Here is a 72,089-nt window from a genome sequence, read left to right as displayed (position 1 = left end):
TGAATCCCCACCTCAACCAGTACTCCTTCTCATTGTACGTTTCTACAAACACTTCAGGAACCTGTGACCTTTGACCGCAATTCTCGTGAACCCTGAAAGTTTGATGAAAATCTAATGATGATCTGTTCTTAAAGGGAAGGTAAACCCAAAGAGCAATGTGGATTGAGTAAAACCAGCAACATAAGTAGAAAACATCAGTGAAAGTTTGAGAAAAATCGGACAATCGATGCAAAAGTTATGAATTTTTAAAGTTTTGGTGTTGGAACCGCTGGATGAGGAGACTACTAGAGGTTATGACGTATGAGAGGACAACAATACAAAGAGAATATAAAGGAAATTCAACAAAAATTCATTTTTCTAGCATTATGAAAGATCACTTGACTAACCGCTTTCAGGAAGCAGGGGGAATCATTGCTACCCTTAACATATGTCAGTATCAAGTTGACAGAATTTGTAATTTTCATGAAAAATGGATTGTTGTAGAATTTTCTTTATATTTCCTTTGTATTGTTGTCCACTCATACGTCATAACTACTCGTAGTCTCCTCTTCCAGCGGTTCCAACACCAAAACTTTAAAAATTCATAACTTCTGCATCAATTGTCTGATTTTCTTCAAACTTTCACTGATGTGTTCTACTAATGTAGCTGCTTTTACTCAATCCACATTGTTCTTAGGGTTTATCTTCCCTTTAAGTTATTACACTGAGAGATTTATCTTTCTTAACCCTATAAAGCCCCCCTACCAGATTTTCGTTTGCCACTCCTTCGCCCTTCATCCGATTTCAACCAAATTTGGTGACTTTTCCTAAAATCTTATTGCAAACATTTTGATATATAATTTAGCTATATTTGATGTTGCTGGTTGCTATGGCAACCATAAACTGACAACCATGTCAGTCAGATTTTACGTCTTTTTTCTGTTCCCATTTCATTTAACAGCAATACAGTGTATGAAATAGGTATTTCTAGGCTGAAATTTGCTGAAGGAGCAAAGTTCGAAGTAGTTATGATCCTGGAAAGTTTTTCTTATTATTTCCTTTGTTTTTATGTGACAAAGGCATAAAACAATAGATATAAGAGAAATAATTGAAAACAATGATATTTTCTAAAGATTGCCTTATATTTTGAGTTATTTTAATTCCTTCACCCAATGTATGCCTCTATTATCATTAGTTTATCATATTATCAATGTGCAATCTCAAAATTCCAGTATTATGCAAACCCATATGAAATGTCATAACTATACATGTACCCATCCCAAACATTTCATCTCAGGTCTCATAATGTATCACTATGTTGATATGAATAGCGCCCCCATATGGTGACCTTGAGAAATTTCAACCATAACAAATAATACAATTCCACTTGCTTATCATTTGTGGCAAATATGAAAATGATTGGTGTATAATATGACATATATAATGGGGATGAAGAAATTATACAGAAAAATCACGTTTTTAGCGTATTTCCTATGTATTTCTTTATATTTTGGTAAATAGCGCCCTCCATGGGTGACCTTGTGAAAATTCAAATGTACGGTCATGTAGAGTATGAGTTACTCTACCCACGTGCCAAATATGACGATGATACATCAAATAATAAAAAAGTTATATACTGGGGGGCACAATGTGCCCCCCCCCCCCCTTGGGCCTGCGAGGGGTCAAAATAGCTTGGGCTTAATAGGGTTAGGCCCTAATCATTTTAGGATCCCATCGACCTTTGTCCCCAAAGTGATATTTTTTCTTACTTCGTTGAGAACAAACCCTGGAAGTGTGGTGAAAATTCTTCACAATTACCATTACGATCGGCCATGATCAAAACAGCCGCCATTTTCCTGTGGTTCTTGGCCGCTTAAAGCCACCATACATAGGCGATGTCGGCGGATTGTGCGCTCACTTCAGTAGGGAGTGCAAGTACATTTTGTAAACTAGTACCAGGCAAATGCGTGCGCGCGCCGATGATGCTCAGCGATCGACGAACGAGTCTCGGTACATCGCTATTTTCTAGTGCATCTGGCAATATTTGTGGTTGTAAATTCAATTTTGAACGCTGCATTCGATCTGTAATAATGGCACTCAGAAGCTGAAACATGTAAGAATACCGTTAAACAATTTATATGATCAAATGATGTCGTTATAGGGTCACAATTGTCTTGTGCCCCTAAACTCAGGAGTACCCTTTGCTCTGCTGCAGCTGAGAGCAGGATTATCGTGCTATACATTATTACATATTGCATCGCAGAAAATTGCCATGATCGTGGCGCAAAGTGTGAGAAAGTTGGCAGTAGTCTGTGATATAATAGATTCCATTTTTGAACATCCTAGCTCCCGCCAGCTCACCACAACAGTTACGTGAATATTTTCATGCCTCTTCATCCATCCCGATCCCTCGCATCCCGATCCGACCCTATCACAAATCGCACAAACCAACCACACGGGCGAGGCTTGTGTGTGCCCGTAAATCGGTTGCTATACACACTTAGCACAGCGTCTGGTCAGGCTCGTTAAACGGTAACTGTATAGACGAAATTAACACTAACAGACTGACGAATCGGGGTTAGATTTTGATTTTTTTATTATCATTTCGCAGAATAATTTCACCAAGGCCACGAGTGGACATATGCTCTCTGCAACAGGTTAATTAGCGATTTCCTGCTTAAGATATAACACAAAATTCATTCATTTAAAATCATGATTGAAGCACGGAAGTTTACCACTCGTTGTGTTCCGTTGTGTGCCAGTGCACAGTACCCTGATTGTCTAGGGTCTGCTCGCACTCGATCACGCCGCGCCGCACGGGGAAGGGCGTAAGAGCAACAATGTGGCGTACCGTAAGAGCTTTTATCACGCACACGCACGTTGACACATTCACACACACTGCATGCATCCCAACGCGAAATCTCACACGCATGAACACAGTACAGTGCCGGAAGACCCGCTGTCGACCCGCGGTGCCTGATGGGTACTCGAATTGGCCCGCACTGCTCGATTAGGGTAAAATCTCGCACCGATAATATAGGGCCGTAAAGTGCACAATTGCCGAAAGCTGTACATGTACGTAGAAGACGACAAGCTTTACGTAACACACGAAACGCACGGGCGTACGTAAAATGCTACCACCACGGTACCTCGGGTTGAGCGTTGGTGGTAGTTCGTTGATTTTGTGAATCATCGCACAATCTACTCCGAAAAATTTAACAATAAGGTTTGGATACCAACAAAACACCAAATTCAACTCAGCCATCAGCAAAATACGATATAGGTGGGTGGTAAAAATTATCTTACTGTTAAAATCAAACAAAATAAAAGACATTTTTTGTGGTCTTGCCGTCAAAAGCGACGGTCGTTTACAACGTTTAAACACTAGTACATGTCAGACTGCTGTGCTTCGCACAACGGTCTGGTCAGGCTACGGGAAGTGTTGATATTGACGTCGACTTTCAGTGAGTGTCAAGTGTTGTCGAAAACGACTCGCTCTTCTGCTTTGCACGATATCACGCCGTCGGCTGGCTGTAGCTGCGACATCCGTGCGAAGAGCGAGTTCTGTCGAAGTGAGTGACAACATGAAAGTTGATGACGATATATAAGTGCTTCTAATTCGTGCTTCAAATTTACGGGAGTGATTTGAAATCAACTATTTAAGTATTTCCTGTGATTATTTTGGCTTGGTGGAGTTTGGGTTTGCAGAATTTGAGATTTGACATTATGGATACAACTTACAAAACTACTCTCACTGTGATTTGCTGGAAACATCACCAGTGGCATGTTTTCCTAGAATGATTTGTAGACACTCTTAGTCTTAACCTATAGACCCTATACTTTTTCTTCAAATGAAAGTTGAGGCACGTGGTTGGCATTTCAATTCAAATAGGCCATAGGCAGAGCAGAAGGCTTTGCTTCGTATGGTACAAATGAGTAGAGTAGATCCCTGCCGCATGACTGATTTAAAATGACCTATTAAATTATGACTTGATGAGGACTTGGAAATTGCCTTTTTGCTCTGCAGCGGTGTTTTAAATGTTATGAGGATGGTAACTACATAGTCCTAATTACACTATTGGAAGGTTCCCTAATGCACATGAGTTTTTATGTGTAGTGGTAAGACATCAGTGATCTAGTATTTTAGTAATACAGTTGAACCTCTCTTATCCGGCCTCCCTTTATCCGAATCTCTCTATTGTACGGACGCAATCTCGCCGTGATTTTTAAAAAAAATAATTACGGGAGGAAAGGGGGATTCCCAACTGCTTGACAACTCCTACCCAAACACACATGAATTACATGTTATTACTTCCAACATGATTAACATACATTACATCAAATTTCCTTCCAAATTGCTTACCTCCAGACATTTCAACATCCCCAAACATCCCCAAATGTAACAATGAAAAGGTTGCAGTATACACATTACTACATGTGGTACTACAATGGGCTACATCAGTACATGTGTATGTATATATACATGTATAAAGCATTGAGTCTCCCGTATCCGGCCAAATCCCTTATCCGGATGAGCCCCGGTCCCGACTTGTCCGGATACGAGAGGTTCAACTGTATAGAGTTTTTTTTACTACACATGGATGTACACTAGGTACAATGTTGTTTGTTTGTTTGTTTGTTCATTTCCATCTGAGAGATGGCTGGATGGCCCATAATCAGCTACGTTAAGCTGGTCTTCCATAGGGTCCAGTTGGATGTGAGGTGGGGCCACTTCACCGGGTTAAACACCCTGCTCTTTGCGATGAATGAATTAAGTGGGATCTTTTACGTGCATGAGTTGTTACTCTCTCATACACGGGACCTCCATTTTATGTCCTATCCGAGGGACTTGAGGTCAGTCTTTTTCATTTATATGTCATGCCTATTAAGTCTTACACTGCCTTTTTTATCATATTGTAGCTGTGAAAGAGCTTGAATGCCTGTAACATATCACCCCTGCCCAGCAGCAACCTAAAGTTGGGAGTCCAGTGTGGATCAGCCTCTGTTCATTAGACAAAGCTCTTATCTCAGATACCAGTTTTGTGGTTCTTTTACTCCAAAGCCACAATTTCTTTTTCTCTCTTTTTTTAAAATCTTCACTGTCATTCATGATGTTGATTTGCTTTGTTCTTTTCTGTCATTTCAAACTGAATGAAGGATTCCAATCAGCTGTTCCAACTTGATGAGGATGACATCTTCAACAGTGATGTAAGTCTTTACTCTGAACTCTAGAGCATGCAAATAATCTTGTATCAACTAGTACATTGCTTCCATAGATGGTCTAGATAACTCTAGAACTTGTCTATTACTGCTTACAGTATGATGCTTTATTGATTGTAGGTCTCTATGCATGTTGTATCAAGTTTAAATGAATGTGTATACCGATATTTTCTGTTGTTAATTTCACCATTTGTCCACCAAACCATCAGCAGATTTTCCCAGTTACTGCCGTTAGTAGCTATCTAGTATGTGTATGAATAAGCCCCCTCCCCCCCAAAAAAAGGAAAAAAAAGAAAAAAAAAAAGAAATCACAGACACATGCTGTATAGACTTGCTTTAATCAAAATGATACCAACAGGCTAAAGTGTAGAGTCTACACTAACGTTACTTTAAAATTAGTAAATTAGTAGTACATACGTGACTAAAGAGTTTCCTTTTCTGTTGCTAACTTGGCCCAGACACATGTTGTAAAGTGTACTGTATGTCACATTCCATTCTCACACTCCAACTCTATGTCTAATCTTTTCTCTCTAGCTATGTATGTAAATGTACATTTGTCCTTGTTCTAGTGTATTACAAGTACATTTGTGTTTAGGTGTCCTTGTATCATGAAGTGCATATTTCTATACTAACCTGTTGAAGACTAGTTGTGAGTGTACTTGGGCAGGTGTCTATGGGAAATGCGTATTATAGCAAAATCAGCCCATCCTCAGCTTAAAGAATGATAGAACAACTGCTCTCAATGGCTGCCTGTCTTCTGCATTTTTTTTTTTTACTTAAACTACATTTCAACTCTAAAAAAAAAATGAAGCACCTGGTATTCCACAAATAGCATGTAGTACAACTGTTGGATTATATTTTGCAGTGTCTTTCATACTCATGTATGGTTTTTTTATTTTTTTATTTATCAATGTATAAAAAAAAGACAATATGGTGTGAGACATCTGATTTTGACTTGGTTTAATTTTCTATAGCTCTGACACTCACACATACTGGTACATTGATAGATTTGCTAGAGAGAGGTTTTCAGATTGTCTGTCCCTCCATCATAAATGATTGTGTCATGTTTTCATACTGTAATCATACTAATTTTGAGGTGGTGAATGTAAAGCTGGGATCATGAGGTGACCTCTCAATGGCCAAACATTACATTTTCTGGACATTTAATGATCTATTCTTTCTTTTTTTCTGTTTCTGTATTCATTTCCCCTACTGCACAGAGCTTCCTTGAAGAGCTGGAGCATGCTGAGAAACAGAACCAAATCTCCACCACTTCAGAGGTGAATGATCAGCATTTACCACTCACTAAACCACATGATCTGGCATCAGATTACAAGGGGTATACCTTCAAGAGTAAGGTATCACCCATTATTCCTGCAACAACTTCCAAAAGTAATGATTCTCTAGCCAACAATGCTGCTGGACTAATAAAGCCTACATGGGACAAGTCAACTGGTAAATATCAAACTAAATATGGTGCTGGTTCGGGTGTTCCATCAACAAAGGCTATTGCTCCACAAGTAAATGCCACAAGGATTCCATCACCTCTGTGTCGTCTCAGGCAGGGAAATAATTCACAATTCAGTCAAACACAACATACTCGGCAAGAACTTTCCAACCAGAAGCATCTATTGAATAGTGAGTGTATGAAACCTTCCCTTGGAGATAGTTTTGGTAATCACCAAGGACAAACACAGAAGCAGCAGTCAAGAATTTCAGGCAGGCATGGACACCAAGCAGCAGGTGCACTCATTCCTGAAGGTGGATTGCATGTCAGTAACACAAAAGTTTGTATATCTTCTGGCAACAGCAGGCAACCTGAAGCAACTCATTACCACATGTCGGAGATCAAATCATCTGCTCAGGTCTCCAAAGGGGCGATGACTCCCACTTACAGAGATTGCAAGGGTCAGGACAGGAGACATGATGGAGGAACTCCAGTGCCATCAACTAACCTACACAGAGCTGCATGTGGGACAAAACTTACTCCAGGTTTACCAGGAAACCTGCAGACAGCAAGTGGTTGTGGCCAAAGAGGGAGCCCTCTGGCTAATGTTGGTGGCACACCCAGTAGCAGCAGGGTTGGACCTACAGGGCAATACATGACACCACGCAATCTTGGTCAACGCAGAGAACAAGTTCCAGGAACAGCACTGGGCACCAGACAGGTCCCTCCCATGCAGCAGAGGCAGGCCCCAACCCAAAATAGACATACACCAGGTCAGGGTAGAGCTGTTCTTACACCTCGTGTGGCCCAGCTCTGCCGAAGCTCAAACCAGGGAAAAGGAACAGGAACTGTTCATGGCGGCACAAGAAAGTTTCCAGGACCTGCAGGACTTCTTCCCAAACTGGTAATCATGCTGTTCTTCTTGTCTTTTAAATGTCACTCATATAGAAACATCTACAGGTATGCCATACAAAATAAATTGTAGCAGGCATAATTATGCTTGCATCAAGTATGGTGCAGCACATTTATGGAAATGTCATCTGACATAAAACATTCAAATGCATTTGACAACAACCAGAACACATGGCATTCATTGCCACAGAAAAGTATACCATCAGTGATGAAATAAAGGGCAATTGCAAAAGCTACTACAATTATACAAGAGATTTTGTAATCACAATCTATTTTCCAAAGTGAATAGTGTATTAATGAGTCAATTATAGGTGTTTATTGAGATTCCTAAAAGTTTTTTTTACCCCAAACTTCTCACATATTTGTTTGTTTGTTTGTTTTGTTACAGGATGATTGCAACATGTATTGGTTTAAACTTGAAATCACTGTATAACTTTTTGTTATATTGGCATATTTGCTCTCTTCTTGTTTTCCCAATTTTATGCTCTGAAATATGTTTCTAAACTATTTGTGCCTTTGGAACATTTAGAGGCAGTTGAGGCTATACTGAATATGAATACCATGCAGTGTAGTACACTTTTTTTTTTTCAATAACTCATGCATGTATTGTAGTCTCATCTGCTACTATCTTTCATTTTTACAACAGTTTAACATTCTTTAGATCCACTGATATGGTAGCAACTTCATTATGTCCATTTGCTCTGCACTCAATCCTAGTGTCCAGGCCAGAAAGTTAAGGAAGCTGTTGTCACCGTACCAGCAGAGACGGTAGAAAGCAATGCTAAAAAAGAGGTATGTATCAAAGCCAATCAGTTTTGCCAATTATCTGTGGTCCTAAAAGCAGGTATCCAAAGCAATGCCTCAAAACTTCTAACAATCATGATGAAAAGCATCTTCTAGAGAGAATGGGTAGAATTAGAAGAAGTCTGTAATGGTATGTATACCTACAGGTGTATGCTAAAGGGGTGGATCCCGGAATTCCGTGCTTTACAAAATTAAAGAGGGGTGCACACGCCCCCCCCCCCTATTTTCTTTTTATTTCTTTTGTTTTAACAAAAAATAGAGAGGGGGCGCGTCCCCGGTGCACCCCCTCCCCCTGGATCCGCCACTGTGCTGGGGATAGTGGAACAAGCAATGATGGCATTTGACCCTCAAAGTAAACACTGACCCTTCAACTTTTTCTTCTAAATGCATGCCTAGAGTATGCAGAAACCATCCTCATGTGTGATGAATGCAGGGGTTATTATTGAAAAGGTACATGTGATCTCAATAGGGCCTTGAGACTGGGCTTCTTAGGGTAAAAACACAACACATTTCAATCATGAATTTTTCTGTATTCAGTGATAAGGTATTGATGAGTGTCAAGCCCTCTGTTCCATCAAATGCCCTTTATACAAAATGTTTAAGCTGTTGGGGGGGGGGGGGGAGGGGAGACTAGTTTGTTTGTTTGTTAAATTTAGTTTTTTTTGGGGTTTTTTTTTAGCTCATAGGCAACGAGAGGAAAATGTTACCAGCATTTGCATTTTGGGGTTGTTCATTTGCTTTTTTGTTTGTAAGGGAGTTTGTGCTGCTTCATTTTTTCTAAATCTGCTGATTAACCCGTTGAGGACAGACTGATTTTGCTATAACACACATTTCCCATACACACCTGCCCGAGTATTCGTGGGATTTGTCCTCAACGGGTTACAAGATTTATGAGGAGTGCATGCATGGGAATCGTGCTATACAAAAGCAACATATTCATTTGGTATATTAAATCTAAAGTTTTATCTAGGAGAGAGTAAGGCTAACCTTCAAATATTGATTATTTCTTGTCTAGGATGCCTCGGAGGAGGAGGTAGCTGTTGGAGACTTTGAACATGGAGCGTGGTTTCGGATGAAAACTGAATTAGGAATCAGAGACAGTGATCCTAATTCCATCCTGCAGCAGAATAACATTGCCCTTGTCATCAGAAAGGTAGAGAGTGATCCGTGTTATTTTCTTTTAGGAGTGGGTGTGTTTGTGTGTGTGTGTTTGTTGGTTTGTTTGTTTGTGTGTTTGTTTGTTTGTTTGTGTGTGTGTGTGTGTGGAGTACAGTGCTCTAAATTCATTGTGGGATTGGACAAGGCTGTATCATACCTGCATGCACTGTGGCAGATTTGTGACACATACAGGGTGGTCCACGCGGGGTTTCAGCATGTCGCTGCAACATGCTCAAATTCTTGTGCAACATCCTCAAAAGCCAGCAACATGCTATGCAACATCCTCAAGAATTTGCAAGAAGCTCAAAATAAAATGTATTCAAACATGTGAAAAGCATATATGCAAAACATAAGAAACATCAAACTACCTGGTACTTTGATATTTGTGTGCAAAACATGAGAGAGAACATTAAATATAAGCATCACAAAGAGAGAAGCTGGGAAATATTGCGTACTACGTGCGCATCATGTGTGCCAACGCATACAATTTCTGCAATATTCTCAGATTCTGAGCTTGCAACATGCTCAAATTTCAAGTTGTGGACCACCCTGCACATGGTGTATGCAATGAGTTTGAAGAAAATATAAAATTATGAAGTCATATGCCAGACAGTATGAAAATGTAATAATTTGTTACCATGCAGGCAAGTCTGAAGCAGCTGACCAAGAACAAGGTCACTCACCTCTGTGTGATGCTGAAGACGATCTCCATCAACAGCAATGATGCCAGTGTAACTCTGTGCGACCCCAGTGGCCAGATGCAGGGTACCATCCATCGCAGGCTGGTGGAGGATCATCAGACAGAGCTTAAGCCAGGCTCCGTCCTGGTGCTACGTCAGGTCTCTCTTAAATTTCTGATTTAGCTTTGGGGGGGGGGGGGGGTTTCCAGCTAGACAGCATAATTATATTTAACTATATATGCAGTTATGCAGTTAAGATAACTATATTACTGTGTAATGTACTCAGAGCAAAGATGGCAGCCAAGTCATACAATGTGTGTTACCAATTAGTGTGAACCAATGTACAAAGCATTTCTCTTTTCTTTTGAAGTAGTGTATTTGATGTATTGGCATGTATTTAGATATTTCCTTATCCTGTTAAACCAAAATCAGGAAAATGCTGCACTCAGTAAGAACAGACCTACATGTGTATATGTGCAGGGGAAAAAAAAGAAAAGACGAGAGCTTCCTTTAAGTTTTACATCCTAATATTTGTGAACTTTTGGTGATGTATGGCATATTGATGAAGATGTGAAAAAAATCATGCCATTTGTTCTTAATTGTTGTACTATAAGTTTGGCAAATATGCAATAATTATCTCGAGTATCATGTCTTGAGCCTGTAAGTTATATACTTATCCCTGTACAGTATTGTTGCATTATGTGTGCATGTGTGATGTGCTCTTTCATGTCATCCTGAGAGATTGGTGAATCTTTTCCAAAATATGTCTTTTTTCAGGCATAACAAGTATATACCTAGGTTTCTTGAAAGCACCATCAAATGTTACAGTGACCTTTGAGAAAGCATTAAAGGACAAGTTCACCTTCATAGACATGTGGATTAGTGAATGCAGCAATATTAATAGAACACATCAGCAAGAGTTTGAGGAAAATCAGACAATTCGTTTAAAAGTTATGAATTTTTGAAGTTTCTGCTTAGTCACTGCTGGATGAGAAGACTACTACAGCTTGTGACGTCACATGAGTACAACAATATAAAGAAAATATAAGGACAATTCAAGATATTTTCAACTTTTCTCGCATAATAAAGAACACTTGACTTCCCTCTTTCAGAAGGCAAGGGGAATAATATTACCCTTAACATACGTCAATGACGTGTCAAGGAAATGTGCACTTTTTTCAAAAAGTAAAATTTTGTGAAATTCTCTTTATATTTGCCTTATATCGTTGTACGCATGTGACATCATACACTCTAGTAGTCTTCTCATTCAGCAGTGACTGTGCAAATACTTAAAATACATAACTTTTGAACGGATTGTCCAATTTTCCCCAAACTTTCACTGATGTGTTTCCAATAACATTGCTGCATTCACTCAATCCACATGTATATGAAGGTGGACCTGTCCTTTAATGAGCAAAGAAAAGATATTCTTCGTATTGCAGTCTCCTATGAATATGTTTTTTCAGACTTTTATTTGATTTTTTATTCTGACCCAGGTTGGGGTACTTAGTCCATCCCAGCGTAACCACTACCTCAACATCACACCGAGTAATCTGGTCCAAGTCTTTCCAATTGAGGGTTTATCAAAAACCAGGCGGCCAGAAAAACTCCAAAGAGATCAGTAGTGACTCCTGCTAGAAACACCACAATTAAACAAGCTGGCAATGGAGGATGGGGGATCCCCTTCAGCAACAAGAAGGGATAGGATTTCATCAGAGTCCAGGACCAAACAGCAACATCCACCTGATCCTGCCGCTGCTACCAAAGTCACAACAACTAATAATTTGATTGCACAAGATACAGGACAGGGTACAGCAATTGCTGGGAATGTGTCTTATGCTTCTGGGGACAAACGGAACACAAAGAGTGAAAGCATGGAGTGCATGTCCCTACCACTTGACAGTGCTTGTCTTAGAAAACTCAACAGAGCAAACAGAGCACTTACATAAACATAGAGTTCATGGTTTTGGAAATGACTGGCACCATGAGACCTTGCTCTTATCAAACACGAGTAACAGCACGGAGCAATCGACCTCAGCATCTTTGTCGAACATCATGTCAGACAGTAATCCATCATCTGCCAGTCACCAATTGACACAGTCAGAGCATGCTCCAAAGAGAAGAGCTGTGCCACCATCAGATCCTAGCTGTGTGGATGATAGGTTAAGACAGACATCTGTAGCCCATGAGGAGACTAAGAGACCTTGCTTGAGGGACATTTCCGGTCAGCACTCTAATGTAAGTGGAGATTCTTCACTGGGCCAGATGAAGACAATGTCAAGAGGCTGCAGTGAAGGTAAGCATAGGCATTGTTGTGATCAGCTGATACACTCAATCCTTTAATAACAGAGCTTGCTCAGATCAGTCAGATTACAGTCTGCAGATAACCATTTTCTTCTGTTTCATCATCTTCATAAGAATGGAATGAAATGAAAGTGTTATCAAAGTAACAGCATGACACATATACATTGATATTCTTATGGCCAGTGACACCATTCACTTTGGAGGAGATGATATCCTTCCAGGTGACACCCATGCAGCAGCTGCCTGAGTGTAGCAGTGCATATGAATAAAGTGAATACAACAAATCGGCTTATACGTGTTTGCACAAATCTTGATGTCCAACTTTGCTATCCCTGAGTCATACTTACCATTGCCTACACTACTCTGGCTTCTCTTATGAGTGCTTTCCATGATTTTTTCTCAGTTTATTGGTACCATCATGGTCAAACACAATTTTGCCTCATGTCTGTACACAAAGTCTGCATAGTGCATCAGCACTGAAAACAATCACTGAACTCAATGTGCTTTTTGTAGTGTCAAATCTTCATGAGGGACAGCCCCCAAGTGGGGGTTTAGGAATGGTAGTGGCAATGTCCGTAATGCTTACAATAAATGAGAATGGCAAGTAGTATACAACAGAGTTTGACTTGATTCTTCCCTCGTTCTACAGGCAAGTTTTTATCAATTGGTATCAAGCTCGGGTGTTATTTTTATATTTATATTTGTAGAGCGGCAAATCTCCTTGTTCAGATCTGCACTTCAAAAAAAGCCACATCAAAAAGTAATGTTTGGATCACCTCACTTTCCATCTTGAATTGAACCTCAGTAGGCATCTTTGATTCATGAGAAGCCCTGTCAATGAATCAGCACAAAGATCCCTAGGATTGGTTTGGAATAAGCTGCAAAAACAGGGACTTGTTCATGTCAGCACCTTCTTTCTTTCTTTTTTTCTTTTTGCCAAATCAAAATTACATTTTATACTTACATTAAGAAAAAAAATAATTAGATTTCTCTCATGTTATATTTTATGATTTTTCATGTAGCACTGATATACACATAATTATTCTTTTATAGTTTCTCCAGAAATCATTAGTGACCTGCTGGATGGACTTGAAGATGAATTGTTTGAAGATTTCTGAGGCCAGGCAGGCAGAAAGGCATTGGGAGGATGAGAAGTGGAGACTGATGGAAAAAACAGACACGTGTGGTAGGCCTGTAGTCTGTGAAGATAACTATGTGCATGGTGCTACTCTGTTTCTTGCAAACCTGTATATTCATCACATACGTTTTTAGATCAAGGGTCCCAAAGCATTGTCAAGTACTGTTGGCACACCAACAAGGCCCCTAGTGCCACAAGTGCATGTCAGGTTTATGAAATACCTACACAAAAAGCTCTTAATCCATATACACATTTCCAAGCAGATGAACATTACAGTGATTGATATATGACTATCATGATTATACAGGCAAACTGTATTATAACGAACATGAATGCAGGAAGATTTTTCTTATGGAATGGAGATATTTTTAATGCTCACTTTCGTGGCACAACTTGTAATTTCAAAAACATAATGAGTCAAAAATTGTTAGTAAAAGAAGATTTTGCCAGTAAAGTTGTCATCCCCCCCCCCCCCTTTACTTGCCTTGTCATCTCAGAGGTTTATGTTTTGGAAATGCTAGTGGTTTTTTTGTTTTATTTTGTATTTGTTTGTTTTTTTGCCAATGGAAATGCTCACTCTTGAAATTCTAATGTTTGGGTACACAACTCTCCCCACTCTGTGCCAACATATATTGTTTTACTTCCTGCATCTCTGTGGAAATAATGCACACCGTCACATAAAGGGAAGTGATGTACAATACAGCTGTATTAACGCCTCAGAGTTTTTGTGAGGGTGCTATGTCAATGTAAAGAGTTTATTGATTAGAAAACAAGATGTTGGCGTTTTCTACAGTGTGTACCAAAATAAAGTAGCTGTCACTGGAATTATGTCTCATGGCTGCATATGTGATTCATGTTTTGTACTTTCTTTTCTCAAGATACTAATTCATGTGACTTCAGTAGGAAGCCAAAGAATACAAAATTTGTTTTCCATTAAGAGAGACCATTTATGCAGTTAAGCAAGGTCTGGAAGCATTTGAGCTGAATTTACATGTACATGTATAGTTTGAAAATTTAGTGTGTCTTTCTCTGGACTGAGAGTGTAATGCATTAATTCTTATTAAAATATCAGTCAACATTGCTATGTAAATGTAAAGGCCGTGTCACGCCGTTCTGGGCAAGCTACGCGGGCTTGTGGCGAGGAGGTAGTTTCCAGCACGTAGAAGATTTTCAGCGGGCGAACAAGAATGTTTGCAATTTTCATTCATGCCTTGTCATACCGTAAGGGGGAAGTTTTGCGGCTTGACTTGCGGGGAAACAAATTTACTCCCCGGAGCTCTCCGCAGTTGGTCCGCACCTGACAGTATCTAGCGCGTAGTTGCCTGGAGGTGCTCAAGCAAGTCCGATTTAACCGCAGCCAAGTTTTTAGCATGACCAAAACTTTTTCCGGGTGAGTCGCGGGAATGCCCGTTGAGGTTCACGCAGAACGCCAGTAGGAGGCACTTAGCGGCAGCACTTCCCAGACAACTCTCACGCAGGTACTTCGCAGTCCCGTATGCAGCCAAGATAATGAAATTCTGTGGGATTTCAGCCATTCCATCAGAGGAATTCCTTCACTGAGTTGTCAGCCCCCACGCGACTGGTACAAAGGTCACACAGTATACTCGCAAGTATACTTTAAGTAGAACGCGTCTAGCAAGTAAGACACACGCGCTAACTCGCTCAAATCATCTACGGGGACCTCCGGGTAGTCAAAATTGTTCTTTGCAAGTCGCACGCAAGGCTTGCCCGGAAAGGTGTGACACGGCCTTAACTTTAGTTTTAGAGACAGATGTGTTCATCTGTACCTGCTTTATACAACTGTTATACACATGTAGTGCATATGTCTTGTACATTGTATATTGCAGTGTGAGGAAAACATTCCATACACCTAGGAAGTGTTTTGATAACAATATCTTGTATCCTTTTTTGTAGTGATGAAATAATTCAGCAAAGATGACTTGTATTTTATGTGGGTTTTTTTTTTGTTTGTTCATTATGTCATAATTAGGTTGTAGCTGCTAAATCATCCATCACAAAATAATTTCTCCAAAGTCTTTTATACAAAGCTGTGGCCAAGCTTTGAGTTAAAGGGATGGTATACTGTATAAGCTGTTATTTTCGCGAATCACAGTTGGATCGCGAATTTAACACGCGAAAATGTCTCAATGCGCTTTGTTAATAGAGCATAAACATAAGCATCGGCGTTGGTGCGCGAAAACAATATCTCGCGAAAATGTTTATGACCTCGTCATTCGCAAAAATAACAGCATATACATGTACAGTAGTTTTTGTCTCGCCCACCGGAGGTGAAGGCGAGACTAAGGGATCCAAATGGCGTCCGTCCGTCGTCCGTTGTCCGTCACAAATGTTAAAGTTTACCTGCAAGACTCTCTTATGATGCATAACTTGGCAACTGTTACAGCAATGGCAGCCACACTTGGGTGATAGAAGCACTAGGGGTATCTTCATATTATGGTGTTGTCAGAGGTCATGTGATGATGTCAAAGGTCATTTGAGGTCATATATTAAAGAGTATGTGCAAGACTCTTTTCTATGTTAAAGTTTACATGCAAGACTCTCTTTTGACAAATAACTTCACATAAGTTGCTTGGATTACAACCTAACTTGGGTCATAGATGCACTGGGGGTACCTTCATGTTATGGTGCCGTTGGAGGTCACAGGATAAGGTCAAAGGTCATTTGAGGTCATACGTTAAAGTTTACTTGCAAGTCTCTCTTATCACATGTAACTCGACACATGTTGCTACAATGGCAATCAAACTTGGGTGATGGATGCACTGGGGGTACCTTCATGTTATGGTGCCGTAAGAGGTCACATGATAAGGTCAAAGGTCATTTGAGGTCATACGTTAAAGTTTACTTGCAAGACTCTCTTATCACACATAACTCAGCACATGTTGCTACAATGGCAATCAAACTTGGGTGATGGTAGATGTCTCTTGGGAAGTTGAAGGTAACCACAAGGTCAAAGGTTACAGACAGGGGTCAACGAACTTTTATTGCCCAATGTTAAGTTTTTAGGGCGCATTTCGTTTATGGCTCATAACTTTTGAACCCTTTGTCCGTTTGTGACCAAACTTGGATGGAAGATGTCCCTTGGGGAGGTGAAGGTCGTCACAGGGTTAAAGGTCACAGACAGGGGTCAACAAACTTTTAGGGCCCAATGTTATGTTTTTAGGGCGCATTTTGATTGTGGCTCATAACTTTTGATCCCTATGTCCGTTTGTGACCAAACTTGGATGGTAAATGTCCATTAGGGTGTTGAAGGTCACCACAAGGTCAAAGGTCATAAGCAGGTCAATTAACTTCTGGGAGTTATAAAAAATATTAATTCCTTGTACGCGAATGGGCGAGACACAATTTGGCGATTGCCTTGTTGTTGAGATAGGGATTCAGGTTTTAACTTTTTGCAAGATTAGAAACCATGTTTTAGAAATATTAAAGAGCATTCAATCCTAAGAGGAATTCAAAGTTTATTTCATGAAAATCGGTTTTGAAATGGCTGAGATATCCAAAAACAAAGAGGATGGGACCTACCTTTTATTAGGACCTCTTTGTTTAATGCACTGTACTGGGAAGTCTAACAAGATCAAAGGTCAAGTGGTCAATGAACTTTATGTGATAAACATTGTACATGTAATCATATTATCATGGTGAACTCTCAATTTCCACTCTTTACTTTCCACAGCTTTGAGCTATGACCACCAAATTTTTTAAAAGATTTAAAAAGGCATCTGTCAATTCAAACATGGTTGGTAAAGTCTGACAAGGTCAAAGGTCATAAGGTCAATGAACTTTCCCTGACAAGCACTGTTCTTGCAACATCATGGTGTGCTTGCAACCACAACCTTGAGCTATGACCTCAAAACTCACACCATAGGTATTGTACATATAGGTCGTACATCACCTTAAGATGCCAGTCAAGTTTGAATGATATTAAATGGGTTAGTCAAATACCGGTTAGTGATTGGCTAAACACAGTCACATGATGGAGGCACATTGGTTATGTTCACCCATGGGCAGAACATTTTTGTAATGTTCTCCCATGGGAAAACATTTTCACGCAACAAATGACTAACGATACCGAACGATTGAACAATCATATTTTTCAGGCAATCGATAGTATAAATTTGCCTATTCCATACTATGTGAAAAAGCAGAATGACTGATTAGTGTAATGTGTACAAAAGTGTGATTTGAAGGACCCGTGCACAGTGAATTTGGCTCTGCGCGAGCGATCGAGTGCATTGTGCTGGTGATTTGACTAACCCATATAATATAACAGATGATGACATTTGTTGTCAGGAACATGTACCAAACGTTCCACCCTCAGGGTTTGAAATGCTATTTCGGGAGGCTATAAGTCCCTCAATAGCATTTCAAACCCTTCGGGTGGAACATTCGGTATGTTCCCTCCCCCGCCAGTCATCATCTATATGTTGGTAAAGTCTGACAAGGCTAAAGATCAAAGGTCAATGAACTTACATTGCAAAACACTTTACTCACATATTGCGATATGCAGGCCAGGCATTGCTTGGCATTTGCCTTGTGTCATCATCTGTTTTAATCTGCCAAAATGTAAATTTGAACATGGAGTTTGCATTGCACTTATAATTTACATCTGATTTCAAGACTGATAAGATAAATGACAGAACAAGACAGCTGTTATTGTGACTTATAGAACAAATGAATTTGATAAGATCTTAGATACAGCTGATATAACAAGGCAGTTTTTGTTTTTAAACAGGTAATCAGTAAGATAAGATGAGCTGGCTTGTGTTGATCTAACCATACTGGCTAGATTTTGCACACTATCCTTGTTATAATTGATTTTCTTAAGTAAAAGATTATAACATAAGATTACTGACTCATATTCTTGGATAGCTTGGTACAGAAAATTAGGGCAGTCAACCAGTTGACTTATAAATGCATTAAAATATTATGCATACCTATTTCACAAAGATTAATCCTGACAACAAGCTGGAAAACCAGCTTGCCCTGTGACTTGCCCTGACATAGCAACAATTAGTGCATGCAACCTAGAACATGCCTTGATGTGAATTTGTAATGGTGTATTGAGTAGTTTGCTAGTAACTCCTTCCTGGACGATATGCATGAATTTGATATACATTGTACTATGCACTCCTGTTCTAATGAACATGGTTATAACAAAATTCTGATTACAGCAAAGTAAAGATTCAGGTCCCCAAATTACCATCTATTATACTTACTTAAAGGGGCATAGTCCCGGTAGTGTAGAGGGCGCTGTTGATGATACTGCCGATCACCGTTAGCAGTGATGCGAAGATTACCGAAGTTCAGCTGTCATCAAGAGTAAAGTGCGTAGGTGTTGCTAAGTAATGTTGCCTTCGTTGTCTTCTTTGCGCATCGCGCAGTCTGTAGTAATGCCAGGGTCCGTGCATATGTGCTTGTTATTATGACATCACAAAAGAAGTTTGCTAAAGCTGTCATCCCCTCAGCCGAATCATGAGCTGAACTGTGATCGGACCACGGACTACAGTGAATCGGACTTCTTCGGACTCGGGGAAGTGGGCCAAAGCGTTAGCGCTAAAGAGGAGTCGATAGCGTAGGTCTCTATAGGAAACTTGCGCCGTGCGCCCGCGTACACATTTGACTAAAACACGGGGACCATGCACCTTTAAATTGTTTGGTTATAACAAAATTTCAGTACACTGTATAACAAAAGAAAACTATCAGTCCAAGGACTTCAGGAGTTGACTTTATTAGTGGGGGAAGTCAGTCTGATACCAGTGTCCATTCAACCTCAACAGAATCAATCTTGATATTTCAAACCTTGATTCCCTACAAGAGGTATGGCAAACCTAAACTTCCATTACTGATGATACACAAAATTGTCCATAGCGTCATTTCGAGGCAACACATTATGTTCTCAATTAAATGTTATCTAAACAACCCCTACAAACACGAGACTGTTTGCCTAGTTTGCCTAGTATGGTTGTAATACATGTAACTGTCACAAAAAATGCAGTGATCTTATTCAACATAGGTACAGTATAAGGCATATTGTTTCACACATGTCATAGTTTTTGTTTTTACCCTCCAGCCATGAGGTAAAGTCAGACACTACCGGTACTTGTGATGTAAAAGTGGTGTAATTCTGCCCCAAAATGCTGTGTAAAGTACATACATTCAAAATGCATATCATAGTGCCTAAGTACACCAAAATTATTAACTGTACTAGGTATTTAATATAATTCAACAGGCTCTATGAAGTTTTGTTCTTTCAGTAAAAGGCAGATATTACGCTATGGCAGATTTTACACTGACTTCCACACTTACAATGTGTGCACTCTATAAATGTATGCCAGTATTAATATGCTGGCAACCTACACTTCAGTATACATATGTATTATGACAAAGGTGATTAACTGATGATTTTAGGTACATGTATTCATTGTGCTTATCAGTCAATAGAATACTGTATTGTCTCATTTCTGTTATACACTGTATACATGTTGTATATACTGTATGTATGAAATATAGAATCATAGGAAATACAATGTAAGACAGATTCTGATGTGTCCTTTGTATGTCTATTTGACTTTGTGAGGCAGGTCATCTCTTTTACCTGAGGACATGACACTTGGTTTTGTGATCACAAATTTGTTGCCATATGTAAAAGCTGTATCAAATGCCTACAACTTGCTGACTGTGAACAATATTCATGAATATATGAACACGCATACAAGTATTGAACTCGTTTTTAGCAAAGACTTATACAGGTATCAAGAATTGAGGAGCCACACTGGCATCCTGAATGTGTCATATTGTATTAGAACAGTATACAATTTGATAAGGTTTATAGCAATGGTATTCAAAAATAAATAAAAGATAAGATTTTATTTCCACCTGCTTAGGACCTACTGGGGTAAAAAGCAAGCATGTTTAGAAAAAAATAATAAATCCAACACTGTCCTACATGTTGAGTGTGACAGGTAAAACAATGGTACATGTAGATGAATTCAAATACAGTACATGAACGCAATATACACTGCACACATAACATGGCATAATACCTGTAATTTTGACAAAGCTGACAGTCATGTCATACTCGAGCACCTTTCCATGCATTCAAAGTAGGCCTACAGTGTATCACATACATACATATTTGTATTTATATTTGACTGACTAGAATCATGTTAAATGAATCAAAAGAATGTAAACTGTAGTTGCATTATGCATGAAGAAACAGTATAATCACAGGAACAATGCAGAACTCTGCTTGTAACAGATAAAGGCATGAGCCAAGCCTCCAACAGTTTATTATAATCCATGTACATACACTTGGATTATTACACTAGGGCACAAACCCTTGCAGGCATCTTAATGTGCCACTGTTAATCTTAACTGTTAACTTGAACAACTATAATTGCTCATGGAAGGAGCAGAGCTCAAAAGCCTGAATGTCAACTGAGACCCAAAAAAAGAGCAAATATCCCAAAAATCATTTGGGGTAACAGGACACTGTTTACATAGTATCTTATCATCCCATGTTATATTGTATTATCATCTTTAGACACCACCTACACTTATATGATTTACGTACATGTAGTGATATACCTATTCATTAAAACCATGCACTATTACAGCAGCCCTGATTTTGCAAGTGGAATGAACGCCAACGAGTGGAGGATGACTGGTCTTGAATTCAAAGCGAACACCTCTGTCTACACCTGTATTTCCATCTGTTGCCAATGACTTCTTCGCTGTGAAAAAGTGACAAGAACCGTCCTCAAACTGGACCTGAATCGCCACCTCTGCGGTTCTCTTGTCCTCGGATCGAACTCGATTATCTAAAGTGAGCGTAATCGGCTTCTCTGCTCTTGCTTCTGTGTTGTTCATTGGATCTCGTGAAATCGTGATCCTCCACTTTGAGGATTCGTTGTACTGGTAGAAATGTGCGTCTTCTCGAGATTCTGTGAGGCATTTTGTTTCTGTGAGTTCATTGGTGATGTATTGCGGGGAATGATACGTGAGCGAGATGAAGCTGGTTTTGTCGGGCTTGCCCGTTACAGTAGAATTTCCACTGGGTATGCTACTAAGTTTGTCAAGATACAGGCGGGGTAGTGGGATGGTCCCCATTAGCTCACTGAAGAAGGCCTCGCTGTAAAGGGCGTGCTTCTTGAAGGCTTCCACCATGAAAGTAGGGTTGTCTTCCAGGACACGCTTCATGATGTCTGACCGTGAGATTTGTGTCAGCTGGATTGCTGACATGAAGGGAAATCGGATACAGGAGATGACTTTCATCAAAGCTTCTCGATCGGTGCAGTCTTTCAGCCATGGTTCCAGCTTGGTGAAGACGCTGAACTCGTCAGACACCACAACTTGCTCATCGGAGTTATCAAGCAGCTCGACCAGTGTCTTGTCGTCAAGATTCTGTAGATGGTTGCTGGTGACCACCTCAAAATTGGTCCGCATGATGCTGAGGCATGACTTTATGGTCTCTCGCATCCCAAATTTTGTTGCTTGTTGGAGGACAGTGACAGCAGAACATACATCCTTTTTCAGGTCTACTAGATATTTTTCGCAGAGCTGTACTATGTCATGGATATCATACTTGACACCAAGCTTCAGCAGCGGGAAGAAGTTCTCTTTCGATAAGGCCAACTTTTCGGTGTACATGAAAGATAAGAACTGATCGAACACATCACAGCAATCCTGGTCTTCCTCCTCTATTCTGAGAGATTCTGAAGACGTTTGAGACGAGCTATGGCCATTGCTAGGTAGATTATTGCCTGGAATAGTTGTCGGGATAAGTTTTGACTTGAAAATGTCACTCCACAAACAGAGGATAATTCGATGTGCATGGAAGGATCGTTCTCCAACTTGAAGTGTGATGTCGCTGAACTCTGCATTGTTGATGAGGCGATCAAAAGGGAGTGTTACCTTGTGTGTATGATAGTCTTTCATGTCTTTCGCTCGTCGGAACTCCTGTAGGGATACGTCAACAGGCAAAAACAGTGTTAGTTTTCTATTTTAAACAGCGTTCTCGATCTTGCAATATACAGTACAAAATATGAACGATATATGAGACGCCTGACAATACATTTAATGGTGTTTTTGTCTTTTCTATTACAATGTAATCTACAATTGTATTTCATTGTATCAGAACACAACGTTTGGGTTGTCACATATCTCATGACTTAGTTATACTGTAGTCCTGTGATTCGTCATGTAGCTGTACACTGTTTTTGTTGATATCACTCGAATTTGCTCGTGTACGTGTATCTATTTCCTCTTTCCTTGTTACAATCGTTCCTCATCATCTTTTCCTATTTTTATCTTCTGTTTCATGCTATATCTTCCAGGCACTTGATAAAGAATGTGTACACGCATACTCAAAATGTACAATGCATGTAGCATAGGAGGCATATTGTTTCCTACTGCGTATTCTAATTGGCACTAACTTTATTTCATCATGTCATTATGTGTTCGTGCGTTCACGTGATTTTGTTTTCAAGAATAATAAATTATGTCAGCAGGACAAAAGCTCGTATGCATATTCGCTACTTTGAGCGATGCTTACTACTTCGCAAAAATGAAAAGGATCAACCGTAAGGTTACACGCGCAGAGGACCGTTATGAAGAGAGTCGAAGTGTAATCCTCGACACCTGAGTTTCATTCATCAAGCTTTACCTCCAGTTGTCGCTTTGTGCAGTCTTCCTCCGGTACCACCGGATTCACATCCGTAGCAGTCGACCGCCGCCCATACAGAGAGCTCTGAAGACGCAATTCATGCTCAAGCTGACCAGGATAGCCGATGTCGATCTCGTCGTAATGTGAATCGTACCGCCACATGGTGTCAAAGGCCACGTTACTCGACTACAAAAGATTTACGTGTATACAGAGAGAAAATGTGAATAAGGCATTTAAATTGTTGTTTTATGACGTTCCGTATAGCTTACCATGCAAATCAAATTAATGTTATAATACACTACACAGGAATAGCTGACATTGCTTCATGTTTTACGTTAGATAATCAGTATCCTTCGAAGATTGTTTCTCGACAAAAATGGAAAATCCCACCATGGCAAATTTAATATACGCTTATGTAATGAGCTGGTACAATATTATGTAGTAACAATTTTCAGAAATATGCCTTGCACTCCACGCGTAAAAGTTGACCTCAATGAATATAGTGAAATAAACATGGTACAAGTAGAATGTTTCAGAAGAAGCACTATTATCACTCGGTAAAGAAAGTTTTACTAACGTTTCACACATTTTCAAAAGAAAGTGATATCGGTCGCAACCGCGTATTGAAATAAAGAGGCATTGGTATCATCGCCTCACAGCAGTGTCTTATTGGTTTATTTATAAGAAACACACACACACACACACACATACACACTCACAAACAAGTGTATATCTATACAATAAATTATAATTACATGTACTTTACATTTGATTCACAATTAAAGCTCAGAAATCTTCACAATTATGTAACACAGTGTATAAACACCCAAATTTCATGAAATCAGCGATAACATTTTTTATTGACAGTGGCTTAGGCGTATAGGCTTCCACATGAGGGGACATGATTGATTGATATAATCTATAGGCCTACATGCACAGCAAATAATAAAGACATACAAATACGTCACATTAATCAAGATAACGAGATTAAAACATAAAACAAGCGTATGGAGTGATCGAGCGTTGAAAGTTTTGCATTCTATACCATTTTACCGTTACTAGAGAGACCAAAACACATGTTATCTATATTTTCCCTTCGGCGAAATTATTACAGGAGGTGGGCCAAGAGAATATTTCCAGTTCCCCGCTCCCCCCCCCCCCCCCCCCCCCCCCCATCACATTTACATTTTGAGCGTAAAATTGTGTGGTATACATGTACTGTCTTGACGACAAACTGTGAATGTCAGTGAGCCGGCTCCGCCCGTACGTATAGGAAGCTCCGAGTGTTTAGATACTATGTGCATGGCTAAACAGAATATGCGCCTATTTTATTAGTATTTTGAACGAAGTCGGCGAAATGAAAAAGTATAAAAAAAACCCAAACAAGCAAAACATAAAAAACATAAAAAACAACAAAACAGAAGACATGATGACATCTCTATTATTCATTCTCACTGACACACACACACACCAAAAACCTCTCTCGCCTTGTATATCATATCGCTAGAAATGACTGTCCAATCATTATCACAAATATATTTCGTTTATTCTCTCTTCGTCCTCAACAAAGTAATTTGTTTCAGCCCTAAAAAAAGCGCTCATTATTTATTCCTATCTTAATCATATCTCAGCTCATTACCTACTTTGTTATGTACGTTCGTAGGCTCAAAAATATAATTTGTATAGGCAACATTATTGTGTTCATATGATTGTAATATGGCTGCAAACCCGTAAATAAATAGGGTGCCTATACCTTTTCCTCTTCTCTCTCTTTCAGGCATCCCCTAAAATCTGTCTTGTATCACGTCGTCTCGTTATGCGTCATGTCACATCCAAAGCGCAGGCATATACGTGTGAGAGAGAGAAGACTTGAGAGGATAGGGGTAAGATAAGGAAGATCTCAGAATATACCGATTTCATTTCAGTTTTAGAGATGAGAGTTTACAGGATATACCCATGCCTTATAGGCTTTTAAAAGGTTCTGTCAATATATGGACTGTGGGACTGATGAGCTGCTGGATTGGGAAGGGGGGATGCAGCCTTCCACACTTGTTGCTTAAGAACAAATAGAGAGTATCAAAAACAATTATAGCTGTTAAAACACAAAGATATTTACGCCTTCTCTGGAGACTCCTAGCTATACACAGCAGTCTGTTATAGGCGTACAATAATTTTCGTAGACCTTCCATACTGCTCTGGTTACAGATTTAGAATGTTTAAAACATGTGGTTACAGATTTAGAAATGTATAACACATAGTTCATCGAGTAGTAATTTCAGTGAATAAAATCAGTTTCGAGTCACATCACATACAAAAGGGAAGGTTCAGCAGCACGACAAATAGTAACACAGTGCTTCCGTCCAGCTCTATAGTCCAAATTAACGCGATCGCCGTAGATCGTCCTAAAATCCCGACGGGAGGGTTAGCGGCCCGATTGGTTTCGTGCACGCTCAGGCTAGTTTTGTGGTCAGCTTTTACGATACGATCCTTTCCATCAGGTTCATTTTGATCGTTCGTTTGTGAGAGCTCTTTTGTCCGTGGCGGATCCAGGCAGGGGCGCGCCCCTTTGAATTTTTGAAATGTATGTCTTATTTCTTCTTGTTTTCTTTTTCTTTTTCTTTTTTCTTTTCTCTCTTTTCTCTTCTTTTTCTCCTCAAATTGCCGGGTATATAGCCGGGTATATAGGCAGGGACGCAAGGGGCAGGCGCCCCTCTTTTTTTTTCATTATTTATGTATTTATGATTATTCTTTTTTAATTTTTAATTAATTTATATAATATATATATATCACTCATATTGGCCTATATTATGCATGTACTCGTCAAATCGCTCGTGATATAACGCCACTCTTCCCCAATCTGATATATCGGGATTGATAGGGGTCCAGATCGTGATAGTGGAACGGTGATTAAGTTCATCATTCAAAGTCAGTTTTTCTATCGTTACTAAAAGTTAAGAGGTAAAAATGTATTACATTTTCCTTTTTATGTATACTACAAACAAATCTTTTATTTATTAAATAACAATTTGTTTGAATTACTGCTTGTCCTCTAAAAGTGCTCTCAAATAATTAGTACAACGTTTGAACATGATTTTTTTTCAAAGTCCTGACCATGGGGACGCCCCCCCCCCCCCCCTCTCAGTTTTTCGCTCCTTCGTCGCTTGCACCCCTCCCCCGCCTTTTTCAAAATTCTGGATCCATCACTGATTGTGACGTCAAGAGATGCCCAGTTATTCCCCCCCCCTTCCCCCCCCCCCCCACACACACACCTATATACTGTATAACATTTAGTTGTCGTCATATGCCAAAGTGCTGAATTGGTGTCATTATTTCAATGCGCATAAAATCATAAAGATCGGTGCGCGGTGAAACTCATCACTCTTCTGGTTCCTCCCCCTGAAGGAACAGCTGACAATAATTAAATGCAAAACCAATTACCATTTTTTGAATCGAAATTTTGTGTAGAAATCAGAGGGTGCAAGAAAGCCATCCTAATCTAACCCATCAGCATACGTGCATCTAAAACCATAAGTGTGAAGTAGGCTGTCATGGAACGTTGAAAATTATTATGATCGATCGTGATGGATGGAAGGCTTAAGAACAGGTGCCTAGATTATGTAATAACTTGCATGGACAGCAGGTCTTTGTCATCCTGCACAAGAGCGTATATTGTGATATGATATACAATACAATATACATGTATAGACAAATTTTACATGCCTCTGTGTTCAACTATAGGCTGATTCCCTTTCCTGAAGTTTTTATGTCCATGCTACATCCAAATCAAACAGAAATCTCAAGCATGTCAAGTGCGACATTGTACTCACCTTCACCTTGTGGAGTGTATAGAAGTATCCAGAAGGGCCTGTTCCTATAACTGATCTTTAATGCAAAGTGCTAGCAGAAACTGTGGAAGTTTTCCTAATGTTCGATGTCACACCAAAGAATGATATGAGCAGTACAGAACTCGTGCAATATGGCCTACTGTTACAATCAAAGCTGGTATACCTTATTGGCTGGGATTTCCCGCATGGGTGAGAGTTCACTGTGTTTATATAACCTGGGAATCCCCACTTTGTGTTGTGACTTAACACTGGATAATCAACAGGTGACTCCAGCATCGGCTATCCGTATTTCCAAGGTATCATTGTTTGCTTTGTGTCAAGTAGACCAAAAAAATAAAACAAAACAAAACAAAACAAAAACAAACATTCTTGAAGTCTATTGTATCTGCTTTCTACTAGCAAACACCTACTTGACACACTAAAATATCTAGTAATGGACCAATCTGTCCACCCCTGCGTAAGGTGTGCTGTTTGACTGATATTTGGCTTGGGACTGGGAGAATAGCTATTGCGTCTCAGCATACGTCAAGCTGGAAATTACTAGTAATGATTGATTTAGAGAGCAAATCACCCCCCCCCCCCCAATCTTATTTCGGGTAATGTTTGTTATTGCGAAGATTTGGTTATCCGAAAAGGAAATATCTAGGGTTCGTTATCCCAAACCACACACAGTATACTTCGTATACCTACACGTTCCTTAATCCGAAAGCTTGTTAATTGATTGATTGATTACTTTATTGTCCACTCTGGAAATTCTTTATATAGCATTGGATATCGCAACAAAATAAACATTCAATACATCGCAGATACACTACAGACATATCACAGAATACAAATAAAACTCACTCTTGTTAACATACGGTATCATATGCACCATAATAATTATAATACATTACCCAACATTTACAACTATACAGAAACTATTGATATACAATTCACTGTATATCACTTTCATATAATTATTCCACTCATAAATTATCTTATCCTGTCATACATCGTTATACACCAAACAATATACCACCTATATTATCCTTATATATATTTTTATAATTCACTCCAAAATGTTCCCCCCGAAAAGAAAAGAAAAAAAAATATATATATACCATAACCGTAACAACGCCTTATCAAAATAACACAAAATGTGTCTTACATAAATACACCTGTAAATCATTACGTATTCCAAATTTAAAATAACATAACTCAAATTACCATAACAATACTTTCTCTATCAAACACACACTAAAAAAATATCCTGCAAATCTACACTGCAAAAAGTCCGGTGTCAAATAGTGAACACCGAGCTAGTGTTAATTTTTCGGTGCTCATTTATGGTGTTAAATTAACACCTCCGGGTGTCATTTCCAAATTTTAAACTGTTTTTTGAAGAGTTTCTTAGTAACTGCACTTCCTGTTGATTTTTGATTTAAACAAGACGATCAAGAATTTTACATTAAAATACTAGATTTTTGAAAAAATTTGAAAATAAATTTACACCAAAGTAACACCAGCTGGTGTGGTCTCTTATTGAAGCTGGACGGGTGTTAAACCATTGATATTAACACCAACAAATATCAAATCAACACCATGTGGTGTCATTTTTGAATTAACACCAGTACAGTGTCAAAATAACACCAGGTACAGTGTCAAATTAACACCACGAAGTGTCAGGTGAACACTTTTCCACACCATCACAGTGCATTTTTAACACCTGTGGGTGTGGTCCTTTATTGAAGTTTGATCGGTGCTAGATTTAACACCCGTGGTGTTAAATCTAACACCGATGTTTTTACAGTGTACACCTCACTTTCATTAAATACACCAAATTTAAATTCAATTACTTCAACTTATAGAAATAATCACTCAATATCACCACATACCCCAAATGTCATCAGAATCAATTGAGAGCTGTAGAAAAAGTTCGCGGCGCAAACTTTGCGACGAACCGCCCGACCACCCGACCAACCACACGCAATTCCTATATACCTTCTTATACTCTTTGGATATGCGGGAGAAAAAAAATACACACAAAAAAAAAAAGTACACCATGCGACAGAAACTAATCATAAAAACGTATCTAATTACTCTGGCATTATACGTGTGCATAATTATTGTGGCATCATTCCCAATCTTCGTTAATCCGAATATTTGTAATTCCGAAAATGAAAAAAGTTCGTTATTCCGCAGATTCGTTAATTCGAAAATGAAAAAAGAAAGTTTATCCCTGGCATGATGTTAATCCGAAAATCATTTAGGCTTACATCGTCTCTACAACATTTTAGAATGTAAAGACGGTGCAAGTGATACGAGCCTTCGGGATAACGAACATTTTGTTCATTTTCGGATTAACGAACTTTTAGGAAAACGAACCTTATTTTATTTGGAATTATGAACCTGCGGAATAACGAATCTGTAACCGTTCAAACTGCACTGATGGCTCAATGTTTAACCTGAGGAGACTGAAAGTTAAAAACAAAGTCAAGACAGACACCATTAACGAATTTTTCCCTTCTGATGAGTGCACTTGCACTGATGGCTTCAAGATTGTTACAGTTCGTTATTCCGAAGATTCGTTATTCCGAAGGTTCGTTAATTCCAAAATGTGATAAGGTTTGTTATTTATTCCGAAGGTTCGTTACGGACCCTATTTCATTTCAGATCAACGAACTTTCGGAATAACGAACCCTACTTCATTTTCGGATTAACGAACCTTCGGAATAACGAACCTTCGGAATAACGCCACAAATGTTCTGATTAACGAACCCTTTTTCATTTTCGGATTAACGAACCTTTATAGGTATAGGGAATTTGTGTTGATTGAGGAATGATGTCTCTTTCTTGCGTCATGCGATAGAACGCATAACCTCTCGGCGGCACAGAGCCGGGTATCTCCTGGCCCACAAAAAGGAGAGATTCTCGTTTCATATAACACCTCCCTGCGACGGAACGAGGATTCGAACGTCTCGCGTGGTAGTTATTCAGGTTCCAAACCTCATACTGAAGTTTAAAAAAGTGCAAGGTAACTGGTATTTTGTCTTTCGTTGTTGTTTTTTGTCTCTTTCGAAGTCTACACTAATTATATGTATTTGTGGGCCTCTCTGTAGGCCTTATTATACTGGCGCCTTTTGCATTATTATACATGTTCTATATTGATGCATATATGTTTAGTCTGCCTCCTGTCTCGCGCACACTATTATCGCAAGATACGATGTGGTACCAACTTTAAGGGTGGTCCACCAGATGAGACGAATCTAGATACTGTTGTGTAAATACGGAATAGCCTTGTGCTGTAAAAATGTTACAGCATGGACCTATTCCAAATTGACTTTCACCAAATCCAACCACTTTGAAGTATGAAAGACAAGACTGATTATGCGCCGATTTAATGAGTACATTACAATCAGGGCCTAATATCTCGAAAAAATGATTGCATGTGCATCGTCATTGACAAAGGAACTGTTTCCCTAATCCCTGTCTTATTTGGTTGATGCGCTTTTTTAATGTCACTGATGGTGAGAAGCAGCAAACCTCGCAGGGCATGACTAAAAACTGGATTTTGTGTCACTGGATTGAAAATTACCGGTTCGCTCGACATCGCTCACACGATATACCATGACCTTGCCTAATACTTTTCCCTTATTTTCTTTAGCTGTTTTCACTTTGGGAAAAAAAATGTGCGGAAAAGGTGGGAAATGAGACACAAATTAATCATGATAAAGTACCTGCATTTCGCCCCAAGGCATTTCGCTAATGAAAATGTCTGAGCGGTAATCAGCTGGTGATACAACTGCACATGCGGCATTTTCCTTGATTTAAGACAGGTATTTTAATAATTATCTTCTTCGCATTGTTTATAGAATGCTATAATGGGCCATCTTTAAAGAAATTATGCATGGGTTGATTGATAAATATGTTCCTGTGAGGAAGAACAATGGGGAAATATCATACACACACAACAACAAAAAAATAACCCACCATGGATGTGTAATAAGACACATGTTGCTGTAAAGGCAAAAAAAGAATGCCTGGGGGAAATGCAGGAGACAACCATGTGATTCAACATGGCTATCGTAAGGGTGTAAGAAACCATGCCACCAAATCTATCCGCCTTGCAAAAGAAGAGTTTGAAAATCGACTTGCAGAATACATTAGGTATGATTGAAGTCATCTTGGAAATACATTCGGGCCATGCAGAATTATTTAAGACCAAGTCTACTGTTGGCAAGCTTTGCACTTCTTCGGGTGATAAAACTTCATCTGACCATGAAACAGCAGAGTCACTGAATACTTCAGTATTTATTTTTGCAGTATATTTTACAGAAGACATTCAAGAGCTTCCTGTAGTTGATGTTTTACAGAAGATCGCTGAAATTTTGTCTGACTTCGACATCACTACTTAAGATATTGCAGAGAAACTTGGCAATCTCAAAGAGAGTAAAGCCAAAGGCCCTGACGGTCTTCATCCTAAATTCCTAAAAGAATTTAGGAGGGAAATTGCAATTCCACTGCAGATTATTTTTCGCAGTCGTTGAAACCAAATGGTAATTTAAGGGTTAGTAAACTGCTTTTGAAATCGACATGAACGGGTGATCAAGAAATAAGATATTTAATTAAAGAGGTATATAGTGTGAAACATTGTTCAAAAAGCCCGGAGCCGACAAAAGATAGTGATTCAGCGTGATTCCTGGTTGGCATTCTGAAAAGCAGGATGTGCGCAGTGTATATCAAAGCTAGATCATTGATTTTGCAGTGTTGCTTTACATACTAGTCTATGTTAAAATGCCTTGCATGCATTTCCAATAATAAGACTTGACCTAGGCTGTTTCATAACTTTCCCATGTGTATAAAACACGCAAAGTACACACACACAAACACAAACAACTATAAGGGGATGCTCTAAAAGTGCAGATTTTGGACATCCTTCAGCTGCTTGGTCACTTCGACGCCCCCTCGATGATCATACCTCCCCCAATCATGAACATAAACCGACATCCTTGACTACCAGTGGCGGATCCAGGGGAGGGGCGCACCGGGCGCCCCCCCCCCCCCCTTAATTTAATTTCAAAGCTTAGAAATATAGCTACAAACGGCAGTTTTGGGACTGTAAAATGTCAAAATTTTCATGCTCGCTCGCTTCACTCGCTCGCATTTAATCGTTATGCCATTCTAATGATGTTGCTGCCAGTAATTTCCAGCAGTTGCGCCCGGTGCACCCACCCCCCCCCCCTTAATTGCCAAAGCGAAAAAAATATACCAAACGGCAGTTTTTGGACTGTATAGAATGTCAACATTTTCAAGCTCGCTCGCTTCACTCGCTCGCATTTACTTGTTATGTCATTCTCATGATGTTGCTGCCAGTAATTGCCAGCAGTTGCGCCCGGTGCGCCCCCCCCCCCCCCCCTTAATTTTCGAAGCGAAAAAATATAGCTACAAACGGCAGTTTTTGGACTGTAATATGTCAAAATTTTCAAGCTCGCTCGCTTCACTCGCTCGCATTTATTAATTGTGCCATTCTCCTGATGTTACAGCCAGTAACTGCCAGCAGTTGCGCCCGGTGTGCCCCCCCCCCCCCTTAATTTCCAAAGCGAAAAAAATATACAGTTTGTAGCTACAAACGGCAGTTTTTGGACTATAATGTCACAATTTTCAAGCTCGCTCGCATTTAATTGTTATGCAATTCTCCTGATGTTGCTGCCAGTAATTTGTTGTTGCACATAGGCCACCATCATTCCATAATCCATTAAGTTTGCAGTTTGGGGACTGGAAAATGTCAAAATTTTCAAGCTCGCTCGCTCGCATTTAATCGTTATGCCATTCTCCTGATGTTGCTGCCAGTAATTGCCAGCAGTTGCGTCCGGTGCACCCCCCCCCCCTTAAATTCCAAAGCGAAAAATATACAGTTTGTAGCTACAAACGGCAGTTTTTGGACTATCAAATGTCACAATTTTCAAGCTCGCTTGCATTTAATTGTTATGCAATTCTCCTGATGTTGCTGCCAGTAATTTGTTGTTGCACATACCGTCATTCCATAATCCATGTAAGGAAAACTTACAATGTTGCTCAATGACTGCGCTGTGGAATGTATCACATTCCGTTATGTATTGTAGTCCCCATTAAGTTTGCAGACTAACACACACGCGCACACATGCATACACACGCACGCACGCACGCACTAGCATACACACCCTCAAAATTAATTTTCCACGAGGTGCCCCCCCCCCCCCCCTTCCAATGTCTTGACCCACGGTACGCCACTGTACCAATCCATAAGACAGGGAGTACCTCTGATCCTGGTATATCGTAACTACAGACCAGCCAGTCTGACATCATGTGTTTGTAAAACTATGGAATCCATTATTCGTGATCATAAAGCATCTTGACAATAATGATAAAATGAGTAATGTACATAATCGGGATGGTTTTTGTTCCAAACGGTCATGTTCTCTTCAACTCCTGGATTGCATGAAACAGTGGTCAAGAGCCCTTGACTATAAATAATTGTGACAGTTTTGATGTACTCATATCTCTAGACTTCTCAAAGGCATTTGATCGTGTCCCCCATAGGAGGCTTCTCCTCAAGCTAAAAGGGAACCTCGGCATTAATGGGAATGTATTGGGCTGGACTGAGGGTTTTCTCTCTGATGGATGCACTGGGTCAGACTCATTGTCCGTGGTGAGGCTTCTCCATGGAAGGCACTCGGATCCGTAGTGGTGTTCCACAGGCCCAGTATTGATCTATATTTTGAATGATGTTTCTGAACATGTTGACTGTAATATAAGACTGTTTGCAGACGATGCCAAATGCTGGCAGTCAATACTTAGTGATCCCATTTTGATACACAGTTACTGCAGGATACCATCCACAAACTTGAGGTCTGGTCCCAATATGGCAGCTCAAACAATTGTCAAATTCAATCACGGGAAATGTCATGTTGTGCACCATGGTCGTAGAAATCCTCGGCATCAATATCAGATGCATTCAAATGACAACAATGATATTATTGAGGTTATTGAGACAGTCAAAGAGGAAAAGGATCTTGGGGTGTACTTTTCTCCTAACCTCAATTTTAAGGGCTTTTTACACTTGTGTTTCTTAACCCCGGACTTTCTCTGACCCAGGACTATCGTTAGTCCCGTACCAATTTTTTCGCCAATTAGTCCCGTACTATCTCTTGTCCGGGGCTAAGGAGAAAACTGACCTTTTTACACTCGTATTTCTTAGCCCCGGACTTTCCAAACCACATGAATATTCATAATTACTCTGTGTACTGTACACGTACACGCACGCACCGGCAGCACTTGATTACCTCGTTTCTGATTGGTCAGTGAGGGTCGGACTTCGTCTCCGTCGCTTAGCCCAGGATTATTTTTTCGTTCTGTTTACACTCACTTGCTTGGCACCGCAATTGCGGTGCTAACCCCTGCTATTTTGCAGGGCCAGATAGTACCGTACTATCGGTGGGGCTAGCCCACTTTGGCAAAAACGAGTGTAAACAGAAAGTGGGCTAAGGATAGTCCCGTACCAACGGTGGGGCTAAGCCCCCCCCCCCCTCCCCCTTAGCCCCACCGTTGGTCCGGGGCTAAGCAAAAATTTACAAGTGTAAAAAGCCCTTTACTCTTCATGTACACAATGTAAAGGCGAGTAAAGTACTTGTACTTGGTCTGATCAAAAAGACTTAAAAGGGCTTTTTACACTTGTAAATTTTTGCTTAGCCCCGGACCAACGGTGGGGCTAAGGGGGGGCCTTAGCCCCACCGTTGGTACGGGACTATCCTTAGCCCACTTTCAGTTTACACTCGTTTTTGCCAAAGTGGGCTAGCCCCACCGATAGTACGGCACTATCTGGCCCTGCAAAATAGCAGGGGTTAGCACCGCAATTGCGGTGCCAAGCAAGTGAGTGTAAACAGAACGAAAAAATAATCCTGGGCTAAGCGACGGAGACGAAGTCCGACCTTCACTGACCAATCAGAAACGAGGTAATCAAGTGCTGCTGGTGCGTGCGTGTACGTGTACAGTACACAGCGTAATTATGAATATTCATGTGGTTTGGAAAGTCCGGGGCTAAGAAACACGAGTGTAAAAAGGTCAGTTTTCTCCTTAGCCCCGGACAAGAGATAGTACGGGACTAATTGGCGAGTGTAAAAAGCTGAAAAAATTGGTACGGGACTAAGGATAGTCCTGGGTCAGAGAAAGTCCGGGGTTAAGAAACACAAGTGTAAAAAGCCCTTTACTCATCTGACTATCACTCAGGGAAGTATTTTTGTCCCACTGTCTATAAAGGCCCTTGTTAGACCGCTCTTGGAATATTGCTCTTGTGTATGGAATGAACTTTCAAAGAGTGATACAAAAAAGATTAAATCGGTTCAGAGGAGAGCAACAAAGTTGGTATCTGAAATTAAATCGTTGCATATTCTGAGAGACTCAGGTATTTGGGGATTCCATCCCAGAGTATCGACGTGAATGTTCAGATAATGATTCAAGTGTTCAAGATTTTGCATGATGTGGAAGACTTTGATCCAGCTGTTCTCCTTGTTATCAATAATCAAGTTACACGCGGTCATAAGTTTAAGTTAATGAGAGTTATCAACCATTCAACTTATTTAGCTTACACTTCACCATTTTTATACCAAAAAGATTTTAACGCTGTATAATAGATATAAATATAAATTAGGTAATCTTATGTTTTTACAGCACAGAAAGTTTTCACCCTATTCTCTGCTGCATTATTTCACTTAAAATTGCCATATTCATCCCTCTGTATACCAGAAACGCTGTGAATTTTCACATGCCCAAAAAACATAATTACATGTACATTGTATTTCAGAAATCTGTGCTTTATTAAGGTCCGCTTATATGGAATTCAATACCAGACGATATTCGTAAAGTTACCTTAATGTATATTCAAACGTAAACTTAAGGAGAATTTCATACAAAATTATAGCATTCATAACTTCTTGATATGCTTGGCTGGCATTATTTTATTTCTAATGATCATCACTCACTTTGGGTTTGTACTGTCTTAATGTAAATGTAGTGTTTCGTGTATCATTGCTGTAGATTTTTATGCCTCCGCTAACGAAGTGGCCGGAGGCATTATGTTTTCGGGTCGTCCGTCCGTCTGTCCGTACGTACGTCCGTACGTACGTCCGTCCCGTTTTGTTTTTGTCGATATCTCAAGAACCGTATGGTGGTTTTACATCAAACTTGGTATGAGGGTATATCCTGGAGGGATAATACTTTGTTTGGATTTTAGGGTCACGGGGTCAAAGGTCAAAGGTCACAGCTTATTTTGTGAAAAAAGGTTGAAAATTCATGTTTTTCTCCATATCTCGCAAATGGTTCAAGGTATCTTCATGGAACTTAGTATATATGCTTGTTCCAATGGGCAGTGATTATCTAGGGAAGTTGGGGGTCATGGTTCAAAGGTCAGGGGTCAAAGGTCAAGGCCAACTCCTCAAAATATCACTACTTTCCTTATATTTATGCAATGCCTGAAGGTTTTTTTTTAACTTGATGTATACATGTATTACCCAATATATATATATATTCTGTGGGAAGTTTTTTGCCAAAAGGTCAAAGGTCAAAAGGTCAAAGGTCAAGTGAAAGTGCTGAATTGCACTTTTTCCTCCATATCTCAAAAGTAACTCAAGGTATCATCATGAAACTTACATTTTATATTTATGCATGTTCAACCTAACAGTGATTCTCTTTGGAACTGTGAGGTCAAAGGTCAAAGGCCAGGTTTAGATAATGCTGTTTTCCCATTTGATACTGAAATTATACTTTTTCTCAAGTACCTTGAAAATTACTCAAAGCATAAACTTATAAAAGGGTCAAAAGTCAAGAAAAAATTAATCATCAGTTCCCCAAATACCTGCACTCTGACATTTTAATCATTCATCCAATTGAACCTAGTTCTAGGAAAGTGAACATTCAGCACATTTGTGTCAAACCTGTCATTTTAATATTTTGCCAATTGTGTGAAATTGCCATCACACATTGTCAAGACATTGTACTATAGACCTATTAGGAGAACCATGCACTATGGCGGAGGCATATCAGTCGCCGTAGCGATATATCTAGTTTGTTTTGGTTCTGTTCTTACATCTGATAGAGCCTAAATTGTGTTCATCTCTTTTTTTTTTTAATATAAAAATGATTACCACTACGCCTAATGCATTTTTTTTTCTTATTGCTTACCTGGGTCGGCCAGATTTTAAGGAAACTTTTAATTCCTCGTTGGCTGCTTCCCTTCAGCTTAATGTATTCCATAGATCCGTCTTTAGGCCTACTCTACATGTTTGTCATGATTGTTTATCATTACGGTCATTCTTTGATTTTTTATGCTGAACAAATAAATTCAATTCAATTCACAATTCAATTCAATTCGATTCAATTCAATTCAATTCAATTCAAGTTGTATAAAGGAAGGTGTCGAGAGAGCAACTTTAATAGCCTTTGTGCGGAAACTGCATGTCGAGGCAACATCAGTCAACAGCTTCAAGTAGTAATTAAGCTCAATGATCACTGGAAACAGAAATATAACAAATTTAATCCAGATTGCTTAAACTGACCATCTAATGGATACATCACATGGAACTCCCCAAGCTCAGGATTGATTCCTTTAATGAATGGCCCTCTCAGTCTCAACAAGACAGAGTCTTCAACTTATACTGGTGGGCGTCATCATATATAGGTAATTCACGGTAATTCAGGTAATTCAGGTAGGCTCTATATGTATATTTTTCCACGCTGCGCTGTGTTTTGCTTGCCGCGGGCGGAGACCATAAGATCAAAGCAGGGAAGAACGATTGATCATTTGGTGACACTTTCGACATATAGACAGAGGTAGGCTCCTATGCATTAATTTACAAAATATAATGAATGTTTTTAGTGGGTCCGTGGTTGAAGCAAGGGACAATGAATGCTCGCGTGGTCGTACTGATTATGAGACACTCTGTAAAGATTCTATCTCGGGTTCAGTCATATACAAGATAATTACAAACGCACTCACCTTCCCTTTACTTCCAATCGAGAGGAAGGTAATAAGAATATGGTGTTAGAATACCGGTACTTGAGCAAGCGTCTGCTGCAGCAGACGCTTTGTCCTGTTGTTGTCAACATCCTGCATGTCACGTGAGTCCAAGGACTTGGCTCGCTCGCTCTCAGCTCACACGTTTACTGTACAGTACTTTGTACAGTGCTGTTGAACAACGCATCTTGAAAGACCTGCCGCCGACCTGGGCATCGCATCACAGATGATCATCGCTGATCGCAGATCAAAATTTGTGTTGCATGCGATTGTCGTGCGATTCGATACAATATCGTCACAATAGAAATTCACATTGCAATCAATTAACCTGAGCTGGAGGAAAAACAAAGAAACGGTACTCGTCATTCCTGTGTAGGGCCTAATGTATGGCTTTGCCTTCGATTCGGGGTTCGGTCACCTATAGGTAAGAGGTCACTCAGCTCCGGACCGGACGACGGTGCTTGCACTGCTACAGTACACCGGCCGAATCCGCCCCTACCTTTACTGTCGAAATCTTTGGCAGTCCCTGTTCTCCGACGCTGCTCTGGTAAGACGCATGGGTTGGCGGTGTCCTACTTTAAACTTTGTCGAGCGAAAGTACGTAATCGACGGAATGAATGTAATCGAAAATGCGGAGAGTTATAGACTAGGTAGATCTTCATTTTTATTCTGTACAGTTCCAAATAAACTAGCGTTTATCACGTGTATACATTCCCGAATCGTAGGCTTCTTCAGTGTAAACAAATGTGGGTATGTGGTGAGGCTCGAGGCTTTTCACATCTGATACTGTACTGTAGATCTGGCTGATGTTGCATTGCAGTTACACGGCCTCATCATCTTCTTTCAGGGCAGACGTGCTGAATGGAACAGTTAATTTGCTCATGCTGAATATAATTGGACAATGGGGGAAAAAAGATACAGGCCTAGTCTATCTACATAACCTTGAACGAAACCTACTTTGCCGTTTTACGTGTCTGGACGAGAGTCTAGCGTTAGACATATAGACAAGCATACTGCGGTAAAAATATTTTTAAAGCCTGTTTGGTGTTGATGTTGTTGGCTGTTTTGAGGTTGAGCACAGGAAGCTGAAGAAGGCTGCATTGCAGGTTGTACTACACGGCAGCTGGTAGAAGCTATAGGTCACATGTGCTTGTATAATGTAATGTACTGTGAGAGCTGGTGAATGAGAAAGAAGTGATGCAATGGTCTGTGAGTGTGAAGTGGCTGAGGATGCCAGATGAAAGCAGAAAGAAAGAAAGGTGTGTCAAATAGAAATTAGGAAGCGCTATCTCATAAAGACAAGGAGGAACAAGTATTCTGCTATTCTGAGAATACGCAAATACCACTACCACCACCGACCCCCCCCCCCCCCCCCCCCCCCCCCCCATGGCCCTCCTGTTGATTATGATGAAGACGAAGAGCATATGGTGAGTATATTTGTTTTAAATCCATGCCATTCTCTTCATGGAGAGATCACCTCATGTCGTGAAAGCTTCTGTAATTGAGATTGGCAAGAACATTACCAAATTGTTAAGTTTAATTTTGAAGATATTATATGTATACAATTTGTTAATAAACATCATAATCTGTGGGATTATTGCCCCACAAAGATATTCTGCTTAGAAGAGGTACATACTGTAATCATCTCTTTCACTTTCCATGTGCTACTTCAAGGAGAAGGGAACAAAAGTGGCATTAATGTTGATGTGATGAAAAAAGTAATTGAAACTATGGACCTTACCGGGGAATTCGTATGTGAATCATCCATGAAAAATCTGATTATTTCTCACCTCAGCCAATGGACCCCGAAGCTGCATGGGTACCATCTGTCTTCACTTTTATTATAGGCTCATTGAACCTGAGGCCAAAGTGAAATTGTGCAATGGCTTAAATTAGCTTATCTTCCAACCTCCCCAAAACCTACCACAACACAAGCTCAAGGTGTAAGAGTGCCTCCTCCCCCTCCCTTCCCCCCCCCCCCCAAAAAAAAAAAGTTTTAAATGGATCTATTAAACATACACATAGATGAAACACTGCATACTATGCTCGTAGCAGTTCAACTTCATAATCTTGAAGCTCAAGTTTAGCCAAGACCAGGCTAGGAAGAATTTATTGTGAAGAGACAGGCTCTGGGAGAGTACTAAGGTATAGACCTTGTACACGTGTGTAAATCTTCTCTTAGCTGGCTCAACCAATCGGGTTACTCACACCCAGACCAAAACCAGAGAACTTTCACATTGGTTACAAAGCCTGATCTACACATAAACTGAGCTTAAAATGGGTCTAAAGGTAGAAAAGCATCATGGGTGTGAACAAGTAGCCATTCTCTTGATTAATTGCCACATTGATATGGTAATGGTGTGACATGATTCTAAGTGCAGGGATGTGCTTTTACTGAGCAGTATATCACTTTCACAGTGCTGTTGAAATGTCTGGCAATTCATTAAGACTTTGGCTGTTGGTCAAGATTAGACATTCTTTTTACAGTAAAACTCAGCATTTTGGTTCTTTATGTTGGTACAACTTGGAGGAAATGACTTTTGTGTGTCATGTTTTTTTCCCTTGATAGTGTCTTGCAGTTATTTCAATGACATAAAATGGTAATGATTAACCATATGATACCTGATTTACAGTGAAAGCATAGAATAGCCTTGTGTATAATTCATTGGTCTAATGATGAGTTAGAAGGCTTTGGTAGTAAGGGAGAGAAGAGAGAGGGATATGGTTGCAATGCGTGCGGGTAGACACTGCTCATAAATGAGTCATGGTGGGATAGAAATGTACTGTGCGCCTATATGTGTGAAGTTCATTGTATACGGCTGCAATCTCAATGTTTGCAAGAAGCAGAGTGAGACATCGAAATGTGATGCAAATTCACAGTTTCGTCAAGCGTGACAGCGTTGGTGATAGTGTATGCTGAGGGAACAGCTGCAAACATTGAGATCGTGTAAGAAACGTGCTTTAAGCGATATGTGTAGGTGGTACAGTACATGTCTGCAGTGAGGGGTGTATCTGAAGCTGGGTACACATCTGTTCACTATTGAAAGATGGGAGGGGTAAATTTCCTTATTAATAGTAGTTTGTTTTATTCTAATGCAGAAATGGATTGTCACCAAGTCTTTGTCATTAGCACATTATTTTAGCACTGTAGCATTTCACAACATGCAGTGATAAAAGACATTTTAGGTGTGTATCATTTCCATACAGTATTTGATAGTGGAAATATTCACTTATGATCCTACAATGTGATACAGTTTACTCCATTATAACAAAGTCCTAGAACTGGCACTTTTCTTTCGTTATATCAAAATTGTGTTATAACCAAACAGTATCATAGTCTATTTATAATGATGCAGACGATAATTTTGGGATTTGAATTTTGATTTTGTTGTAACAAGAATTTGTTGTAACCATGTTCATATATAATGGGGGTGCACTGTACTGATGTAAAAAGAAACAAATGCAAATCACTATTTAAAGTAACTGTACATCGTGTGTGTGAATTGTTGCATCTTGTAATGTGCCACAGTCGGGGAAAAAAAGCCACATGAAAGTCATCTTGCTTTCAAGACTCAGCATGGATAATTAAATGAGCCAAATTTCTTACTTCTACAATTATTATATTCAATCTAGATTCCCAAATTTCTTATTTATATAAACCAGTGAACTTGTCAGAGGCCATGACCTGAAGTATTATAATGATAATAATAATAATAATAATAACATGCACTGATGTAGTATGCAATCCATTCATTTTGATTCATGAGGGTTTTCAATCAATTAGAACTAGGTAATCATAAAGCATTATAAAGATCGCCAAACCTACACACACATTGTATTGATGTAATAGGCATTGAGAGCATTAATGGTAGCATTTGTGGATGAGGCCTAGTGCTCATTTGCAAGAGGTCATAGGTTCAAATTCTGCCAGGTGTGGGCCTCCTCAGTTGAGATGGATTACCCAGAATGTCCCAATATACTGATTATGATAGCAGGCCCCCAGGCTGGAATAAGGACAGAAACATATAGTCAGGGTAAAATGTATCATATTATTACACTATCATTCTCATGTTTAGCATTGTTTTACCTTTTTATCTTTTCTAATCAGGCTGTGACTAATTCCATTATAGTCGCTTTCATTTCAGTGACAGATCTTACAATATTAATCCTTGCCCGAGTATACTCGGGCAAGGGTCTATGGGAAATGCATGTTCTAGCAAAATCATCCTGTCCTCAACAGGTTAAGAATAAATATTTTGACAGTGATATTCTTTACATTTTTGCACATTAGACACATAGTTGTTCATGTCAAATTTGTAGTTTGATGCTTGACATTATATAGTTTATAAATATGTTCATGGAAAAAAAAAAGTGGAAGAGTTACAAGTGCACACCTTGTAGTTTGAAGAGTGCATATTTATGTCCACACTTTGTTCTGATGCCTTCACAAGATATATACAGGTGTATGCTTCTTTCTTTCATTCTTTCTTTCTTTTTTCTACATTACTTTATGTAAAACCTGAGGTATATATTGATGACTGTAAGAAGCCATGTAAACCTGGTAAAGTTTGGGAAAATCATTAAGGGAAATTGCAAACTCATTTTGGTTTAGTTATATTATGGGCATGACAAAATGGCTCAAAATATTTGTCCCCCTCCCCAGCCCCCCCCCCCCAAAAAAAAGTGTATGCAATACTATTTGAATGGAAAATATTATATGAATACATATTTCCGTAGTACATATAGTACAATATCTGTGTGGTGCAATGGTGTTTTGTTTGTTGTTGTTTTTTCATTGAGTACATACAGTACATCAGTATATTTCTCTTTAGATGTTAACCGTTGTTTAGAACTTTCTGTCATGAGAATAGACCCAAGAATGATCTTAATTAGCTGTTTGCATGGAAAAGGAATTATGTTGTACATGAACATCATATGTTGGTAGAGCACTCATTTATCAGGAACCATAGTCCCATGCAGCTAGATATGTGGGTCTGTGGTTCTCAATGCTCTTTTGTGCTATTTTATTACTATTTTTCACATTTGACCACAGTGAACAGACTGTAATGCAAAGATAAGATCTTCAACCAGATTTTGAGCATGTTACCAGCCACGTTTTATTCATTTGCAAGTATCTGTTGTTAGTACTGTATGTTATAAATTTTTGGCATTGTGCCTATAATGTCGCATGATATTTAGGACGTTGTGCAAAAATTTAAGAATGTCACTGTGACATGCTGCAACCTTTTGTGGACCACCCTTGGCCCCCACCATGATCATAATTATCTTGGATTGAATACAAAGGAAATTGGCATTTGATGTGAAAGGAAGTAATCTATTCTCTGAACCAACCATAGATTATCTCCATGTGGCATTCAATATCAAACTTTATCCTAAACATTCCTCTTAAAACAGCAGCTCAAACTGCTTTCATTGGGCTGTTGGTTTGTTTGTTTTTCCAGACACCCAAAGTGCTCGCAAATAAGGACAACCATCTTCAAGATAGAAGACAACACAATGAATAACTTGAGTTAAGAAGCACATCTGTATGTTTTGCCAGTAATGGTGGCTATGTGGAGGTAAGATATCACATGATTTCAGAAGGAAAGCATGTGTGAAGCGGAAGGTTGTGATTGCACAGGGAGTGACTGACTTATGAGCCTGCAAGACACACATAGTTTGTTCAGCAGTGCAAGTCTTCATTGAAATAGACTAGATTCTCTGTGTCTGTACTTGCTTGTTATTTTTTAATCATTGCGATAATGTAGGTTACACCAAACAATGTGTGAAATAGAGACATATCTGGAAAGTAAGCTATACTCTTTTTTTGTGGGTCTACAACAAATATTTTTTTTCAATCTTCTTCCTGTAAAATTTTAAGAATGAACACATTTTGAGTGATTTTAACAATAAAGAATAGACCATTAATGTCATATCATTATACCAAATATGATACTTAATAAAACACACACACACACAAAATGTTATTTCTTTTAATCTGTGTCGACGTCAAATTTAGGTATGGCATGAATCCCACATGCTATTTGCACTTTGCTGCTTTTCATCAACCTTGACCTGATGTGTCCTTTATTATTGTAGAGGTTGTTGTTGAAATGAGACACTTCCTGTGTGGATGCAAATCAACTTGGCTGAATATAAACTTCCATTTCCTCATGCAATATTTATTTTTTGCAGTGGGATATTTTTCTTTTCTACTCCAAAAGTACAGAGCTTGTAAACATGAAAGCCCTTTTGAAAGACGTCTTTGTTGGAAAAATGAGTGAATACTTAGAAGTCACTCAGTGGTCAGTTGATGTTTTCAAATTATTTTCAATGAGAGCACATTTGAGTAAATGTCTGGTTGAATGCACGACGTTTAAATGACACAAATTTAACAATTGCTGCTAGTATGAATATTTTGGGAAAGGAATTATGATTTTGGCACTAATAATTGATTGAAACACTTGTCGTTTGAAAATTCACACCTTTTATCTGTCATTGGAATAAAGATTGTTTGAGCCAAATTTTAGATAGTATTACTTGTGGCTCCTACATTGTAATCTGCCATGTCCTGTTCAAGTTCCTATTGTGTTTGTCTCCACCGAGCACATTTGGGTGCCTCCTTTAAAAAAAAAGGAAAAATGAGATATTTTGACTATCAGTGTATTTTCTCTATAAACATCAGTTTCAAAGTCTCTCATTTGATAAATGCTGAAGGTTGTGAAGTATAGTGTTATGAAATTTAATGTAAGAGGTCTTCTTGTGTGGAGATGAAACGATAGAACATGTGTTTATTAGATCTATTTTTAAATTACACAATTATCCAGTCCATCATGAAATCTCAACCTGTAGGTATAATACCCCAAAAACTGTCTTATACTTGTCATGTTATGAGGAGCAACGATAATGTAATATACACATAGAGTACCAGTTATTCATTGTCAGGTTGAAGAGGTTATCATACTCTCTGCCCATTAAATTAAAGTTGCATGTGGTACGAGATTGTAGGATCTCTGAGTGGGTAAGGTCCAAGGATTGAATTGGATAATAGCTTATTTGCATAGTTCACAGGTGAAAGGGTGCTGTCAGTTATCAAACAAATTCTAGGCACATCCATGAAATCATTTTAGAAATCATTTTCCGCAGTCATGATCTTCTGTGATTATGAGTAGATGTCATGATTGAGACAGAATCAAATAGGCCGGGTTACTACTTCAAATTGATTGATATTTTTCCTCTATTACTAAAGGATCTTTACTTTTCTTTTACAAATCAGGTGCAGCATAGAGATACAGTTATGTAAGCATGCTTTTTTTTTTCTGGCAGATGTCTTGTTGACAATACAATCATAATTAAGATTGATTTTAAATTTGCATTACTTTTGAATGAATCTAGTGTAGCCTTTATTCATGGTCAGTGGGTTTGACGCTTACATTTCTATTTTCTTCTGTCCAAATGGGTAAGATATAAAGATGAAACAGAAGTGATCATTTCATTCCAGGCAAAGCAAAATTTTAGGTATCATCTACACTTTTTTTTAATTATTTTTTAACCATCACTTGTTATATGATGACAATCCCCAGTGATTTGTGTCTACTGCAGTGGGCACATTTATGATGAGATGATATTCGCTGATTGCATTTTTTAGTTCTTTTACAAAGATGCATATATATCAACATCATTTTATACATCAGCCATTTTAACTGTGTACATTTTTCTTTGTGTATGATTTGTTACATTCAGTACATTGGTTGCTTATTTCATTCTTGCACTTTTCTTTTCATGTACAGACACTTGTATGTGTATCGGATTGTGAGGAGAGCCCTATTCAATCAAATATAAATGTTGAACCTCATGAATTCACTGGAGACATTTCTGTAGAAAAATTTAATCCTTATACAACGGACTGAACAAAATGCATATCGCCTGAGTTTGAAAGTGCAATCTCTTATTATGAATTAGTTCCAGGTGAACTCTTGTTCACCCCAGTGAATTATGATTTATCCATGGCGGCTTTGTGTAGCTGATGTGCGTGGATGGTGTTTATATTGGAAAACCAGACAGACCTTTTTTTTTTCTGTGCTGCTTGTGTTCGCTCCTTTTCCGTTTGCAAAACTGACAAAATAGAACTCTCTTGCCCACACACACACACATACACACACACACACACACACAAACTCTCATAACACACACTCTCTCTTTCTCTCTCCCTCTCTCTTGCTCGGTCAACTGAATACCCCAGATGACACTTGGCAGTGGATCACGGTCAGTACGGAGGCGCCGATGAGTGAGTGGTCTGTCAGATGCATGAAGTGTGCTCCTGCTGGAAGTACTTGCCCCTTTTGGAAAAGGACACTTGGACCTCAGCAACCATAGGAATTTGCTTCAAGCGAAAGAAGGATTGAGCTCTGCGGCATTTTGTTGCCTTGCAGTGCTGGCTAGAAACATCTTCAGTGTTCGTGGCATGTCGTCTTTCATTGTAACATAGGCAAAGCATCCCCATGTTCACTGGAAAGGTTTTTGATTTCATACAGAACCTACCGATTGGGAACGGCAGCCAGGTGTGAATGAGAGACAAGCCTTTTTTGATGATCCTCCGCCGCCTTCATTTATATGCACAGTGTGTGACCTGAGACGTTCTTGTGTGAGAAGCTCCAGTGCTTTGAAATCTACCCATTCCTCCAGGTAGAGAGTATTACAATCACGTCGCTCACAGCCATGTGGTGTTTCTTGTGCTATGCTGCCGTAGTCCTCGCCTTTGCTGTTATTGCCAAACTGATAGAGTGGCAACTGAGAAGACCTTATGTCGACAAACTAAATGAAAGGTGAGTGATCAAGAATTTATTGCTGCTCTGTAAGAGACCAGTATTATCTATATGGGAATTTTCTATACATGTTATCTTACTTTATTACGTGCTATGTTATTTCGTTATGATAATTGTTACAGACTGTCAATATTGCTGATCACTTAATGAAACAAACTGAACGTAAGACTCAAGGACATTTAGGATAAAGCTAAGAGTCATAGACAGATTCAAACTATCACATTTTTCCAGTGACTGCTGTAAGGTGACTGGATGGCTACAGGTAACATTATCAGGGCAAGATCAGGAATAAAAACTTGTTCTGCATGTCTCAGACCTTACGAGCAGTGAAGTACACTTCTTCTTTTGTAAGCGAATTGCAGCCACCTGCCTTTTTTGCAGCATGAAGTTTTCATTAATTGCCCCTGGCATTCCATGCATAAAATGTAGAAAATAACTTTCATGTAGGCTATACATGTTAATTTTGCAAATCTTGGCTCTCACAAAAATCACAAAATTAAAATGTATGCAAACATTTCTGGTTTTACAATATAGAAATATCATTATGAGAATAAGGGAGAAGGTGTTATGTAGTAGGATATGGATTTGGCAAGAGAATGCGAATAGATCGAAAATGAATTATCCTGCTATTCACTATTGTTTTATTAACACACAATATACTACCTGCTATGAGGCTGCGTCTTGAATTGATGCAAGATTAAAGGAAGTGGTTGTCCAATTTCAAGGTTCAGTTATTGCACTTTTCTGTACATAAAACACGACACATGTAATGATTCGTGTAAACGAGAAAGGGATGAATAAATCCTTTGACGAATGGTGTTCGGCGAGAAGGCGAAATTAAGGATGAAATTTTGGAGAGAAATAGAGAAAGAGAAGAATAATTTGCTAATCCAACGTTTTGAAAGCGAGATTATGTTGAGCGAGTTGGCAACGTGATGTTTCCGATGCTTTCATGTCGAAAGCTGGTCAAGAAGTGTGGGCAGAGATGAAAGGATGGAAAAGTTAGAGGAAAGTTCCATCTCCGAGCTTGCGGAATACATTGTTATGATTGGTCGAACTCCTTTTCAATAACCTGTAACCATGCAAACGGAGATGTGGCAATCGCTACTTTATGTAACAAGGCTGGAAAGATGTGTGGTCAGCAGGTTTGGTTGCAGACGTGGCTGGCCTGGTTTAAAAAAACAAACAAACAAACAAACAAACAAACAAAAGAACTCCAGTGTTGGGCAAAATTAATGAGGAGTTCCTACATGGGTAACATGCATGACAATGTGTTATTGGAACAGAATTGGCATCTTCAGATTATTAAGCTAGTAACACAATAATGACTGCGTAAATGTCATAGTTTATTAGATATCACTTCCTATGGGAAAGGAGAATTCTTTAACACACAGGAAGAAGCCACTTAGTGTAATTTGAGGTTAAGGGTGTTTTTTTCCCCTATTGTGTGTACATGTGTTTTGCAGATAAACCATTCAGAGGCTCTGCACTCAACAACATGGCAGCCAGATGAAAACAATGTAGATTGCCAATTTTGCATTATGAGTTTGATCTGTCAGGAAGTGACATAATGAAGGAATCATAAAATGTAAAGGAGGGAATGAAAACTGTAGCATTTAGTAATGTTCTGGTTCTTTACACATTGAGCGTTTACCTACTAGGGACTACTACTTTTTAAAGGCAGCGAAATGATGTGGAAAGCATTAGTAACATCAGAGTTTGTATTCGCAGGCACAAGCAAGCTCATGATGCATTCTACACCTGATGGATAATAACAACTGCAATAGATTAGATTTGACAGGTCTATCCTGCAATTGACCTGCTTCTTGTTCCCTGTATGCCAAACGGTCAGACAAGGTTCAGATTCACGTCTCTCACTGACTGACTGTCTTGCTCAACAGTTCGTTTTGTTAGTCTTCAAAGAACTAGACCGGAATATGTTTTAGCTAAGATCTATGGATCATGTGTCTTATTAGCAAAACCAAATCATTGATAATACAGCTGTAGGTAATTAAACAATCAAAACGGAGCTTGACTCACCTGCAGCTAACCTCTGATTGAATGCAATTTAATATGGCTGTATCAGAAATGAAGTAATATTGCCAATAGTCATTCAAATTCTTATCCTTCGTTCTTTTTTTTTTTTTAAGTGACTATCAGTTGCAACTATTTATCTACTGAGGCCCAGTAATGGGCCGAGTGAGCTGGGACACACATAAATCAAGTGGTACAAGTACATGACATATACACATACAGTAGTATGTGATATCACAGACTTCTTTGCAGAAAATTTATGTAACAAAATGTCTTTGATTGTATTAAAGGACAAGTCCACCTTCATACTACATAAGGATTGAGAGAATGCAGCAATATAGTAGAACACATCAGTGAAAATTTGAGGAAAATTGGACAATCCGTTCAAAAGTTATGAATGTTTTAAGTATCTGCGCAGTCACTGCTGGAAGAGAAGACTACTACAGTGTATTATGTCACATGCGTACAACTACTGTATACGCCGAATATTTCGCGAGGTTTTTATTTTCGCGAATTTCGCGAGTCAGGTGCTATTCGCGAAATTAAAGGCGCGCGAAAATATTGACTCTGATCCTGATGTGAATGTGACGTACGCGTGTACACTTCTTTGTTCAGTACAGGAATCCATGATCGCGAATTTAACCACTCACGAAATCGTCGGGAATTCCCGATTCGCGAAAATTTAGACTCGCAAAATATATGGTGTGTACAGTAAAATAAGGAAAATAAAAAGAGAATTTCACAAAACTTTACTTTTTGAATAAAGTGCACATTTCTTAGACTTGCTACTGACGTATGTTAAGGGTAATATTATTCCCCCTGCCTTCTGAAAGAGAGAAGGCGAGTGTTCTTTTGCTATGCGAGAAAAATGGAACTATGTTGAATTTTCTTTATTCTTTCTTTATATCGTTGTGCTCATGTGACATCACAAGCTATAGTAGTCTTTTCATCCAGCCGTGACTGAGCAGAAACTTCAAAAATTCATAACTTTTTAACGGATTGTCCGATTTTGCTCAAACTCTCACTGATGTGTTCTACCATGGAGGTAGAAATACCTCCATGGTTCTACTAATATTGCTGCATTCACTCAACCCATATGTCTATGAAGGTGAACTTGTCCTTTAACCTCTAAACATCCATGTGTAGTTTATATGTTTAACATCTTCTCACACATAGAAGACTGCTTGAATTTGGTCAGAAGCAGCCATCTTAGATTCTTTGAAAAAGCAGCAAATTTGATGCTCTTATAGATTTTTAGAAATCTTTGTGGGTAAAATTTATACTCATTATCAAATATCTTGTCTGCTGACGGAGTTAGTTCTTAAACTTGTTATAAGAGATCAATGTTTTAGCTCCTCAATTGTTGTCTGCAACTTGGATTCAAAATACAACTGTCAACAAGGCAAATCACTTTGTCATGATTGTAGGTCACTTTGAAGATTTTTTTCTTTATGGATTTGTACTTTTTATATACAAAAAGAGACAAATTACTTTGAACCTTTCTTCGTCGTATTTAAACAAACCAGTGTTTGACTGCAATGGTGGAATCTACTGTAAAACATGACATATTCGCGGCATAAATTTTTTACGAATTGGAGCCGACGGCCTTTTTTGCGGCATTAAATTTTCGCGAACTGCCACTGTCATTCAATGCATACAGTGTAGACAAGAACTTTCGCGTGCATTTTGATTTCGCGAATCTTGGCGCTTGCGAAATTCGCGAAATTAAAATGCACGCGAAAATTCCTCGTTTTACAGTATTCAAAATTTCACCCATCTACATCTAGAGCATTTCGACAATTTCATAATGTGATCATTCTTGATGCTGATGATCAAACATAGGAACTTGTAACTATCCCATACCTTTTTACAGCTTCACAAACTAATTCATTTGCCTTCAATTTATACCAAAGACGCAGATGATATTACAAAGAATGTAGGAATAAGGACTCTTTATGCTTAAGATGACAGGACAGTTTAGATGTGAGAAAAATACAAACAAATTCAAAAAAAAAAAATTGACTGGTGTTAAAACTGCTGTACAGTTTTTATGCACGTCATCCCTTTCAGGAATTTGGGATGCAGTGCATCATCTATTTTGCAACCTTGTGTTACATTGTTTGAGTGTTGGATTGCTAATTAACAGTATCATTTGAACTTGTAACCGTATGTTACATTGTTGGAATGTTTGATTGCCAACTAGATTTCTAACCATTGGAACACCTCTCATTGAAAGGACATAAACAGTCATAAACCTGAACTACACACCCTTAACTTCTTCATTACCTTCTTAACATATCAAGATTGCAAAATAGATGATGCCCTCTCTCTTTACTTTGGTCAAGGCATCTGTCTTGATTTTCTCTGCTCAACAAACATTATTTTGGTGTTCATGTGGCATAGTTTTGGAATGTTTACAGCTTGCTGACATAAACACGCTTTGTACAAACATCCCTACACATTCTTTGATCCAAACACTGGAGATGATGAGCCTCATATATATTCCCTCCACACCATGCAAATGAAAATGACCTTTTGAGACTAGCTTCCAGGAAATATTTATGTTGTGATGCATTCCACAGGCACTGACCCTGCCATGTACGTGAGCGAGAAAGTTGATGAACTTGTGGAGGTGTACACGTGGATGATTTCACTGTGAGGTTGGTCAGTGAGACATGTTCAAGGCACCTGCAGCATAATTCTTCTATCCAGTATGAAGTGAAAATTCATCCACAATTTAGTGTTCACTCTCAAGTGGTCCTAATTCTAATGAATTATGGCCATAAGCCAAAACTGTATTTCAGTGATAGATGTATGTATCTTTGACCCATAGTTGAATTGGTGGGAAGAATCTTTAAATGATTGTGTGCATTATTTGATCAAAAGAAATGATTTAAAATCGACTTTTGAACATAAATATCAGAGGACTTCAATCTTTTGATTGAAATTTAACTGAAAATTATAACAGTATGCTAGCTTTCATCAGTGCACAGTTCTCCAGAGTCAACTGAGTATCTTTCTAGCAAATCATTACAGATAACGGTTGTAAATGTGGATGTATTTCAAGTTGTTATTTTAAAGAAATTAAAAAAGGTCTAAAGGGATTGTCCATTATGTGACCTCTAAAAGTTAAGTTGGATATTTTCAAACTCCTTTGAATCAATAACAACTGTGTACTTTTATGATTATGCACAACAGTACTTGACCTGATATTAACCCCGGAGACCTTGCAATAAACACACTTCACCACAATGGAGATTGATTGATCACAAAGTGGTCAGACGTTGAAGGAATGTCATCCCCACAAGATCAATGCAAGCAGCCTGAAACCCTGTTTGACCCTGTAGACACAGCTGACACTGGCCTCAATCAGGATGAAAGCACAGTATCATAGGGAGATCTGTACAGCTTTGCTCTAGGCTATGTACTGCTGGTCTTTGCTGTAGGCTGACAATATGCCTGTTTAATGAGCATGTGATTCATTCATGAGGGAGATTACTCCGTTATTAAAATATAAGTCAAGAATGGTCTCTCATGAGATACAGACTGAATCATATTAGATTGTGTTGATCATGAAAAATCCTGATTATATTGCTGACCCACCTGACTAGTAAATGACAATCATAATGACCCTTTTATGAAGATTGGTGTATAGATTGCTGGTGGATATGATTACATTGTACTTTGATAAAATGGAATGTACAAATTTACTATCAAAATTCAGATTTTACAAATTTAAATCAGAAAGTAGTTTTGTTTTTAAGACTGTAATGTTTGGTATTAACACATGTTTGTATGGTGATACTTATCCCAAACTTGCAAAGTGTATAAAGACAGTTAGCTCATTGCAGCTGAAGACACATTCAAGCATTTACAATGGTTAAACTACAAATGTACATTTGCAATGTCACATATATCATAAACTTACATGAATTAATTGTTACAATGTAAACTCAACCACACAGATCAGTCACTCTTTCATCATGGTTAAAGAGAAGCTGCCTTAATTTCAAGGATTGGCAGAAAGAAATCATGAAATACCTGGCTTTATTTTTCCCACTGCAAATTTCAACTTTGTATGACATTCAAGCCGTTGGTCTTTAGTCCTGTATACACTGATGACATACACTGTACAGGTTTACATGTATTCAATATTCCCAATGAGTGACAGAGAGACTGCAGAACAGGGCATTAGGAAATGTATCACTGATCCATTTAAATGGTCAATCCAGACTAAGTTAATAATTAATGCATCTGAGACTGAGGTACGACATTTCATGTCTAAATTTGCTCCTACTCCTCTGGTTGTACATATATGTATTGGATGGTGTAGAAATCTCAGCAGCAAGAAGAGTTTGAAACTTGGGAGTTATCAGGAAAAATACGGTACCACAATGCGACCGGCGCACTCCCAAATAATCGTTTGTTTACAAGCAGAGCGCCACTACAATAAAATATTGAAAGATTTTAATTAAATGCCCGGGCCAAGCCCTGAACTGTAAACACACAGAATTGTGGGGTCGAGTACCCTAATTGAGGCTGTGCCTGGCCTGGGCTTGCCCCAGCCCTGCACTTTAAATGGGGTCATAGATCATTTTCCCTTGACTGATGCATGAGAGTATCATACAAGTAAAAACTTTCATGCAATCTGGATTATTCTGATACAATGCAGGTCTTGACACTAACTTTTTCTCTGGTGGCTCGTTCAAGCCAAGACCATAACCTTTAAATCTAAAATTTTGGTAGCCCGAATAAGAAGTGAAGTGGCCAAAATAAAAACAAATGTAACTTTTCCTTTTGAATCATGTTACCCTATCAGGCCACCAAAACATAACCATTTTTGAAATCTGGTGGCCCAACATCAATTTGTAGTGGCCCTGGGCTACCACTAACGTTGAATCCTGCAATGGAAAAGTAATCTCATCTTGGACCTTTTTTTTGGCACTTATTCAAAAAGGTGCAGAACTAAATTTCCACATGAAAAAATATTCCAGGGTTGCAATAACAGACCTGATGATGATGACCAAAGGATAATGAAGAGTACAAGATGGCATCTCACTACATCGTGGATCATCAACTTTGATAGTTCAAACAGAAACAGGCTGCCTGCTTTGGGGGAAAAAAAATCCAATCCACGGTAGAAAATAAGAAAAAAAAATCCACAATTAGACTAAACATAAATGTAATCAAACTCAAGGGAATGGCTGTGATTATAGGCTTGTATTTTGAATTTGCTTCAAGACTGTATGTGTGCCTGAAATAGTTTTATATCTGTGTTTATTTTCACAGCAAAAAATACATTCCAAAGTCTATACAGAGTATAGTCTAGACAAGTGGGCAGACCTGTACCATGTATTGTTCAAACTTGAAAGCATTTCTGTGTGAGGGGGACACTTTTAAATGAGTAAAGAGGAGAAGCAGATAACATTGAATTATGAAGACAAAGTTCACAGTGGAACTTACTAGATTGACATAATTAGAGTCTGGATATTTGTAGCATTTCTCTGTGTACTTATACAGAAAATAGAGATCCATTGGTACTGTGAAATTAAGGTTTTTACTATTATACTCCCATCCATGAAATTTAATGTTCATAAACAAGTAAAGTTAACTGAATATTGCCTCATTCAAATAACAATCAATTGCAAGAAAATTTGCACTTTTGCAAAAGCAGTTTTATAACTTGTTCTTATGTATGTAGTTGTATTGACTTGTCAATCTATGTCTATAGGCAACAGGCAAATGTTAAGATGAATATTGAAAATGTGAATAAAGCAATAATGTCATGTGTAAAAATCAACTTTTAATGGAATCATAGAGGAAATGTTTTGCAAAGATAGATACAGTCATGAATAAGGATGAATGCGAACAATCCTTTCACAATACAATCTACATGAAACATGTCATAAAGTTCTGGATAAAATAGCAAACAAGAAAAAGCAGAATGTAAGGGTTTCAGTGTAAGAAAAAAAATGTTGAATTTAGGAATGAATTCAGTTCAATTCAATTCATTTATTTTCATTCTTTTTTTCCAACAAAACATAAAACCTCATCAATCAGGAATCATATCAAAAGCATGCCTGCATTCAACTGTGCAAAGGATGAATGATAGTTAACAAATGAAGGTATACATACATACTGGCAAAATACAAAGTTATGTTTTGAGAAGAAAAAAAAAGAATTGAGAGGTCCACTAAAAAGCATGCTTGTATACTGTGAACCACTCAAAGGATTCTTTGAATAAGGAAATATCGTCGGTTGAGAATGATAAGGGCTGTTAAGTGACCACAAAACCCATAGTGTTCGAGTAGACTTAAAGCTCTTCTCATTCTCAACAGACGATATGTACACATTATGAGAATGGGTTTAGGTAAAGGTTAATTGATAATCATAAGAGATACCAAAAAGAGATACATTTACATTGAATTTAAAAGTTGCATGAAAAAAAAGGTTGAAATGATATCTATCCCAAAACCTGTCTGATATCTTTGTATTCTGTCATTCATGATATCATGGTTTTGTGGACAACATTTTGCAGAACATGTCATATGTTGCAACAGCAATTGAAAATCATCAAACCTACTCAGATTTCTTGCAGAAACTGACATCCTTATGTTTCACCAAAGCCAGAGAATCTTACAGACACTATTCATACTGAATTCAAATTGTTTGTGATATAAAAAGAAATTAATGTGTAATGTAGATTGACAAAATCAGAGGAAATTCACTTTTTCCTATGAATTATTTATCTGTTCTATTGCTTTTTTAACATGGCATCATACATGTATCATATCATTATAGTACGCTGTAACTATTTCTATGAGTCATGTGACAGGATTTGTGTGTATGTACATCCACACAAGACAAAAATGCCCCAAATTACAATTGTCACTGTTGCTATTTGCTATATTATCTGTAAATATTGCACAAACCACACAAAGAGACCAAGAAATTAGTCTTACCTATTAAAAGTAATCACTCAGGTGTGACAGATTAGGATGACCAAAAAAAAAAAAAAAAAAAAAAATGAGAGCTTGAGGAAATATGGCAAAAAATAGTACTGTACTCATGATCAATCGCAAAAATAAAATGTTCTCTTTGAAAATGCCATACTTCATTTACACATTGAACACGATGTATTAGATAAATAAAGACTGATGTGTTAAGATGTCTGTATCAATGTACACATTATTGGTTTTAACCATAAATAATATCAATCATTGGATAGCTTTGCTACTTTCTGTGGGATCTTATAAATCATGTAATTGACTAAATGTTATCTCTGCAAGGACAAGCCACATTGTTTGATCGTGGACTAAAGATATCTTTGTCACCTGTACTTTAAACCAAGCAGCCAACCTGTATTGATAGATTTGTACAATGTTATGACCCCTGATATTTCACTACTGCTGCCTGTTTGCTTGTAGTGCACAATGCTTTGGTACATGTAGACTTTAAATACTTGTACAGTAATTCAACTTCCAGTAGTTGTGACACAGAGGAATGATAAACACATTCTCTGTTCTAAGTACACACACACACACATACAACACACATTCTCTTAAGATGTTTCAAAAAGGGATATGATAGTCTGCTCAAGGTTACCAGGCATATTCAATTACTTGTTTCTGGAAGAAGAAAAAAAGTTATATATATATATATATATATATGTGTGTGTGTGTGTGTGTGTGTGTGTGTGTGTGTGACGGAAGGAAAACTTGCAGTATAGACGTTGCAGTGATGTTCAGTCTTGCCTTTATTCCCCAAGCTTTCGGCTGTTTCACCAGCCTTTCTCAAGGGCTTGATGAGACATAAACATAAAAGCAAAATAGCAACCAATCTGCATGCATTTGAACAGAAATAGAAATAGTAATAACAAGAAGCCAATCAAATGGAATGTAGACAGTAACACCAATTTGCGTACATTTCAACAGAATAATGCAAACAACAAAAACAAAAACAAAAAACAAGGCAAAAGAAAATCGAACAAACATGGACAGCAATATTGTACATTCTCTCCAACAAAAAGGCAGTATTATCACATACACTTGCAGTGAAAAAAATGAAAATTGTAGTAGTAGTTTATTATAGGTAATAGCAGCAGTAATGCATAAACCAACATAAATTAAAGCACATTAGTTACATACCTTTTAAGGCGTGGGGATTTGCTTTTGATTTGCATGCAAATTGGTTGCTATTTTGCTTTTATGTTTATGTCTCATCAAGCCCTTGAGAAAGGCTGGTGAAACAGCTGAAAGCTTGGGGAATAAAGGCAAGACTGAACATCACTGCAACATCTATACTGCAAGTTTTCCTTCCGTCACACATATATACCAATGATGCAGTACCCACCACGTACGAGGCCAAGCCCGCTTCACGTTATAGGATATATACTTTGTTCCAATAAGTTGACTTACTGAAATTGAAAACTATTAAAACTATCTAAATTCAGTTAAAGGACAAGTTCACCTTCATAAACATAAGGATTGAGAAAATGCAACAATATTAGTAGAACACATCAGTGAAAGTTTGAGGAAAAATTGGACATTCGATGCAAAAGTTATGAATTTTTTTAATTTTTGTGTTGGAAACCGCTGGATGAGGAGACTACTACAGCTTGTGAGTCATATGCGTACAACAGTATAAAGAAAATATAAAAGAAAATTCAACATATTTTCACTTTTTTCGCATAATAAAAGAGCAATTGACTTGCCTCTTTCTAAGGGCAGGGGGAATAATATTACCCATAACATGTATCGGTAACGAGTCAGGGGAATGTGTACTTTTTTTCAAAAGATGGAATTTTGTGAAATTCTCTTTATATTTTCCTTATATTGTTGTACGCATGTGACATCTAAGTTATTCATACACTGCAGTAGTCTTCTCATCCAGCGGGTACTGCACAAAAACTTCAAAAAATCATAACTTTTGAACGGATTGTCTGATTTTCCTCAAACTTTCAATGATGTGTTCTACTAATATTGCTACATTCTCTCAATCCTTATGTTTATGAAGGTGAACTTGTCCTTTAAGTATTTAACAAATTAGGCTTCGTGGAGTGTATACAGGTGCGTACACAACAATCAAAGATATGTGTAAACATTTTTGAATTTCTGTATTTGAATAGTGTGAAGTGCTATTTGCCTAGATACAGGTCCTAAATATGCAGAACAGGCAGGTGCAATTAAGGTGCCACCAGGGCCTTTAAGAATGTGCCTTTTCATTTGTTTTATTGCTCTGAACAAATGGGCATACAAAGGTATGCCCAGTGTGAAATGTATCCCTGGTTGCCTGGAGTGAAACACTATAATATCCCCAATTGAAGTTGTTTACAAGAGCACACACTCACAAATTTATGCATATCCTGAGTGTACAGTGTGGTATCCTTATGACAAGGCCTTGTTTAATACAATGTACTGTGATTTTAAATCTGACAGTTTGGCTCGGCTGGAATGAAATTATCGCAAGACCCCTGGTGAAAGCTTGGGTGAACAAAGTCAGCTGGTAGGCCTTTTCAATATTGGTTTTGATTTCTTATCATAACCATTGTTTCCAGTGCAAATTCCCTACCAAAATGGGAGTGGCCAGTCAGCGAGTTTATCGTTCACGTGACATCAGCCTACATTTGGTGTGCAGATTTTATGCAAATAGTGACAAAGTACATTCTGTACCACTAATCTATGATTCCAACTGGCCAATCAATGCACAGCTGGTAGATTACCACACTAGATACATGTATGTACTGTATGGCTTGTATGTTACATCAATGTATCGGTATGTGGTTTAGCAAGGTGAGGCAAATCCCAAGTTTGAAAATGCCGAGTGGCTGCCTGCTTGGGTGCGCTCTCACCCCTTTCCTTGCAGGTGAACTAGACTCAAATAAGTCGTGTCACGATGTAGAATATAAACCTATGCCATGAGGTCTGACAAAAGGCTAACATTGTGGAAGATAAGCAAGCTATAGTAGGTCTTTGATCACGCTGTCGTCAGTACAGTTTAATATAACTCTGTTTAGGTGTTCTAAAACAGAGTGCAAAGTCTGTCAAGAGTGAATGTCAAGTAACCTAGGCCTCTCGAATGACTGTGACTTTATGGCCGTGCCTGGCAGCAACCCATTGAAAATCTGATAGATAATGATATTATATTTCTTTTGCTGCCATTTTGTAGCACACTTAATACATAATGGCATTTCACTTTTCAAATATTAGCTGCATTCACATACAAAATAGTGGGATAATAACTCCATACCTAACCCTAATCTTTACTCTAACCTTATCACTAACCAGTAAGGGGGGGGGGGGGGGGGGGGGGGGGGGGGGGGGGTAATTGCCCTGATAGCATCGCAACACATGTCTTGAGATTTTCTGCAAGCATTCACATGGACAAATAGTGGGATAATGATTGCGATCCAAATTAGAGATTTTTTGCAAGCCCTCTGTACTTGCTTGTCACAGTGGTGTGGTGCACACGCTGGTGTGATGTGTGCTTTAAATGATGGGATATGAAATTTTGAGATTATTTGGTCCAGCCTTCACACAGTCATGACGAGGTGAAATTTTCAGAGATAAGCGGAAGATTTCTTGGGATTTGCATCATGATGCTGATAGCAATAATTGGTGGGATTTTTGTGTCCACACAGGCAAAAATCTTGAGATTATGATTGTGATGCAAATCTCAAGATTTTTATTTCGCTAATTAGCGTGCCGTGTGAATCCCACTGAACATTGTCAGTGTTGTGATATAACCTTGAGACAAATGTGATGTCTATGTTTGTCCAAAGTTTGATTGTGCATTCCATCAAAATCTTATTTGATACAATGTACTGAATTTAGTGTGACTGATGTTAGTAGAGTACTGTAAATCTGGAAATTCATGAAAAAGTAAAATTACATGTATTCCGAATGTAATATACATTTAGTACCTGTGTTTAAAATTTCCAGATTTGTATTCGGTGTGCATACCAGGTAGTATGACATTGATCATACTCCATGCGAGTCAGTTACAAAGCTTGCACCACTCATACAAGTGTATGTGTAACTCATTGTACATGAAGCAAGCAAGCATTATGAATGATTATAGAGCCAATCGAGAGAATCCTGCAATCTCGTTGGTCAAGAGCCATGTGTCAATTTTTACTGGCAGCACGCTTTAAAGATCATTGGCGATAGATGTAGTAAACATGTTGCACGTACTTGTATCAAAGAATTCGCGAAGAGATGGCTTGCCGTTCATACAGTGATAACAAGGAGCCCGTGAGCGCAATTGACAAGAGATGGCCAGCCATGCATCAGTACCATGCATCAGTAATTGCTGATGCACGGTTTCCATCTATGGCAAGCCAAAAAGAAAGACTTGCATGTTGTCAGAAATATGAAAAAAACAATTAATTTCTGGCAAAATTTGTCACCGTTCGATAAAACAAATGATGTACATGTGTCTTTTTGTGCATCAGATGGAATTGTGTGCATGCGGTAACTATGGAATTTAGCCTAAACCCATGAGGCGAAACTCAGCTTCGCCTCGTGGGTTAAGCATTCCGTAGTTACATGTACCTTATGCACACAATTCCTACTGACGAACTGAGACCCGTGCATCATTTGTATACTGTAGTGATTCACTGTAAGAAATGCATGCTGTAGGGGACAGTCTGGAAGAGGATACAAAAAAAGAAGAGATGATTAATGTTTGCCACCACAATTTACACATGTTTTCCACTTTATCTTCAAGAGTGCCCATTTAGTGTAGGGTATCAATTTGGGAAGATTCACCATCAAAAGAATGGGAAAAATTATTGAGGAGGAGGCAAACTATAATTCATTCCATTGTTAAAACCTCCATGTATCTTCACAATGGCATCTCATGTCAGGGCTTGCTTCAGTTGAATTATAATTCTGTGTGTAGCCAAAGGCAAGAGAGCACATACAGGACAGCTTTGTGAGTTATTTTTTTTTGTGTGTGTCATCAATACTGCACTGTGTGCATTACTTTACAAATTTTTGGAGCTTTCTGTAGAACATGGACTTTTTTCCATCAGCAGCAGCAGCATTTAATCTATTCATACAAAAAGTTTCTTTCATGCAAGGGATTAACTTTCTCACACTGTGCCAGACATGATGCTATAACAAAGTCAAAAGGACAAATGTGAAATGTGACATTGTGAAGGTTTGGGAAATTATGGTAATCATCATTAGTCAAGGATTCTTGGCAAGACTGAATTAACATTCAGTTCTTGTTTGGAATTGAATGAGATGCCAACAATACTTCAAATTACAAACAGGCAATAAATGCCATCTCATGAGTTAAGCTTACAAGTGGTTGAATATTTTCACTGTTTTCTTGCCATGTGTATATACCAGTATATGATAGTCACTGCCTATCACTGTGGCACTCCTGACATGTAATCTCTGTGATGGACTAACCAAGGTTTGGTTGATAGTTAATGACTTGGTCTGTGTAATACCACCTTATTTATAACAATTTATTGCATCTTTGAACAGATATGTGCTGATCACAGGATGTGACAGTGGGTTTGGCAACCTCCTGGCCAAGCAGCTAGAGTCACTAGGTGTCTTTGTCTTCGCTGGGTGCTTGACAGCCAAGGGAGCAGAGCAGCTTGATGCTGAGACCACAGAACGTACCAAGGTGCTGGTGCTTGATGTCACCAAACATGAACATGTGGAAGCAGCTTTAGAAGAAGTGAAGAAAACAATACCCAGTGATAGAGGTAAGGCCAGCTGTTTAAATGCGGTATATTTCACAAGGTTTTATTTTTGCGAATTATACACAAATTTAAAGACATGCGAGAATATTAAGTCTTATCCCTATCATGAATGTCACATGCACGCATGCATTACTTCATTATACTGTACTCCACGGATCACAAACTAAACCACTCTCAAAGTTGTTGGGAAGTCCTGATTTGCAAAAAATTAGACTCGCTAAATATATGAGGTATACATACAGTATTAATGTACCAATGTGTGAGACGTTTGGCTGAGGGATTTAGCATATAGTTTTTTTTTTCCATACCCTCAGGTTGAGTGGACATTGTAAACTACAGAGATACAGTTAGAATAGATTGAAAGAGGTAAAGAATACAAAGTATGTTGTCCCAAAAAGTAATCTTGTTTCTAAATCTCCCCAAACCTTACCAGATTTCATCTCAAAGTTACATAAATGTGCTGAAGTAGATGTAGGTTATGCTTGAAGTCAGTGCAAAAGCATCCCTTCTGTTTTCTAATGACCAAATATCATCTGTGAAGGCATGATCGTTTAGTCACTGTACATACAACGTATGATTTAGATGTCAAATGCTCGAACTTATTGTAGAAACCTATTTAAAGCTGCAATCAGCCGATTGTGATCAGAATCTCCAGAAATGTGTGTGAAATACAATAAAAGTTCCCATAGGTAGTAGTAGTAGTAGTAGTAGTAGTATTGTAACAGAAACCAAGTTGCAAAGTTTAGATGTACAATGTACCTGTATTTTGTATGAAATATTGTGGAAAGCATGAAAATGTTTCCCTGTTTGCCATTTAAAGCTCAGCTTTTAAACTCTTTCTGTCAACTTATAGGAAAAAAGAAGAAAATTACAGGCACTACATATTTAGTGGTTTCCTATATTTTTAGATACAACAATATCAATTTGGCAGACTGACGTAGGAATTGAATACATTAAGAGTTGGTCGATATTGTCGGCAAAATAATGTCCTCATAAGCTTTGTATGGTCATTTGATATCTGTTGTAAAAATGGAATAAAAGTTAGTAGCAATTTGTCAGCAGTGTGTTGTTTCACTGCCAGAGCATGAAATGTCTACTTGCTTTGTAGATTAGTTGAACCTGGAATAATGCAGGATTAGGATGGAATTTTTTATTGCACTTGAATTGAAAACATGCCATGTTACTCCGTTTGCCGCCCCACTTCATACAATAACAAGCATATGGTGATATAAAACGCATTTGTTACGCTTGGCAAGGTTACAAGTGATCGTGATTCATGACATGTGTCTTTGTATTCTCAGAGAAGTCTGGCTGAGCATTTATGTCAAGGCACAGAGTTAATCATCAATAACCACTGTCAAGTGGTGTCTAGATGATACAAACAGCATTTACAGACAGTGAGGAAAATTATTTCAATTAAAAAAAAAAGTTTTATACCCCATTGTGATGCCAGATGCTGTTTGCAATGAAAGTTGGAGTTAGGAACTGGAGAAAAAACAAAACAACAACTACCTGGTATGTAAATGGTGACTAGATGAAGTTTGTATTCAGTGTTCTTCATAACACAGCAACCAAAAAATAAAGCTGTTAACCACATTCAGTCGTAGAAATGGCTCTGTTGCCCTTATGAGAGGTATTTTGGGCAAAATGCCAGAATAAGAAGAGTGGGACCAGTACCTATTTGTCACTACTTTGTATGAATTACCATTAATCTTTAACATATTAGCTGTCAGGTATCGTGAGGGGGAGGTAAACTTTATAAGGAAAGACCAGCAAGCTTCAGTGTTCTGTCCTTTGGTCCCTGTCAACAGTAAAGCCACTTTGAATGAATATTTATCGGTGTATTCATGTTTACAGAATATTTGCTTCCACAACGGCTTCACATAAGCCCAGTCATACTAGAGCATATTGAGCCAACAAATGCCAGACAAAATTGAACATTTCAAAATATGTTGTCCTTTACCAAAACTAGAATAGTTCATAACTTGTTTAACATTCTTTGTATTCATAAGTTATTTGTAAAAACTTGCAGAGATTTTTTATTTTGAACACGCATATCCAGTGGTGAATCCAGAGGGGGGCGCACTGGGCGCGTGCTCCCTCTTTATTTTTGGCTAAAACAATAAAAAGAAAAAGAAAAAAATGGGGGGGGATGCATGCGCCCCCCCCTTTAATTTTGCGAAGGCGCGCCTCCCCTTTACGGAATTACTTGATCCGCCGCTGATATCTCTGCGAATCCCTGTGAATAGGTAATGAATACATAGAAAGTCAAACAAGTTAAAAACTATTTTTGTATCAGCAATGGATGCAAATTATGTATCTTGAAATTTCCAAATTTGTTGGGCTTTGTTGGCTTGATACGCTCTAGTGTGACGGGGCCTCTGTAGAGGATAGCTGGTTGCACAGTTGTGATGATCATATTGGATTTGCAGGTGAATTGAATTGAATTATAAACAGTCAATCAGTCAGCTAACTATTTTGCCAAACACACAATTATCCATTCTTATGCCAGGTCTATGGGGTCTGGTGAACAATGCTGGCATCTCAATAGCCTGTGGTCTACAGGAATGGCACACGAGGGAGGACTACCGCAAGGTGCTGGACGTAAACACCCTTGGCATGATGGACATGACCCTGACCTTCCTGCCACTGGTCAGGAGAGCCAAAGGACGCATCGTGAACATGGCCAGCACAGAGGGACGCTTTGCCATGCCCAGTGGAGCCTACGCCGTCTCCAAGTTTGGTGTTGAGGCATACTCAGACTCAGTCAGGTATTCCTGATTAAAGGTTGTAATGCCCCCATCTCCGCTCATCTGCATGAAAGACACACACACACTAAAAGCACAAACCAACCCAATACTTATGTTGACTGGTATCTTCTTCCAGGAACCATTTCTAATGAGGTCAGCTGAGGGAAACTTAAAAATTCTCTCAAATGGAAAGAAAATATGATATTCTTTCAAAAGGACAACTGCCACAAAGAAGTGGTTTTGTATTATACCTGTAGCAGGTATGCTTACATGCTTCATTGTATAAACTGTAAGTGTGTTTTTTATGGCAAGAAGGTTGTTTGATTAGTTGCAGATGCACAGCTTTTTAATAGGAGACAACAATTTTTGCATATCTTGGATTTTAGAGTCATCCTTTGCCTCACACAACTTAATTGATATCTTCATGCTTTACATCTTCACGTATTTCTTGCCATGAGGTGAATGACATATATGCTTCAACTCGACCATACTTCCACTCTCACTTTCAGAGATAAGCACCATCACTTGATGTTGACACGTAATGTAAGGCTTGAATATCGATAATAACAATTTCTCTACATTGCCAGAAGATTACTTGCTGCAAGCCTGGAGAAAATGTTGAGAAATTGAACTTGAATGATCCAAGTGTATTTTCCTTATTTATTAGCCCTTGACCTGCTTGAAGCCTTCTCTCATAAAAATGTGAGACTTGTCGTAGGCAGTGTGGGATGGTTATGTGCAAGTGTGGGGTGTGGTGTATAAATCAAGGTTGTATTACATTGCTTGATATGTATGATTAGTGTTTCTCCCCATTCTGTAATGATTGTAGAAAAGCAAACACATAGTCAAACGGTCAAAGTCAATGTAAACTTTTCAAATTTTCTGCTTCCTTTGTTAAGTAGAAGCTGGCTTGAAACTCCTAGAAAATTGTAGGATGCTATTTAAGAGTTGAACCAACCTGGAGTACAAAAGTTTGGATGGAAAATGAAGCATAATGACACTGTACCAAGAGGAAGAATATTCCAAGGACAATGTGAGACAGGTTTTTCTCCATGTTACTTGTCAATGCAGGAGAGAGGCCAAGATGTTCCATTACGGCATCAGTGTTTCCATCATAGAGCCAGGCTTCTTTAGAACCAGGATATCTAGCAAGACCAACTTCACCAAGAACCTTGACATATCCTGGAACAGGCTGAAGCCAGAGATGCAATCAGAGTACCTGGAAGAGGGATATCAAAGGCGTAAGTTGAAAGCAAGAAAGGAAATCATTCATTGTCAGATTAAGGTTCTGCTCTGCAGCAGTTCATAGTTTTTGTTTGTTTTGCTCTGTTTTGTTTGTTTCTTTGTAGGGGGGGGGGGGGGGGGGGGGGGCAGGAGAGTTACAAATTCTTACCAAAAATCAGCCAACATGTGAGTTATTCAGCTTTGTACTTGTCGTCTAACATCAGTTTTAAACAAAACAAAAGAAAGAACAAGAAAAAACAAATCAGTAGATTGTGGCTTTTATGCTGCTAGCATATGTTTAAACTTTCTTGTGTTCCTTCTGAGTTTTTCTGTGAAAATGTCATAGTCTGCATTGTTTTATTTTGTTAGATTTACTTTAGTAAGTCCTTCAAAAATGTCTCATGCTTTAGTATTTTTGATATTCCTGTGTGAAAAATCCTCATCTTCCTGTCTGTAAAACCATCCAGCACAAGCTTAGAGTTTGCTTGTGTAGAAGCAGACTGTAATCCAGAAATTGTTGCCTGCATGAAACTTTTGAGAATTTCACAAGGAGCCAAGATTCATGGAAGTAAGATTCATGCAAAAGTTTTTTGTCTACACGATGCATTGAATGCCAGTACGATGCTGTACACTTTCAAGTAAATTTGTGCTGCTGCTGTAACAGACCTTCCGCCATGACTAATATGATTTTGCATTTCCAAACTATGCTTGTTTAGTAGTGCCCAGGAGGTACACCTCTTTAGTAGCACTCACTTTTTGTGTGTTTTATATCAACCAGCCTTCATGTTCAACTACTGGTAATCCCCATATTACTAGTACACGTACTATGCTAATTATTCTTTCATGGTTGGCCATTCACAAAAGTTTCATGCCGCAAAAAAGGCTGCTGGCTCCAATTCACAAATGTTGCATGCCACAAATGTTTCTGGTTTGACAGTATGGAGAGAATACTAGGTAGTCTTTGATGAGAGAATACGAGGTAGTCTTTGATGAGATTAGCGCAGCAAGCTGATTTGAACTCTTTTTATTTTATCATTACTCTTTTATTTGTGTTTGTGGTCCCAGTTGATGCTTCTATTGTCTATTCATAGTATGGAGTCTTGTCCGTGCCTTTTGTAAACAAACAAAGTCTTTTGTAAACAAAGGCTTCGCGATGGCATAAGAAACACTACACCAGTCGTTGTACCTTCAGATATTATAGTCCATGGGCCAAGACCTGAAAAATGGGTTATGGGTACCACCTGAGGTGGCAAAACCTTTTTGGTGTCATTTTGTTTGTCGGGCATAGATATGCTTAAATCAAGCTATGATAGCATTTCCAAATGAGTAGCTTAGTCATAATAAATGAATTTTTAACCAATTTGGTCTCGTTTTTATATCCCTATACTTCTAAATCGAAACTAACCGCTATACAAAGAAGAGCACTGTCTTCTGTATGTCCACAGGTGTTCTGTTGTAAACGCGGTGCTCTTAGTCTTTATTCAAGGCAGCGAAGGGAATATCCAAAGGGTTATGATGTCCACAGCTGTCACACGGTGCGCTTAGTCTTTATCTAGAACAATGTACCGTTATCATATCTAAAGTTCCTAATAAAAGGGATTATCTATACTGCTTTTATAAAACCCTCTAAACAAATACATCAGTTTTAAACAAAAATCACTCTGTTCATTTACAATATTATTTATTATAATGTATTGTAGTGCACCGGTACATTGTTTTTGCATTATCTTTCATTGTTGGATAGAAATAAAGCGACATTGGCGTGGTATTAGCGTTTTCACCGTAGCGTTTTCACCAGAAAATGATAAATAATTGAAAAATACGGTAAAATTCACGAGGAATTGCCTTTTTTTGGGGGGGTTGTTGTTTTTAGATAAAGGGATATACACTGTATCATAAGCTTTGGATATTCCCTTCGCCGTCTTGAATAAAGACTAAGCGCTCCGCGTTTACAACAGAACACCTGTGAACATACAGAAGACAGTGCTCTTCTTTGTATAGCGGTTAGTCTCGATTCAAAAGTATAGGGATATAACAACGAGACCAAATTGGTTGAAAATTCATTTATTATGACTAAGCTACTCATTTTGAAATGCTATCATCGCTTGATAAGCATATCTATGCCTGACAAACAAAATGACACCAAAAAGGTTTTGCCACCTCAGGTGGTACCAATATCTGGCCTGGCCCATGGACTATTATACACTGTAATTGTGGTATTAGGCATTTGATAACTTAGAGACGTTTTCATAAATAGTAATAATAATGATAACTAGAAAAGCACTCTGAGAGCGCAGACCTCCGCCAAGCAGCTACTTTCCACCGATGATCTTGCTCTTCCCAAAGAGATTTATCTCCTCTTCACCACTGGGGAAAAGTTCTTTGGGCTCTTTACTTCCATAGATATCAGTGATTTACACCCATTGGTATGCATGCTGAAAAAATTGCAATGTAGAAGCCTTTGTTACGTCATAAACCCTCAGCTCTGCGGCACGCCTCGCCCCAGCAGAAACTAGAGCACGCACTATAGTGCGCGCATGCAAACCTCAAATACGCGCAGCCTGAACTCCCAAGTTCATTGACCCTACCTGCCAAAATATCAAAAATCCTTCATTAATTTCCCAAAAATTATCGGATCACTACCTAAATTTAACCATCTGTTACTTGTATCATTCTATACCTTTCTTGCAAGTTTCATCCAAATCCGTTCACTACTTTTTGAGTTATTTTGCACACAGACAAACTAACTAACAAACAAACAAACGGTAATGAAAACTAAACCTCCTCCTTGGCGGAGGTAATAATACAGTGCTTATATAGCGCATATCACTACCGTAGTGTCTCTATGTGCTTTAAAGGAGAGGGATGATTAAAGTTGTGTTTAGGCTGGTATATAGTGCTGAAAAGCATCCCCCATATCACAAAGTGCCTTTCATATTGCTTTGTAAATAGCGTTATTAGAAACCTGCAACAATCACAGCAAAGCTCAAGACGTGTACTTTGCTCACAAAGTAGAAATTAAGCATATGAAATGTCTACAATCACTGTGCATTTCCAGTGTGCAAACTATCGTAGGACTGTACATGGACATTCGTCTGCAATTTGCATTCTGATATATCTGACACCATTGCACTCTTGATTGTATACACAGTACGTGCAAATGTCAGCAGCGTCCTGGACAACCACACATCAACAAAAATCCACCGAGTTACTGATGCCATGGAGCACGCCCTCTTCTCACGATGGCCCAAGACACGATATGCTGTAGGATGGGATGCTCGGTTGCTATGGATACCGCTCTCCTACTTTCCAGCTTTCATTGGAGACTGGGTGATAAGCTTAAATGGTTTTCAGATTCTGAAGAACAATCGATGAAAACAGTATTTGGCGGTGATACTGCTAAATGGGAACTACTTCTTGGAGCATTGTGGTGTACTGTTGTGTTATAGCTTCCAGAATTCTACGAAATGTGTAATCAGCACCTCTGCCATTCTATGCCGATGTTGTAGAAAAGATTGCCAGCTTCAGTGTAGTCCAGAAAAGTTCTTTTGATAGATTCATTGGCAAAAGCAGTTCATGCTGCAATATTTAAACATTATCACTCTGCAATCACATTTGATGTATTTCTCACTTTCACTATCACTTATACTCTTATGTGGATGCTTAGTATGATTAGTTCTACACAGCAAATGAGATATATCATCAATTTTCCTTTTCTGGACCTCTGGTTTGAAGCATTCATAGATAGTTAACAGACAAGCAATGCAACGAGTAACTAAACTGAAATGCCATAATCGTGTAGTGGCACAGACAAAGCTGGACGTGCCCTTTGTATTCCCAGGTCTGTATTCATTCTTCTTTTTTTTTTTTTAAACTAAGCGTAATGACAGTTAAGAGGTTATTATATTATTGATTTGGGTAAAATAAAACACAAATATCATAGAAATTGTATATATAAACATCTATTTTGTATTTGTATTTTTAGGTAGCACTGCCACCATTTATGAACAAGAACAGTTTAATACATTTTGTTGTTTATATGGATTGACTACTTTAAGACATACTGGTGAACTTACTATGAATGTTACACTTACAGCTATGACTTCCTAATGATTGTTACTCAGCAACTGTGAATGTTTATCATGTATACTTTTATGACTTGTGATATTATGCTTTGTTGTCAATGACATTAGCAAATTAAGTCGATACAGTTGGGTCTTCGAATAGTTTGGTGAATATATGGATAATCAGGATATTGATTCATATACCTCTTTGTTCAGAGATTTCTAAGGATTCGTATTCATTTTTACTGGTAATTCTATGTGTTTGTGTCAAAAAATCATCTGTTTCTTTTGACTTCACTGTTTCTTAGTTCAGTAATGATGGTATGAATGTACTGCTGTTAAGCAATTGCAATTAAATCCTCTTAAGAGGAATAATTGCAATTTCATGAGGGTAAATTACAGATGTCACCGACTTGCAATTATTTGAAAATACTGCCCTAGGGCAAGTTATGTTATAGTGTAAGAAAAGAAGGATGTTTATACACTGTCATTCACTAATGACTATGTTCATAGCAAAACTCATATCAGATTGCAGATTCTTGACTTCTCATCCAGCCAATATTCTGTTGCATGACATTCCTATCTGTGAATATTACTTCAGATTTTGCTTTTGTAATCCCCACAAGAACTACAGGTCAGAATCTGTCTCTGTTTTGCTGCAAATACCTGAAAATGATGTGATAGGCTCTGTGATTTTAGATTCTGTTAACATGTGTTGTTAGTTGGGGGGGGGGGGGGGGGTGGAGGGCTATGTACTGTAAAAGTGGAAAATATTTTTGCTTGCCATATGTTCCAGTAGTTGATGTTGAGTCAGCAGAATTGAAAACACGCGAAACTCATCTTACCCGGCCAAGCGCGAAAAATTAGTTGCGCAAAAATATCTACTTTTACAGTATGTGTTTGTATACATGATAGAATTGAGGAGACGTACTCCTCTAGTGGTTTGTACAATGTACAGGTCCAGGGGGGTGTTTCATAAAGCTGTTCGTAAAGTTACGAACGACTTACGAACGAATGATGATTAGTTTCTGTGCTGAATTATTGAAATTCTGATAAGTATAGCACATCAGAACTGATCATCAGTCATTTATAAGCTGTTCGTAACTCTACAAACAGCTTTATGAAACAGGGCCCTGACATTGTGGCCATGACACTGTCCATCTGGTTTTCAAGGAGGAAACTGGCTAGATGTTTGTTGCTAGTGGTTTTCTTTACACAGATTGATTCAACGGCACCAATACTGAGGTACAATTCTTAAACGGAGCAATCCTGACTGGGTGCCAAACAGCAGATTTGGATATTCCATGATGATTAAAGACAGTATCCATTGATGGGCAGCCTAAAAAGTTCAGGCTGATGGTGGGTTTTGGTTTGTTTGTTTTTTTGTTTTTTTTTGGGGGGGGGTGGGGGGAGTGTTGATTTTGTCAAGACTTGATTGAGCCTAGGGTGCATATTACTGCACACATTTTGAGCTTTTTTGTTTTACTTATTTATTTATTTATTTATTTGTTTATTGATTTATGTATTTATTTATTGATTAATTAATTAATTAATTTATTTATTTATTCATTCATTCATTTATTCATTTTCGTTTTTTTTTTATTTTACCTCATTTTTTTATTCATTTGTGGGTTTTCTTCTTCTTCTTCTTCTTCTTCTTCTTCTTCTTCTTCTTCTTCTTCTTCTTCTTCTTTTTTTTTTTTTTTTTGGGGGGGGGAGGTAAAATATACAAGAGGAGCAGTAACCAGGACTGTTGTTTTTATCTTCTCTGGGGTGGTTGATGGTGCTAGTGTAGCCTGAAATCATTTGCTGATAGTTTCCTCTAATGGTAAAGACAAGTGTTTCAAAATTAAGCTGTGTACTGCTCCTCATCTCCAATCATTTCTGTACCTGTAGAATAGCCTGCAAAGTACTTTTCTTTGTAATTTGTTCCTTGCTTTTGACTTGACATGCATAACTACATGCATTATAGGTATCAAATGGTTAAATAGATCTTGCATAGATTATCTATTAATCTTTCATTCTTCTTTCTTTCTTTTTTTATAACCATCGGTGAGTTAAGTTGTGGTCTTTCATTCCACATTACATAGGGTTATGTGTGAGATAGGTGTATGACAGTACTATGCAATGCTTGTTCCAAGTTCTAGCTTCAAAAGTTATGCACTTACGAAGTTCAAATCAAGTCTGGATATCTTGGCTTTGCACAGTCAGTGTGGAGAATAGTGTCATGGCTTGATTTCACATACATGTCAAGAAGAAACAAATATTTGCAA

At 38.5% G+C, this 72,089-nt stretch overlaps 3 protein-coding genes across 5 annotated transcripts in view; 2 read left to right on the top strand and 1 right to left on the bottom strand.

Moving 5' to 3' along the window:
* The window catches only part of LOC139738494 (uncharacterized), a 13,651-nt gene extending 1,826 nt beyond the window's left edge, over nt 1-11,825 (top strand). The window contains exons 2-7 of the mRNA XM_071649119.1: nt 5,137-5,187; nt 6,420-7,550; nt 8,276-8,350; nt 9,378-9,515; nt 10,165-10,359; nt 11,697-11,825. Of these exons, the coding sequence (XP_071505220.1) occupies nt 5,137-5,187; nt 6,420-7,550; nt 8,276-8,350; nt 9,378-9,515; nt 10,165-10,359; nt 11,697-11,825 (1,719 nt within the window). The remainder of the gene's footprint in view (nt 1-5,136; nt 5,188-6,419; nt 7,551-8,275; nt 8,351-9,377; nt 9,516-10,164; nt 10,360-11,696) is intronic.
* A 5,873-nt stretch (nt 11,826-17,698) lies between these two features.
* Nucleotides 17,699-23,400, bottom strand: LOC139738488 (BTB/POZ domain-containing protein 17-like). Its single transcript, XM_071649116.1, has 2 exons — nt 23,325-23,400; nt 17,699-22,618 (listed from the first exon to the last, which is right to left on the bottom strand). Exon 2 carries the CDS (start codon nt 22,595-22,597, stop codon nt 21,248-21,250), a length of 1,350 nt encoding a protein of 449 aa, XP_071505217.1. The 5' UTR covers nt 22,598-22,618; nt 23,325-23,400; the 3' UTR covers nt 17,699-21,247.
* Nucleotides 23,401-37,936: 14,536 nt separating this feature from the next.
* Nucleotides 37,937-70,492, top strand: LOC139738501 (retinol dehydrogenase 7-like). Of its 3 annotated transcripts, none has more exons than XM_071649128.1 (7): nt 37,937-38,014; nt 43,661-43,777; nt 46,441-47,023; nt 61,555-61,781; nt 64,291-64,549; nt 65,600-65,769; nt 68,904-70,492. In XM_071649128.1, exons 3-7 carry the CDS (start codon nt 46,917-46,919, stop codon nt 69,125-69,127), a joined length of 987 nt encoding a protein of 328 aa, XP_071505229.1. In that variant the 5' UTR covers nt 37,937-38,014; nt 43,661-43,777; nt 46,441-46,916; the 3' UTR covers nt 69,128-70,492. The 3 variants fall into 3 exon arrangements, with proteins under 3 accessions (XP_071505229.1, XP_071505227.1, XP_071505228.1); XM_071649126.1 differs by lacking the exon at nt 37,937-38,014 and adding an exon at nt 38,401-38,745; XM_071649127.1 differs by lacking the exon at nt 37,937-38,014 and having other exon boundaries at nt 43,451-43,777.
* Nucleotides 70,493-72,089: the final 1,597 nt, after the last annotated feature.

Source organism: Diadema antillarum, unplaced genomic scaffold, assembly GCF_040938485.1.
Source record: "Diadema antillarum isolate AM-2024a unplaced genomic scaffold, OU_Dant_1.0 seq00000746_RagTag, whole genome shotgun sequence".
Lineage (NCBI taxonomy): Eukaryota > Metazoa > Echinodermata > Echinoidea > Diadematoida > Diadematidae > Diadema > Diadema antillarum.
Note: the sequence above shows the minus strand (reverse complement) of the source record. Positions and strands in the feature narration are given on the sequence as shown.

Coding starts and splice junctions, on each gene's coding strand:
- LOC139738488 (XM_071649116.1), bottom strand. CDS start 22,597: ATGAAAGACTATCATACACACAAGGTAACACTCCCTTTTGATCGCCTC.
- LOC139738501 (XM_071649128.1), top strand. CDS start 46,917: ATGTGGTGTTTCTTGTGCTATGCTGCCGTAGTCCTCGCCTTTGCTGTT. Junction 61,782..64,290: donor AACAATACCCAGTGATAGAG/GTAAGGCCAGCT, acceptor TTCTTATGCCAG/GTCTATGGGGTCTGGTGAAC. Junction 64,550..65,599: donor GCATACTCAGACTCAGTCAG/GTATTCCTGATT, acceptor TTGTCAATGCAG/GAGAGAGGCCAAGATGTTCC.